The 72,089-nt window shown below is 42.4% G+C and overlaps 2 long non-coding RNA genes across 3 annotated transcripts; one reads left to right on the top strand and one right to left on the bottom strand.

The window, feature by feature from the left end:
- Positions 1-24,390: 24,390 nt before the first annotated feature.
- Positions 24,391-56,386, bottom strand: LOC134555404 (uncharacterized). Its single transcript, XR_010081423.1, has 4 exons — positions 55,687-56,386; positions 30,707-30,800; positions 26,011-27,220; positions 24,391-24,523 (listed from the first exon to the last, which is right to left on the bottom strand). It is a non-coding gene; the product is annotated as an uncharacterized LOC134555404 (long non-coding RNA).
- On the top strand, positions 30,597-38,744 carry LOC134555403 (uncharacterized). 2 transcript variants are annotated; one of them, XR_010081421.1, is made up of 5 exons: positions 30,597-30,761; positions 32,276-32,587; positions 32,707-32,793; positions 34,384-34,549; positions 35,282-38,744. It is a non-coding gene; the product is annotated as an uncharacterized LOC134555403 (long non-coding RNA). The 2 variants fall into 2 exon arrangements; XR_010081422.1 differs by lacking the exon at positions 32,276-32,587.
- Positions 56,387-72,089: the final 15,703 nt, after the last annotated feature.

Below are 72,089 nucleotides of genomic sequence, written 5' to 3' on the forward strand. Positions count from 1 at the left end.
AAAATGAAGGAGTTTCCTGTTTGAAGCTTGTATAGTTCAACCTTCCCAGAAATTAATTTGAATAGCTTTTAGCTTTGATATGGTTAGGTTGAGATTATTCAGATTTATGCTTTTTCCCTCTAGTAGTTCTTCTGTTTTCAATCATCAGTGTTTCCAGTTCATACACAGGAATCTTTGTCCTTGCCTCACTCCTCACTGCCGAGGTAAGATTCTGTCCTGTAATTAAACTAACAGGACAGTAAGAACTCAATAAAATAACCTTTTCCTGTGGAAGACAGGTCCAGGAGTTAATAATTCTCATTAAGATGACTTTTTTCCTTGATATGTACCTTACCTTCACTTTCTGGTATTTACTTTTGTGGAGTTAGCTAACAAGAGTGAAAAGCAGACTCTTCCTTGCTAGGTATTTACAGACAAACTGGAGTGTGAATGTTAGAGATAAGCAGACAAAAAACTTTTACTATTTTGATGTAAAGAATAATATACTGATATATTGTTTGAATACATCTTTTCTCTGTTTATTCCTGCACAGCAGTATTCACACTATTTCAGCAGTTCACTTGATAGTAAAGAATGGATGAATAGATCATTTATTCCAAAATATAATAGCCAAAGCTTGTCTCTTTGTGCTTAGATTGAATTTTGTTTAGCAACAAAGACTTTTCATGAGTTTCTTAGCCCGTCCACCCCAAATACCGTTTATCACCTTCTGTCACCCCCATCTATCACACGTGCTTATTAAAAATAAAAAAGCATTTCATATTCTTTAGTTTAAACTAGCTGCCAGATAACTTGTTTAGAGCCTTTAACTACAGTTTTGTGAGACATGAAAAATGTACTTGGCTTCCTTTTCCTTTCCTTTCCTTTCCTTTCCTTTCCTTTCCTTTCCTTTCCTTTCCTTTCCTTTCCTTTCCTTTCCTTTCCTTTCCTTTCCTTTCCTTTCCTTTCCTTTCCTTTCCTTTCCTTTCCTTTCCTTTCCTTTCCTTTCCTTTCCTTTCCTTTCCTTTCCTTTCCTTTCCTTTCCTTTCCTTTCCTTTCCTTTCCTTTCCTTTCCTTTCCTTTCCTTTCCTTTCCTTTCCTTTCCTTTCCTTTCCTTTCCTTTCCTTTCCTTTCCTTTCCTTTCCTTTCCTTTCCTTTCCTTTCCTTTCCTTTCCTTTCCTTTCCTTTCCTTTCCCCCCACTGGTTTAGTTTATATGCAGTGCAATATTTATTTCTTTCTCCTCTCCTTTCCAGACTGGAAAGTCCTTGTCTGTTTTGGCCAAGCTTGGACAAGTGACGTAACTCTGTGATTTGACAAACTGAGGCCACAGAACACTTCAAAACCTTCTGAAGTGTGTCAATGCTAAAACAATAATAAAACTATAAAAATAGATTGAACTGCATTTTTACTGACATTTTCTGAGTTACCCATTCTCAGTGTTACTTTCTGAACTCCTTGGACCTGTGCAATATGTGAGGGCACAAAGGTACTCTTGACAAATGTATTTGAGGACAAAGATACTTGTTTTGAGAGTGTCATTGCAAAAAAGTTAAAACACTTCCCAAACTGTCTGGTCCCTGCAGTTTGCTTAATGGAGAGAAATATGATATATTATTAAACATCTCAAGAAGCCTAGAGCACAAATTTATCAAAGCAAATAAGTCTCTTTGATTTCAAGGATGCTTAAAGTTAACAGTGTGCTTCATTGCCTTGTGGAGTTGGGGCCATATATTTAGTGGTAAAGCACAACCTATTAAAAAATGACCTGGCAAAACCATGGGATTACAAGGTTTTAATAGTGTTCAGTTTCATTTATAAATAATTCTGCTTTCTTATAAACATATAAAAGTATATAAACATTAACACATAAAAACTGAAGGAGTTTTGGCCATAGGATGAATTTGCATCTGATGAAATAATTCTGTTTCTCTCCTTACTGAGGCTTGGTTTTGATCCCACAGATATATATATAAATAAAATATACATCTGTGTATATTTATAAGTAATATATATAAATGTAAGTTATTCCTGCAGTTAGGTCAAGACTCCTTTTGAATTTATAATAGCACATGTAATAGAGGGGATAGCAAATCTTGTTTGAGTTAGAATTCTTGGCAGTTATTTCTTTCTTTTAAGTATTTTCCTCCCATTTCTTAATTTTATTCATTACAACCACATACACAGAAGAATTTTGAAAATGTTTGTGACTCATTTAAATTTTATATCTTAATCCATCTATTTCTTGTAGTATCCTATAGAAGAGAATGTTTTCAACTGTGTCAGGGCACACAAGGACCTTTTAAAATAGTGATTGTAATTGTGCTTTCAGAGTTTTATACATCAAATATGACACTGAAATTTGCAATGAATTCTTACCTGTGACTTTCTCTTATAAACTTTATTGACCTGCATTACTGCTCACATACTTGGATGTCTTGTTTACAGCAGAGTGCTGACAAGCTTTGTGAATGGGAGAAAAACATCATTTAAAAAAGAATATAACTCCAAACCCCTAAGGAAGAACAGTTTCCCAGCATTTTAAGGCAGCATACAATGTTCCATCACCCTGAAGCCAACCTTTGCTTTGAGTTATTTTCAAGACAAGAAACAATAAGATAACAACCTACAGAAACTTGGCAGGGTAATTAAATAATCATTTTTCTTCCAATGTCCAATCAGGCCATAAGGTGAAAAATCACAAAGATGAGACAAATTTTATTTTGCCTTCATATGCACTGAGAGGTTTCTGAGAAATATCATTTCCTCACTACAGGGAACCAGTGCTCACTAATAGCAGAGCCAAGCAAAATTTCTGAAAATTGTTATCGTAATGTTTACATAATGAGATCATATTTTTTTCCCTTATGAAGTACAGGTGCAAAATCTAAGCACTTTGCTCCCAGAAGTGCAACTTTCCAGCCATTTCTTTCTTAAGTGTTCCTTGCAAATGTAACCAGCCAACTATTAATAGGCTATTGACAACTTTGGGATTTTTTTTTTTTTTGCCCCTTGCACCCCTACCAATAAAAAAGCGCAAACATATCATTCAAAATCTTTCTGCTCTTTCACTCCCCTTCTCTTTCTATTTTTTTTTTAAATTCCTATTTATTTTTTGAGGGCCAGTCAACCTACAGAAGAGCATCTGCTGGACCCTGCATGGAGAAGCAGACATGTGGAAGCCTTGCAAATGTAAAAGCCAGGAGTGGGTCGGGCCCCAGATGGTGAGTGTTTGCTCTTAACAAGGAGAGTCTTTTTCCTCCAAAAGAAGGGAGGTAGCACCCTCTAGCACTGAGCCTCTGCTACCACTCCAATGACAGGCACTGCCAAACATAAATCAGAATGATAACAGCCTCTGCTGGGGATTCAGACCCACATTTTCCTGCATGGAAGATAAAATCTTTTCTGGTTCTTAATTCAATCACATACCCAACTGGCAATCTTGCATATCAAAATGGGAATCCTGGGAGGCTGCTGGAATATGCAGATCAACAGAAGCTAATTAGCATTTACTTGCAGCCATCCTTAACTGATTGGCAGCACAGCTGTGGGGACCAAGCAGAACATGCTGAGTTGCATATTTGTATGGCCACCTGCCATTTGGTGGGATCCAAAATAGTGTAAACTACCACTTCACAATAACTCAGTGACCTTAGTTCTGAAGTAATATTGAACAGACATATTTGGCTAAGTGTATAATTAGTGCTTATTTCACCTGACACACAGTTCAACAATAGGCTGTGCAGCAGTACCTTCCTAATTCGACATGTTGATGTCTTAATTGAGATTGACAACTTGTTAGAGAGGTACTGCATTTCCAACGCAGGCTGAGATCTACCCATCATCACCAACTTCCCTGAGCATATGAAACAATGTGCTTTTATGCCTTAAAACATATTCCAGCTCTTCAGATCTGAACAATCAAACATGAGGGGAGCTCACTGATGAAAGCAATGGGGCCAGTTCTTGCAGGGGCTTTATGTGAGTAATTTTATTGCTTTGCTCCTGATACGTAGTGGAGTAGGGTATGACAAAGAAAATAAAAATGTCAGGAAGTATAACAACAAAAACATAAAGGGAGAAACACGCTTAGGCAGAAGGAATGTCAGCATTGTAGGCCATCTCACATAATGGTGGTGAAGTGAAAATGAATGAAAGCTGTAGCAAGTATTTACTGTAAAATACTGAGAAGAGAATGGTGCCTCCCAAGGTTAAGCAAGCAAAGATCTGTAGCCTGATTGTTTCATCATCCTAATCTGGAAATCTGGGTTACCTGAACATTGGGATACCTCTTTGCTTCCAGGCAGAAATATCTGAAAGAGATCAAATTTGTGTATCCATTACAAATGAAATATAAATTACCTCTGTCAATTGGTATGTTTTCTCAGGGTGCCTGGACTGGCTTGTAACAACTAGAAATTTGATTCTATTTTAGACTGCATGCCAGAAAATTGAAAAGAAATAAATATGTCTATATTATGTGCATCTGATAAGTGATAAGGAAAGTACATCTAGGATTGCTGATACAGTGAAATGTAATGAAATATATAGGCAGTGGAAGGGCTAGAATAGTGAAGATGTAGGAGTGTAACAATAGGTCAGAATGGAGTTCTTTCTTATGTGTTTCCAAAAGGGGACCATAGCCTGTGGAAAAATAAGTCTCTTCAATCAAAACCATGTCCTCATTATTCCTGTGTCACATACAGACAGGAGCAAGGCCTGGAGTTCATCTGCTGTTCTTTACCTGAGGAAATGCTATAAAAATTCCTGCTGTGCCATTCTTGGTGTGCTAGGAATAAGTATATTCAGAGATATTCTGGAGGCATTACATGTTATTAAAGCCCACACATTTAAGCACATTCCTGATAATCCAAGAGAAGAAGTGGGCAAGTTCAGAACCCTCCTCTCTGTACCCTGTGAACCATGTGAGGTGTGGATGGACAGAACCCACCAGGCAGTAGGTCCAGGTGAGCTGCCTCTGCAGAAGTCATTCCAGTATTGCTTGGTGCTTGCTCTTGGCCACATTCTTCATCACTGAATGATGCAGCAGCTCTCTTCTTGAGCCCTGATGTGAAGGCTTTGCACACACAGCCCCAGAATTGCCTTGGCTCCCTTTCTGTAGCCACACTGAATCAAACCATCTGCCTCATTCAGCTACTGAAAGAGAAAAATCTCAACTTGACTACTAAAAAACCCTGCCAGATAAGCAAATACTTCTGAGCTAAGGCTCTGAAGGCAATTTATGTCTATTGCAATGAATTTTGCAATATTGCAAGGTGTTGTAGATGCAGCCTCTGGGCCCAAAGGCAACTGAAGGTAACAAATTCTCCCATTGTCTTGCATGTGCTTTAATCAGTGATAATTATAATGAAATTTCATCATTTTGTTTCTGGATATAAACAGGAACACCTTCAAATTAGGGAGGTCATATTTGTCAAGGATCTTGCTCCTGCCCAGACAGATGTGGATTTCCCAGAAAGTAACTTGGACACTGTCTGGTGAGGATCTGAGTAGGATTTGTAGCTGGTTGAATGCAGAGTGGAAGAGACGTTGAAATTTCAGCTGATGGGCAACTTGACAGCCCATTGAGCAGATTGCTGCAGCTCTGGGCTCTGTGCATGCATGGAAAGCCAGGAGCATTGGCTCCTGAGCACTGAGACTCCCATTCATCTGGGACTTCCAAGTTCCTGTCTCTGTATTATGCAACCAAGTGGAATTTTAATTGGAGACTTATCCAAATTGCCTGATAATTTTTCAAACCTTCTAGATTTCCTTCTTCTCTTTCCAAATCAGAATGAAAACAAACTCCAGAATATTAAAATAATTCCTGTGCCAGAATTCCATATCTTCATCCAAGTCTGCTTCTAAATTTGTGTCACAATAGGGGTTGGGACTGAGCTGTGTCATATTGAATCATGCTGTGGGAGTAACAGCCTGACATTGTTTATGCTCATCACAGGGCCTTTTATGTATAAAGATGATTGCAGCTCAACTCCAGGTGTTCCCAGGGAATGCACTGACCATGTGCTGTGTACCCCAGGCAGGTTTTTCCTCCCACATTTTCACCGGAGGATGGCACTTGTACCATGACAGCTCTATCCCCTTTCCAATGGCTCTCACTTAGGAAACTCAAGAGCTAAAGAAGCTTAAATATGACAAAGAGCTACCCTGCAGAAGACAGGCTAGGAAATACTTGGTGCCATCCCTGAAGTTGGAGAGGGGGACTCTGCTAGAATTAAAGAAAATTATATGTATCTTGGCTTCCTGTTAGTGAAGAAAAGCACTCTACCTGTCTAGGAGCACATTCTGGGATTTCACTTAGTGGAAATGTCCATCTCTCACATCCAGGTGAGCTCTCATAAGCAGCAGGACAGTTCATCCATCAGGCAAGCTCTGGGACACCCTTTCATTAGGATTTGTCCTCATCTGTGGTGATGATTTAATAGTTAATTGGAGCACTCAGTTTGAAGCCTGTGCTGCAAGCAGCACTGGGATGCAGTCCTCACTCAAGACTTTTGCTTCTTTTCCACTATGCAAAATAACAAAAAAGACTAATCTTAAAACTGCTCTTAATGAGTATAACCAAAATATTAACAGTAGTAAACAAGAATACATTTGCTCATAACTTGTCATATCAGTGTAATAAATTAAGCCAGAAACACATTAACATTTGACAGCTTAAACAATGCAGGAAAAAATACAAACCACACAGGGACTATGTGAAGCATGTTGGCAGTTTAACAGACATTTTGAGATGTAGATACATATATCAACCTTTCTGAATTTAGTCTTGATAACTCCTTTTCCTCTGTGTGCCAAAACACTGCCGTGTGAAGACTAATGAGTTCCAGATTTGTTTATCTTTGGTGGCTGAGGCAGATTCATGAGCCCCCTGAACCTATTTTACAGCGGCCCTGTGATACCAGCGTGGAACACCAGAGGCAGAAACGTCTCTTTTATGCTGATGGATACATAAGGTCTTCTAAGAAAGATGTGCTTGGCCATCTGACACTAGAGATCATGTCAGATGTGTTCTGGGTGATCCATGAGAGTGAATTGTCCTGCCTGTTATCTTTCATATGTGTTTTATGTTTATGTTCAGAGGTGTAAGAACAAATGCTGGGAATAAATCTCGCATATGAAATGGGGATTATTATGTTTTATGGCAAGGCTTTGTGTTATGTACTCACCAGATTTTTGTATGGGTGATTTTGTTTCCCAAATTTTTATGTTTATATTGTGAGAGCTCTCAAATAAACATCATAGATGAGGAAGACCTTGGGCCGCCTGAGTGAAACTTCTTCCTTTTGCTTTTCCCCTGTTTGAGTTCTACTGACTTCTTTGGTTCTTTAGTATTTTGGTTTTTATTACTCAGGGATTTTTGGTGTTTCAATGTTTGCCTTTTTTAAGACTTGTGGCCATAACTGGCAAAAGGAAGGGTTGGGGTAATGATTTGGCTTGATGATCTGAGAGGTCTTTTCCAACCTTAACGTTTCCATGATTATGTATTTTTATTGAAGCTAACGTAAAACGCTTTGAAAACCTTTTGTGAAAGCTGGGCAGAGCATTTTCCTGCTGAAAGTTCAAGCTGGTGATTTGGGGACTAATCTTTGCCCAGTTCTGAAGAAAGGGATGGTTTTCACCTATTGCCCCCTCAAACCCATGGCTGGTTTTCATCTCTTGACAGGACAAAGGTGGTGCAAAGGCACCTGGAACAACTTGAAGCAGAGAATGTCCCTGGAGGACAGCAGGCACTGTGGTGGATCTGCGTCTCCTGCCCTAAGACAAGGGACAGCCAAGGCACGTGCCCAGGGATAGCTGTGGGTATCACACAGCAAGTTAAAACAACTCTGATCAACACTTCACTTTCTGCCTCCAGATTTCTTATTCATTATTAGCAGTGTAGCAGAGGATCTAATGTACCCTTACCATAGTTACGGTCCAAAAATAACGTTTTTTCCTCGAATTTGAATGTGGTGTACATGTTTAAGTAACTTTGCTGTTGATTTTTTTTTCCTGTTTTAACAGATGTATTTTGACTAACTACTTCTGCAGAGCAATTCCTTCTTTAGCAGAGACTGCTCTGTGTCCTCTTTCTTGTAAGTAATATTTTTTCAGAATTTTTAATTGGTGGGGACAGATCATAGGTATTAAATAAGCAGCAAGAAAAGTCAATAATCCTCTATCCCCTCTATTCTGATTTGAGAATTATAAAATCCAAATGCAACCAGAACCACAGCAGACTTTCTGTGCCAGTATCATGGTACACAGCTGTGGCCCCTGGAGGTGCAGTGCATGCAGCTGCTTGCACTGTGTGATTTTGGAAGGAAGAGTGAAATAAGGTTTGTTAGGAGAACTACCTTCTCTCTAGGGAATATTTTTGGGGTTATTTGCAAGAGAAGCTTACTTGCTATTTGAATATTCAATAAGTGATACAATGCCTGGACTCTGCTTTTCTGGGAACTGGCCTTAAGCTCTTTTCAACAGCAATACTAAACCAAGGTCAGAATTTATTGCAGAGTAAAATGAGGTAACAAATGCTTTTGGGGTTTCACTGTACGTGGATTTCTGTGTTGTTTACCATGTGCAGCACAATCCTGTGACAGCCCAGCACAGCCTGGAGCCCCCCCGTGCTGTGCAGGGGATGAACACACGGTGAGAGACAGTTCCTGGCCTGGAACATTTACAATCTAAATAGATGTGGCAGGTGAGAAGGGGATAATGGGGAATTTTGTTATAAATGGACATCTGATTTGGTGAGAGGGGGAATCCATTCAGCCGTGGGCAAGAATTTTGCCCACTCCAGGTGGTTGCTGAGCCTCCTCTCCCAGGTCATGCTGCTCTCTCCAGCTCTATTTCATGCCTGTAAAAGCAACAATTTAAGTTTGATTTTTTGAACAGAAGAAAAATGTACAAAGAAAAAAAAGCCATCCCACATAAGAACAGTAGTCCATTTCTGTAGCATAAACCATGACTGTTCTTGTTCCAGTAAAAGCCAGACCTCCTCATAACATACCTTATAACCTGTTAATTATGATTTCCTTCTCTAACATTTGGATCACACTACTAAATATTTTTAAATATCTATATATGTGTTTTTTAAGCTGCTGGGTTTGGGTTACACCTTTTCCATATGCCCAACCCACACAATCCCATCAACGCTTTCACACACCAGTCAAACACTCTATATTTGTGTGAAACTCACTGAAGGAAAAAAATTCCTATTACTACTACTACTAATACAAATTCATTTCTCACAACTATTAGTGTTTTCCTGAATGCTGCTGAATGAATTCCCTGCAATTCGATGTCTAACTTTTTATTGTGTTGATTCAGTGAAGATTTTTGATTTGTATTCGTAATTACTCCAGTCCTATCACCACATGCCTTTTTTTTTTTTGTGCTTGACAAAGCTCCCTCTACAAAACTTAATCACTTTCTGTTTGAGCAATCCCTGAATACATTTTTACATTCTGTTGTTAGTAGGAATGATGTTCTGAAAGTTGATATACATTGCAACAGCAGGTGTTAAGGCAGGCAAGTAGGGAACAAAAGCTCTTAGAGCATGAAAGAGTCTAATAATAGACAATTTGTTCACCTGGCACTGGCTGCTTAAGCATTTGAGATGAGCTCATTGTTATTTGGCCATGAGCTTTCTTGGTAGTAGGGATGAAAATATGGAAAATCCAGGTTGTGGAAACAAAGGTCTGCTAATATTAGAATGGCACTAAATGGGGCATGATCGAGCTGGGGAGGCTGCAGGGTGAGCTGAGGGGTTTAAAGCAGTGAAACATTTCCATAACTAGGAAAGCAATCAATAAAGTCACAGTTGTGTCTGTTCTTGCAATAAAATTACATGTGTAAACGTTTTCAATAACTCTACAACTGGGCAAGCTGTTCAGAGCAGCCCTGCACTCAGAAGTGCAGTTCAAGCTTTTTGCAGGCTGCTTGGAAATGTTGCTGTTAGTCAGGGAAGCTCCCCACGGGCTGCAGAGATGGACAATCTGCTCGGAATGGAATCATCCACCCTCCAAGGCAATCCCCAGCAGCGATCCTGGGGGAGCCAGGGGGCAGTGCTGGAGTCCCACTGGAGTCCCCAGTGTGGGGAATGCAGGGTGTGTATCCAGACCAGAGCAGGGGCTGTGAGGAAGGTGCTGGTTCCACGAGCACACTGAATGCCTCCCTGTTGGTGTTGGGAGAATTGGGAAGCTTTCTCTTCAAAAATGGGGGTGCAATCACTCTGGGGGAGCCTGGAGGAGAGCAGAGATGACTCCGTGCTTGGCTGTGGTTCCTGCCAACCTCCCAGAAGATCAAGGGGAAGCTGTGCTTCAGTTAAAGGGCAGCACTGTAGCTGTGTCCCTAAATCACCTTTCTTTGGCATGTACCCTATCCCTAGAAGAGGGCCATGCATGCTCCCCCAGAATAGACAGCAAAATAAGCATCTTGTACCCAGAGATGCATTTTCATGTTCTTTTCACATGATTCTAAACTTTTGGAAACTGTGTTAATCATAGCATACCAATAATTGTTGGGTTTGCTTTCAGAGAGCAAACACCCCTCCGATTTTTAAATTTTCTTTGATTTCCATAGGAAATGCCACAGGACCCCGTTCCAATTTGCCCTTCTAAGCCATGAACACAGTTGTTTTCTTGGATCCCAAGGAGATTAAAGGATGAGGAGACTATAAATGCCACTGGATTTCTTTCCTTAGGCAGCCTGTGGAGATGAATCCTGTGTCAGCAGTCACAACTAGTGAGCTCCCTCTTGGCTTTAGTTCTACTGAAACTTCACTTTATCTTCATGAAGTCAGGTTGACCTTCTAGTTTGGTTGTTAATCAGAAGTCTCAATTCCTCAATATTATGGGTTCAATTTCCAGGAAACACTAATTTTACAATCTTTACAATCACTGTAGGTCAATGAGCCCCCACACCACGCAGTGCATTGAGCTCATTTTCCAAACCATCACAGTTAGGGCACATTTTGGGCCAAAAGCCACCTTCCTAATAAGTTTAAACTGTAGTGGATTGACAGTAGTGTTGCTGTCAAGCAGGGCTTATTTCACACCAGTGGTATTCATCAGATATTGAAAACATTTATGGCCAAGTAAAGCTCATGCAACAAGAGGGCAACATAATCCTACACCACCCCACAAAAAATCATAATTAGAATACTTGATAGTGAGGATGCTAATAAATGTTTCACAAGTAAGCAATGGTTAAAAAAAAATAGAAGTGTCTAATACCTCATTCTTTGAGTAATGACTATGCTGGAGAAGTTTGTCAACATTTAGCAATCAGTTCCTGCATTCCTTGACCAGAGCAGTTGTGCAGGCACAGCTTTAGTGCCAGTGTGCAGCTCTGCTTGCCCCATACATGTATCATTGAAAAGTCAAGGACCAAGGAGTTATTTACTTCACATCAGTTGTTTTTGTTCTCCACTCATTTCATTTTTCCTTTGGAAATGTCAGCTGGAATTTGGCGTGTAATGGTTTGGGTATCTGAAGGGAGGCCACAGCACTGAGCACAGATCAGATTGCTTTTCCTTGCTGAACTCCCCCCTTTGCATTCCAGCCTGACAAAGTTTTATTGCAGTTACTCAGTACCTAGATAACTAAGTGCTTTGAATACTAATTAAAATATATGATGTTTAACTGTTGGCTTGTGCCATTTGTTTATGATGGAAGACAGCAGGGAAGCAGGATCATCTATTATAGTTATCAGCAGAGTATTTCTTTTCATCTCTTCCTATCCAAGCAATAAGTACGTCCAGGCACTTGACTTGGTTCTTGTAAACATCCTTGTTTCCAACAGAATTTCTTCCTCCACCTTTCCATTGTCTTATATTTCAATTCACCCTCAATCTACCTTAAAACAATACATTCCAAGTTCCCTCTTTTTTTATACTTGAAACTTTCTGTTGGAATTGTTTCAGGCCAGCAAGCTTGCTGCCCTGGTCTCAGTATGCAGAAGTGTGTTCCCATTAATCAAAGGAAAAGTTGAGTAAAGTGGTACAATCCACATTCTCATTTTGGAAAATTAAAAGGCAGTATCATTATTAAAAGGCAGTTCTGCTAAATGTTTTCTGATGGAGGGAGAATTGGGACACACTATGCTGTCCAATCACTTTGCCAAAGATATGACACCAAGAGACACAATAAATGAATGTATAAATAGTAATTGTTCTGAAAGGGGTAGTCATAAATCACAAAGTGAGTTGCAGGAGGTTTCTTTCTTGGTGATACTTGAAATGTGATCTATGTTGAATTAAAAGAAAATCAGATTTTCTCTTTTGGTTGTGTTGAAATTATATAGAAACTTGAAACGCAATTTTCCTGAGGCAGAATCCTATGCAAAATACGAAGCTCTGCAGTAAATGTTAGACCAAGGTTTGCAAAAGGAGGGGTTTGTTGAAGAGTACAAACCAGCAATTTGTTGGAGTAAGAGGTTATTAATCATACTACACTTAGGGTTAGCAAAGCTCTGGCCTTGAATCAGCAACGCACTACAACAAATTGAATCACTCCAGTAAGAACAAATAAGGTGCTCTGTGAAGTTCTGCAATGGATCTCAAAAGACCTTTTCCCTTGCAAAACAGCCCCAGTTGTAATGAAAAATGATCCTTGTATTTGCTGTGATCATTTATCAGTAGAATTTGACCCATCTCATGCTGTCTGTCGATATTTTCCCAGGGTTCATGTAGAGATTACCTGCAGATCACCACTTCCCCTTCTTCCCTGAACAGCATCTGTGTTAATATGTACACAGTCCAGGCAGCAGAGCTGCTGAAAACCTGGAACCTGAAGAGTTTGCAGGATAGCTGAGCCATAGACCTTATCAAAAGGTGTTTCTTCCTAAGAGCTGGAGTCCTGCAGAACTGATCCAGCTCTGGTTTAAGTGTCAGACCAGATACAGCATTCACAGGGCACTTTGAAGCCTGGGTCCAGAAATCCTCTAGCCACCTCCCTGTCCTCTGCCAGGGGCCTTTCCATGACCAAGTTTCTGCTGTGCCTATAGCTGTGGTGTGTAGGTTGGCATCACTAGCTGCAATTCCCTGTAATAACATCAGGAAGTAGACCCTTGATAAGATTTGGAAACAGGGACTGGCTCAATTATGCAGCTGTGACCTCATTTTATTTGCTTTGGTTTCACAGTCTGCCTCTTGTCCTCCTGCTTGTTTGTCACACTCCCTTGAGCTCTGGTTTAGATCAAATGAGCTCTCTTTCTGTTTGTATAGCTTAGGATATATGGGCACCCCAGGAAAACAGCCTGGAGCTTTGAAAAACACAATTTTTTGGGGGGAATGACCATTTGGGAAGGGCAGGGGAGAAGAGGAAACCTTGTCAATAGGATAAGGGGAGATGGTTTTAACGTAACAGAGAGTTGATTTAGATTAGGTACAAGGAAGATGCTTTTTACAATGAGGATGGCGAGGCACTGGAACTGGTTTTCCAGCAAAGCTGTGGCTGCCCCATCCCTGAAAGTTGGTCATGTTGGATAGGTCTTGGAGCAACCTGGTCTAGTAGAAGATGTCCCTGCCCACGGCAGAGGATTAGACTACATGAACTCAAAACATCCCTTCCAACCCAAGATATTCTGTGATTCTGTGAAGAAAGTTGGCGGTCATGAGGGCACCAGGGTAAAAGTGGATTTAACCAGGACCTCATGCACCTCACCAGCCCTTCCATTAGGTTGCAAGGAGAATTCTAAATGTCTCTGAGCAGGACATTGGTCATCAACTGCCAGCCCAAAGAGAAGCTCTTCCAAGACTATTGTGTTTTTGGTGTTCCCATAAACCTGTAGTCATCAAGTGACTGTATCTTTGCTTGTTTTAAAGGATTATTCTAAAAGAGTAGTGTGTCTCTTTTTCTGGGTGCCTGAACCCCAATTATATGATGCAAGTGCTCAAGCTGCTCAGGCAGCCCATCATATTCTACTGATGCACTTTCTGGTTTCATAACTCATTGTCATCAGACACAGTGACCTCCTCAGCAGCAGCCCAGAAGCAAACCTGACTCCCAGGCTGGCTGGTGCCAGGCAGAGATTTCTGGAGCTCCATGGCAGGAGTAGAAACCACTGCAAATTCAGGAGTTAGCTGAGGATGTTTCTTTAGTATAGCCTGCAGGCCAGACATTGCCTGCTAGTAAATAGGTAATACATAACCACTAACAGTGTCAGCTTTCTCCTATTTATTCCCTTATTCTGTATTCTGAGTTTCTTTGTTCCGCAGGACAAATGACCTGGTTGGAAAGACACGGGCCACAGCCAGCTCTCCCTGCTGACTCCTGCTTCCTGTGCAAGTCTGTGGAATTGGTGCCTCAGGCCATCCTGATAGCTGCAGGACTGCAGGTAAATCACTGCTGCCATCAGGGAACTCCCAGCCAACCTGGCTGTGCCTCGTCTCGTGCATATCTGTGTGGCTGACCTGGTCCCCAGCCAGGGATCATTCTCCAGCTGGGAATTTGGCTTTCTAGCAGCAGTCTGCTCTTTTTTTTTTGTCAGAGCAAGTAGTCAGGTATGTTTGCCGCCTTCTTCATTTTTTCTCCTGTATTCAGTTTGGTTTATCCACTTTGCTAAATCTGGTTAAAAGGTAACTGTCAGAAGACTAAGGCAATAAATTTCATGCTGTACCTGCAGTAAGCGAAGTTTTTTCTGCCTATTATTCATCCAGCCCCTGGAGTTTGGACAGATAGTTTGTATTAATAAAATATACACTAATATCAAAACATTTTTCAAGCCAAATCAATTAATTACTTTTTCCATTACCTGCCTGGCTCTGCGCATGAATAAATGAAAAGAAGCAGAGAAGACAGAGACATGACAAGATCTGTTATGTAAATCACTCTACATCCCAAACTATCTTCTGCAGCAATACTAACTAATTTATGACAGGTCACCCAACAGTTATTAATAAGTTATTAAATTGACATAAAATAAATTCAGCAATACTTCTTGAATTAACAATACCTGACTCACAACGTGAACCAGCCTGTTTGGCAAAAAAGGCCAAAAATCATGGCAGGTTTCAAGCACCATGTTCAGAAAATTACATTTTTCCCTGTGTGTGGGTAGATGCTGAATCCCTCTGTAATATCTGGGAAAGTTTCATCATTGCATTGCTTCACTGCACAGTCCATTTCCTCACCTGACAGGACAGAGGAGCCACTTTGTGCCCTCCACTTGTGTATCCCACGAGATGATGCAGATCCCAGTTTGCTCTGGGACACCCCAGTCACATTTTCTAGCTTCAGGATTTGACTAAATGCTTGAGTCTGACTTTGGGTACACTGAATTTTCCAGAGGCATGAGCACAGATCTGAAAATTTCACTGTCATGGGTCCTTGCTAAAGATATACATAATTATTGAAATTAAATTAACAGAGAGTAGGGTTAGATAACATAGTAGGAAGAAATTCTTGCCTGTGAGAGTGGTGAGGCCCTGCCACAGGTTGCTCAGAGAAGTTGTGGATGACCCATCCCTGTAAAAATTCAAAGCCATATTAGATGAGGCTTGGAGAAATTTGGGATAGTGGAAGGTGTCTCTGTCCACAGCAGGGAATAGGAACAAGATGAGCTTGGTCCCTTCCCATCCAAATTATTCCATAATTTTATGAAAATGCATTTCCCTTTTGCCAGTGAAGAACAGCTCCATAGATGTGTGCCCTCCTAAAATACGCACCTAAAATGTGTATTTTAGGTCCAGATTATTTCTCTCCATGCCCTCTGCAGCCTTTGTGTTTCCCCTCATTATGTTAATGGGTGTCCATGTGCTGTGGACTCCGCTTGCCTTTGCTTGAATTTTGCACTGAGCTTTCAATTACAGGGATTCAAACTGATTATTCTGGCAGCACTTCCCCCTCCAGAAATCCAAGTCTTATTGCACATCAATTTTTAAAAAGGTGTTACTGATACTCGAGGAGCTGTCAGATATCTGCTCTGCTGTGCCTAAGGACAAGGGAAGAAACTCACCTGGAATTAGGATAAAACTGCTTCCCATAAACCTGGACTCACGTGTCCATGGGATGTCAGGGGATGGCACAGCCCTGCTGGCAGGCCTGTCTTTACATCCCCTAACCTGAAAACTGGAAATCTGATGAGAGAGAGGAAGGTAGCATAAGACTCAATTCAAGTAAAGGGAATATTTTGGTGAGAATTTTTTTAAAAATGCATTCATATTGGGTGGGTTCTCATATCCTCAACTATGAATTATTTGAAGTTTTCTAGCCCTCATATCTTTCATTAGTCAAGGATATTTGCTTCATTTTCCACCCATTTTTCTTCCTTTTGTCACCTCAGCTTTGCTGCCTTCAAGGAAACAATACATTCCAGAGGCAGCCTTGCCCATAGAAAGTGTCCAGGATTATTTAGCTCTGGTGCTGTTCATCTCCTGGCAATGCAGCCTGAAACTCAGCCTCTACCTGCCTGTAATCCAACCTACTTCTCCTAAGCAGGAGTTAACTCTATTTGTCAAGGGAATCATGCCTTATCTGCTGCAGTATCAGTCACACAGAAATTTCCTCCTCTGAGCCCCAGCCTGATGCCTCAGTGGTGCAGGAAAGACATGCTGTCACTTCAGCCCTACTTTCTCCTCAAAGGAATTATAGGACTCTGAAATGGTTTGGGTTGGAAGGGACCTTAGAGATCATTTTCTCCAACTCCCTGCCTTGGGCAGAGACACCTCCCACCAGACCAGATTACTCAAAACCCTGCCCAATCTGGCTAAATTCAGCTTAGCTGAGTTCAGCTAAGCTTTCTAACCACAGTCTAAAATAATTTGGAACCTTTTGGTTCACTGTGCCTCATTTTGATTAATGCCATGGTCATTCCAAGCTGTTACTGGGCAGGTTTGTATTGGGTATTGATGTGATCGAGCTATTAGTGTTACTGACACAGCAGTATTGCAGATGTTGCTCTTGTTGATAGAGATGCAGTTGCCTTGTGTTGATGTTTTTGCACATCAAATATCATCTGATAAGAATAATCTCAGGAAGAGAAGTGTTGCTGGTTTTGACAGTCAGGGAACAATGTGTATGCAAGATTTTAAATTCTCCATTTCAAACATACCTGAGAAATAATTAGGTAAAGTTAAACCAGCTTAGAGATGGCTAAAGAAGTGCTGAAGTTGATGGGCTCGTGTGTGTCCTTGTGATCCTCCAGCTTCTCTGAAACCACCCTCCACCACTTTGAGGAGTTGCAAGTGCTGCATCACAGAGTGGTGACACAGGGTTGGGCTCACTCCAGCTCAGAGACCCTGAGTGTGGATGGCGAGGGCTGCCAACAGCACATTTTGCAGATGCCTGTTTGCTCTGGAGCCTGCCCCAGCCCCAGTGCTGTGAAACAGCCCAAACATTACCCACCCTTCCAGCCTGATGTAGAAAACCATCTGCATGTAACAGCTTTGGAGGAGGCCTGATGGCATGAGATTGGGAGCTGGGGGAGGGGACTTGGTTCTGCCACTTGATTTATTGGCTGATGGTATTAATTTACTTTGTTGTGAGGGAGGATCATTATGTTGCCAGGTGTTTATTCCAATTGGACAGTGAATCTAGCTAATTGCCAGGGCAGGCACCCAGGGCTTGGGAATATCCTTTCGTAAAAATGAAACAAAAACTTAGTGTACAAACCAACACAAAACATCTTGAGAAGGAAACCTCTTCAGCTATTGAGTGGAGGGGAATGGGAAAGGAATTTAGGGCAGGCTGGGGTTGTGGAGCCAGCAGCATGGCCTGGAGCAGAGCTTTGGCCCTCAAAGCACAGGTAGGACTTTTCTCAGGATGATGAGAGGATCCTCTCCAGAGACGATGCTCATCTCTGCTTCCAAGAGTTCAGTAATTCCCTTGGCAGGGAGGGGAGTGAAGCAGAGACAGAAGCAGCTGGAGGGACGGGACGGGACGGGACGGGATGGGATGGGATGGGATGGGATGGGATGGGACAGGGTCACTACTCAGGTCCTGCTGCCTGGCCAGCACCAGCCTAAGTGCTCTACACCCCAGGACTGGGATGACAGGATCCCAGATTTTGTCATCAGCTCTTTCAACCCCCATTCTGCCTGGCCTTGTTTAGCATCTCCTCTTCATCCACCTGCTCTTCCCAGGTGAGCAGTGTGTGGTGGGGACAACTTCTGATGGCCAGCACAAGAAAAATTTGCATTACCGCACCACCCACCTGGGGACCTGCTCGTTCCCTCATTTGGAGTCCTAAGTGGCAGGACATAGAGTTGTGTTTATTTTTACTGTTACCACAGGTAACATTGCTAATGCAATTGTGTAAATTTTGGATGCTGCTGGGCTCACTGGAGGGATATGTCCTTGATCTCTTAGGAAGAGATAATTTTCCTCCAGGTTTTTAGCAACAATGCCATAATTTACTACCCGGACATAGAATTTAATTGCACAGTTAAAAACATCATTTACAAGGCTTTTAGCATGCCCTGCTAAATTCTCCACTTTTTCATCTAATCTCTGTAGGCCCTCGTTACATTTGCAGAGACCTGTATGGGTTTCATTCCTGTTAAACATGTCGGTAAATCACAGCAGGAAAAAACCCTGACACGTTTCCCTAGGAATTTTCTCTGCAGCCTCAGCTCCCAGCCCTGCGGCTTCCCGTTCAATAGGTCAGCCCAGACCCCATTTGTCATTGCTCTTTAATTACTGTGGAACCTCTAATCCAGGCCACAAATTCCTCCCTGCTCATACTTCTTTTTACTTCAGAATGCGTATCTAATAGCAACCAAGGACTTTTCCTATTTTCTCACTTGGAATCTGTTTTGGGAGCTTGGAATTGCTATCTAACTGAATCAGTAACATCTGTGACTTCAGGGCAGCTTGAGTGGGAATAGTTAGAGAGTTAGGCAGATTTCCTGCATTTTAGGGCTCCTTTCCTCTGAAGAGACTGCTTCGGGACAATTCAGTTCCATTTAATGCTGCTTCTTCGCTTTTTCCTCCTGTTCATTTTTTGTTGTTTAACCCCATCTCTGCTTCCCCTTTCTTCCTCTCTCCTATCCCTCCAAGTTGTTTAGGTTTCTCAGAAGTAAAAAATTATTTTAAAGAACCTCGCCAACATTTTGAAAAGTTTCAGTTTCAAACACATGAAAAGGAAAAGTCAGAAGGGATTCCTAGAACTGCACTGCAGCTTGCAGGTATGGCTTTGATTTTCCTTTTGGCAGGCTTTTGCCATTCCCTCTTTCATTGCCCTTCCAAGAATCGCTGCTGGGTGCCTAAAGACCTGTACGCTTCTTACACTTGGCAGGAGCAGATAACAGGAATGCTACAGTTTGGGCTTTGAAAGATTAAAAGCAACATTTATTCCTTACAGTACTTTCAAACTTCCTCAAGTTAATTTAAAATACATTTTTGAAAACGTTTAGCTACTAATACTGGATTTTTTAAACTTTTTTTATTTTAATTCTCCACATGCCATACCTGTTATTTAAACCAAATAAAAGGTGGATTAAAGTCAGTGCAATTCTTTAAAGTGCATTAACTACTTTGAGCAGTCCTTGGAAGGGGTACCCTGTGCCTCTGTGACTGGTCTCTTTATGATATCTTTGTAAAAGTTCTGGCAAGGAATGACCACAGTTTGTGAGAGAATTTCCATTTCTCAGAAACTTTTTGCTTCTGGTAACCAACCTCATTGCTAGTCGAGTACACAACACAAGTGTCCCTTCCCTGCCTGGTGGAGCAGCTGATAAATTATTCATACAACTAATGAAGATTTTGAATTTCCAGGCAAACTGTGGAGGCATTTTTAAAGGCTTGCATCACTTCAGCAACATTTTCCCCACACCTGAATGCTTGAGGCACTCAGGTGGTTTAATCACCAAGGCAGAGCTTTGCCTCTTTCTCCTCCTCCAAGGGCTTTGCTCCACACAGGCATCCTGTGGCTATTTTGTCTGTTTGTCTGCATGAGGATTTTCTGTGCTAATAAATGTGAGGGGAAAGGGGAATCTGAGAGGGCTGAATTAATAACCAAAAGGGATCACGTAACTCGCCTCATATTAATTTTGAAATGACAAGACACAGGTGCACTTTAGCTGATGTTTCAATGGATGTTAGCATTTAAGGCCCCTTCTATTTTTTTTTCCTTCCTATGGATCTAACTTTAGCTGGAGCATGTCGGGAAGAAAATATATCAGAGTAAAGAATCTCCTGCTGAAGCAAAGAGTTCCATGATGTGAAAGGGCTGATTATGTTTATATTACGTGTTCCCCTGTGAAAGAACCAAGCCCCCCAGCTCTAGCAGGGGAAGAAAGGTCACTGAAACTGAAGAAACAACTGACTCAGTGTCTTAATTCTGAAGGAAATGAGCCCTTTGGAGATGAGAGGGGCTTTCTGATCTACTTCAGGGCAAAGCATGCAACTATGAAAATAAGCTTTTCCTGTTGTGTTGAAGAATAAAGAAGCAAATCAGAAAGACTAGGGATTGGGAGTAAAAAAATATTTACACTGATTTTTTTTTACCTTTAAATGCTCAACATGTGATTGGCAAAGCTGTATTATTCTCTCAGATTATCATCCACAGCATCCTTAAGAAGACTTTGAGAAAGAAAAATCAACAATAAACTAATTTTTTCTTGCATGTGGCAGCCAGACTTCCATGGCTGGGCTGGAAAGAGCCTTCCCATTGCTGGCCAGCCTGGTGGCACTGGGTCCTGAGAGTCTCACATCTCCTTCTGCACCCACCACACGTGAACATTTGAATGTGGAGGAGGTTATGGAAGGACCACTGTCCAAAAAGCCTCTGCAGGGGTTTTGGTGTGTAAGTATTGCACTTCAAATGGAGACCTGAGTCTGTATTTGGGCCCCAGTTGTATTTGAGCTTGCAGGGGCTTTTGCTGAATGTGAGAGTTAGAAACTTGCATCACTGCTGATCCCCGTCCCAGGGAATGTCCTGGATGGGATGGCCTAGGACACATCTTCTGTCCTGCTTGCCCTTACTGGTGTGTCTCAAGAGCACAAAATCCTTCCCATATATGTCACCACAAGGGACAGTGTGACCTGTGAGCAGCAGGAAGGGAGGGGTGCTTGCAGAACAGTGCGGATTTCTACTGCTGAAGGACAGAGGGCAAATTGAATTTGGCTCTAAACAGTTAAAAATTGTCTTAAACTTTGCTTGTTCCCTTCCTTGGCACCATAGTGGACACAGTCTTTGTGGTCATGGATAAGGACAAGGAGTGTATAGTCAGTTTTTACCACTGGTTGTGTTGGTGAAGGCACCAGTCATTCTCAGGGGCTGTCAGGGGTTTAGAAATGTGCTGAGAAATCAGAATCCTCATTTAAACTGCAACAGCATCGTGAAGTATGAGCTCTATAAACCTTTACAGATTATTGGTCACCTAAATAGATAGACTTGAAAGCTTTGGTGCTTGTGCCAGTCATCCAGTCACCCTTGGGTAAGAATTTTGCTCTGAAAAAACCCAAATGGAGCAACTTCATCTACTCCCACCATAGCAGTAGGCACAGCACACATTGACTGCAACTCCTACAACAAAAGTGACCATTTTGGAAAAGCAGATCACCCTGGAAGTTGATCAGAAATGCAACAGAGGATGGTTTTAAATGGTTTTAGGGGGAATATTAAGATTTATTCCTGTAAAGACTTACTCAGCATGTTGCACAAACTCCTCTTAGCGCGCTAATAAGTCAATGTGTTACCGAATGCTTTGCCATTATAATTACAGCCACATGTTGTCCTTTTTACAAATAGGTCTGGCTTAATTGCATCATTTTTCAGCAGGATTTATGTGGTCCTGCTTAATCTAAAATTAGTACATGCACAAATGAAGTGCAAACTATTTTCCATCACTGAACTGTGAAATGTTTTCCAGAACAGAGATATACCAACATGTTCCTAAAAAGATGCAATAAACAGTCAGGCAACTTTTTGATTTGTGTGTGCGTCTGCACCTATACAATTTTGATAAAAGTAAGGGAAAATATACTAAAATATACATTAACTACAAAACGACAAAAAAGGCAGCTAAATGGTCTAAATCAAGTAGTCTTTTTTGATTATCACTGGTAAAACAAGGAATGGGGGAGATCATAAATCTATCTTGATACTGCTAGCTCTCAGCATTTATTAAATACAGTAAGAGCTAATGTGTTTTATATATGACATCAATCTATCACGTGTAAATATATCACATTTATAAGATACTCTATAGGCCAAGATTGTGTTGGCCTAAATTCTAAGTTACTTTCACTAAAATTCCATATTGCCCACATAGCTCTGAGGGCTGAAGGATATGTACAGGGCATAGTAGGGATAAGAGTTTGGAGTACCTGAACCTAGGCCAGATATCACAACTGCCATCCCTACACACTGATTGGAAGTTTGGAACATGCATGATTTCCAAGAGTGTTAGAATTTAGACATTAAAATATAAATGCACGCCAAATTCCAACTAGATGCAAAAGCCTAATGCTGGAAGAGGATTAAATCCTCTTTCAGTTTGTATCTCACAGGGAAAAGTTACTTTGACTTCAGCGGAGTGGAGTCTTGCCATCCAGAATGGAGATTTACTTCCTGCTGTGAGGAAGTCTGCTGAATTTTAGTGAGTAAATTAGAAAGCCAAGAGAGATTCTAGTAGTGCTTAAGCACTAATGTAGAAGTCCTAAGCTTTGTTCTTCCTCTAAACATGGCAGCTTCTTTCTCAGTTTCTTGAAAGATAAGTTTTTCAGAGCTACTCAGTTTTGTGTGAAACATGGCTTGGGTAGAAAGTAAGATAAAGGATCTATCACTTAAACTACTTGAATATTAAAAATAGCCCTTGGTTTAAATTTTATGTTCCTGAATTTTACTCCTTCAAAGTATTTCTCCTTGTGTCTCAATGGGCCCAAATTCCAAAGACTTAAAGCAGGGCACCTAGTGACCTGTACAATATGCTTTTAGCCATGAGAAATGCTCATGGCTATGGGAAGGAAGGGGTTAACACACTTCCAAACAGTAGCTTGCAGGTCACTGCCATTTCTCTCTGCCTCCTCATGTCACCACAGTAATTCACACTCTGAAACCTTAAGGCTATGGCTGCAAACGTGCTGCAAACAGAAGCTTCAGCTGAGCTGTCTCTGAAATAAGGCTGATCCTGAATGAGCAGAGTGATCCTTGGAGCTCCTTGCCATCCACACCTGTCTAGTTCTGTGTTTGGTTTAAAGTGAGGATTCTGGTGTGCATCATCCCAAAGCTAAGATATCTGATAAACCAGCAGTGGATGTCTGGATTCATAATTCCTGAGAGCCCTTTAATCTGGATCCTTGGAGATAACAACAAGAGATGTGTCTAAAATTGGGCCCCTGGTCTTTCCAGTGGTTCATGACTGTACTGGTGTTTGAACCAGGGCACCAACCCTGGCATTCTCCCTGCTGCCTCCTGCTCATTCACAGCTTCTGCTTTTCCTAAGAATGTCTATTTTGTAAATTAATGACAAATGCTCCTTTGTAAATCAGGAGTTGAGCATTTGCCTGGTATTCCTCACATAGACTTTTCCAAAAGCACTTTTACGAAAGCATTTCAGCACCAATAGTTTTGCTCGGTAAGAGCAAGGTGTGATGCAGGAGTAGGATGCAGGTGTAACAATCACATTTGGAAAAACCATACATGAAAAAAGAGGCACTGAGGAATTTTGAGAACACTTTCATAAGGAGATGTGACATCCTCCATGGATGTGGCACCACTCTCTGTGAGCCAAGCTTGCCATAAAGCCCTGTTTGGTGGAAAGGAGATTTGAACCTCTTTGGCTTCTTGTGCCACGAGGACACGAGTCTTGCATAGAGCAGCAAACTGTCCTTGGAGTTGGGTTTTCCAAAATAGTGATCCACTAAACAAAAGCAAGGAAAGAAGAGTGCTCTGCCATCTGCTATGTAAGTAAAGAATTTACAAGATTCTGTAATTTTTGATTACTGCCACAACTGAATAAGCATTTTTTGTGTCGAGTGTATGGTTTTGAACACCTTCAAGTGAAAAGCCTCTGCCCACTCTGATGTTATTGTAGGGTATTTCTCTGGAGCATGTTCCTCAGCCTGTCTGAGAGCCAGGGGAGGCACCTCCATCTGCTGAACACTCCTCAGGTGAACTCCTGACCTCCACCATTCCAACACCTGCAACACCCATGAGCTGCTCAGCCGTGGCCACTGGGCCACTGAGTGACACCGAGCAAGATGCGCCTGCAATAGCTTGGAGGGAACTGGGTGCCTTTTTTATAGACTTTAAAATTAAATAGGAATCAAAACTCCTTCTGATGGCAGTAAAGCTGGAAGCAATTCCAAGCCTTTCTTGAGCAGAAAGGCTGCTCTTGTCTGTTACTCCCAGAAACGAGCACTGTCATCCACTGAACACTTTAACCACACGAAAGGAGGCACCTGGACTCAGGAAGATCCAAGCTCTGCTCAGTTTTCTCACGTTGGATATTCTGGTATTTCTGGTGCATCCTGCATATGTACAAGCAGCAAAATTTGTCTTGGGGAACAGAGGCATCAGCACGGAGAGGGGACAGATGGTGAACGTTACGGAGACCAAACTACGGCTCGATCTTCCCAGAGAGAGCGGGTCCTGCAAGGTAGGAAAAGTGGTTTTAAATGAGACAGTGACACAGAAAGTTGGAAAGGCTTGGGTAGGGGATTGTTCTGATGCTGAGAGGGAAGAGGTGGTCTGAGGACAGCACCTTGAGCATGGAAAATTGGTGTGGGGGGAGCTGCTGTCAGAAGAGTTGGTGCAGAGATCATCACCTGCTTTGAAGGCTTAATAAGTCACTTTAAAGAAAAGCATGCTGTTGGTTTAGGTGAGTTCCATGTTTTTCACAGGGAACGTTTTCTCCCATCCCACCCTGTTACAGACGTCATTCCCTGAACTGAGAGCTCATAAACCTTTTAGAAAACTTCTGTTTGATTTTTAGGCTTTAATGTTGTACATCAAGATGGTTTTATTTGCCATGTAATTGCTCTTGCAACTAGAAATGACAATAGATTAAATAATAGGTACAGTTTGGAGTTTGTGTTTCAGAGGATTTACATTTATATTTTTCCTTAAAATTTTGCAATGAAATTGAAATAAAAAAAGCATATACCAGCAGCATGTTTCCATACCACCAATTCCTACAGGCTGTCTGTAGGATTTCTGGGCTGAGGATGAGCTTGAAAAGGATACTTATATGCTCTTGGAATATAAATTAATCCCTAACTTCTCCAAGTTAAATTCACTACATCCTTTTTTATCTTTTCAGAACAAGGGAAGATATCAGTTAAATTGTCACAAATAAGCCCCAAACTGTTGTGAAAGAGCATCTGATTTCCTAAATTAATCTGAAAGGTATGTTTTCAGATTTCAGACCCCTCTCCTTAACCTCGCTTCCACAAATAGGTTTCTGCTGAGATGAAGTGTAGACAAACACACAATAGAACTTTCTAACCAGAACTGCTGAGGGGTGTGTGCTATATCCTCTCATAGCAACCATAGGCCCCAGCTCAGCTTTGGAGCTGAATGGATCCAATGCCATGGTTTCCATGGTTGCATAGGGTCTCATCTACCCAATAGCATTAATATTCCAGTCCTTAATAGAGTAACTTGTGCAAAGGCAGTTTTTTTCCTCTTTATTTCCTGTCTTAAATTATTGCTGTCTTAATGACTGAATAAAGTTATAGCATGAAAGTTATTCTACTAAAGTGTAAAAGGTTGTTGAGATTGTCTTAGCTTGAGCTCAAACATGCAGTACTTCTGTAAGCAAAATTTCAGGTGCCTCCTGAGACAAGACTGCAGATTTGGCTGGTGAAATAATGATGGTTTTTCTCTTTACCAGTTTGTTGGTATTCATCTTAACAAGAAGTTGGATTGCCACTAAGAAGTTGGGAATACTGACAATGGCTGACCAGTTTTTGGAAGAAAATAGTGTGAGTCTGAGAACTTAGAGGTGGGAACTCAGTTGTGACAATGTGAGCTAAATTTTAAGGGAGTGTTTCAATACCTCTTTTGTGTTTCAATACTGAGTTGGAGGTGATTATTGTCCTTGCCTTTTTTGCCACCTAGGCTTTTCCAAAACTCACCTCTGTTGGAAGCTGTCCACCACCTCATATTTTATATACTTCTGAAAAATCTTGGCTGTAATTAGGAGCAGTGGTAACTCTTATGAGAAGATCACTTCAGAACTACACCTCAGCCAAGTGTCAAAGAAAACTTCTTGGCAAATATTGATGCCCTTGGGTATCTCCAGCTGACTGGGACTTCCCTGCACCTTAAAACCCCTAGAGCTTCAGCTGTGTGAATGATTCCTTTCAAGGTGACAATAACTTGCAGATGCAGTCCCAGTTCTGGCCATGGCTGAATGAGGGCTTGGGCCATGGGGAAAACTTGCTGTGGGCATCATGGAGCTGTCTGTTTGATTTACAGGAGAAAGAAATGTCCTGGCAGTCCTTTTTTGATGTTTCAAGGCTCGGTGGGATATCCAGCCCTACTCAAACTTGGGGTGTAAGTGTCTAAGTACCACAGAATAAAAAAAGCAGAGGTCTGAAGAGAGCTCTTCAGAAACTGAACAGAAAGTTTCAAGAAATTGTCCAAATGAGTGCAACTTTGATACTTATAATGGTTAGTTGTACTGAGGGGTAATCAGTGCTGACTTCTGGCCTCTGCTCTAAACTGAAAGTCTGAGAGACGACATAGAGCTCTCTAAACCTTCTAGTGATTTATCTAAAGTGTTTATTATCTGGCTCACAGATGTGTATCAAAGTGTGGTTTACAAAGAAGAGCTCCATGTGCAAAAAGATTACATTTTTAGCTTGTGTAAACTGTTGTTTCCCCACCAAAGCAAACCATGTTGCGTGTGATGTCCCCCAGCAGAGGATCTGCTCTCCAACCAATGCTTGGTTATTGTTCTTGGCTGTGTCCATGAATATTTCAGAGTGTGCTGGAGCTGGGCTCTGAATGCCTTCATTCACAGTCTGCTGTATAAGTGATCAAAGGAGAGGCTTCTTGATCTTGTGTGTAATAAATCCTCTGCTTCAGGTCTGCTGAACTGGAGACTATCACAGAAATACTTTTTCCTCATGTACAGATCAGGAAGCTGGAGTCAAATATTCCTCCTGTTGGACAAATGCCTCTGGAATTCCACGAATTGCTTGGCACATCTGACGGAGCAGGCAGAAGAATCCCAGCCTTCGTTTCCTGTACAGTCTGCCTGCATGGAGCATGGCTTTGGAGACACTGCTCCCTGCTTCAGCTCAAGTAGTGGCAGAGGAGAAGGGGCATCTACCTGAATATCTGAACAAATGCAAGCAGAAGGAAAGATTTGAAAACAGTGTTGGGATAAGCTTATTTTTGCTCTTTAAAGCATTTGTTGTAGAAACATTGCCTAGATTTTTAACAAGGGTTTGTCCTAGCTTGCAACTCATCTAGCTTTGTTTTGTATCTTGAAGGTGTCTTTACAAAATAGTGGTAAAACAAAAGAAAAACTGATGTGGAAGAGTTTAATGGATCTTGAAAGAAATTAAAATTGTGGCTTTCTGGTACCTGGACATCTCATATCTTTCTGTGATCTTGTAATGAATCTTGCCAGTGCCTTGCCATGAATAAATGATAGAGGAAGAAAATAGCAGTCAATCACAACACCTGTCCATTTTTAGCTAAAAAAGTACCTGTGATTATCTGTCTGAATTGAATTCATTTTATTTATAAAAAGTAGAGAAGAGGTAGCTTGCTAATGGGGACTTAATCAGAAGTAGCTATGGCCACAATTAACACAGAGTCACTTCTGTGAATTTGAAAATCCTGTGGGTTTTTTCCCCCTCTGGAGAGTGTATACATCATTCCCATTCAGAATTCCAGTTGTCCGGATTAAAGAGCACAAGCTGCACTTTTGAAGTTTTCCAGGGCTCATCATCCATGCTGTGCCTTCCTACACCTAACTGACATAACTAAGAGAAACCACGTGCCAAAATCTGGGAAATCCATGGCTGGATTGCTCCGTTCATCTAACCTGTGTATCACCTTTCTTTGTGCAGTTGTTCAAGAGTCTAATGCAGAATCCTGCCCTTTTGAATGGGAATTTTGCCAGCTGCATTAACTGGGACAAGATTACTGACTGTCTGAGGCAAAGCTTGGAAGATAATTGTTGTGTTTAACTGTTAATTCTCTAGCATTATCCCAGTAACTTGTTGATGCATCCAAGAGTTCCTTGATGTCTATATATACACACACCCACGCGTGTGCACTCGCCTGCCTTTGGGAATTCCCTCGCCCTTGCTAATATGAGTACAAAGATTCACTGGGCTTTCTTATTTATAAACAGAGAATGTTTGGACTTATGTCCTGATAAAGGGAGATATCACAAACACAATGTGAAGCTGCCTTTGTGTCTGTGTCCATCTCAGAAGCTCAGCAGCTCACTCTTGCACGCTGACGGCCGTGGCTCAGGATGCTGAAGATGCAGAAACAGCAGAGGGAAAAAGGAACATTGCACATTGCTAACCCCTGCTGCAGGGATGGCTCACCCATTTTTGGGAGCTGTGCACAGCCCATGACACCCCTCACCCGGCAGGATCTCTGTGATCTGAGGATTGGTACCTGCCACCCGATGTGTCTCCTGCTGCGAGACAGGTCTATGAAGTAATGGAGCCTGGCTGTCTGCAGTCAGCACGGCTGCACTACATCCAAAGCAAGCTTGCCAGTCAGCAAATGCTGCATTAATCTTTCAGGGAGTGTTTGTTTTGCTTGTTTTGCTAGGCTGAGTTTCAAGCAACTGATAATGTGCTCATGAGCAGTTCTCCTGTTGCAGCCCATTTTTCACGAAGAAGTGTGAAGGCCGAAGCTCCCAAGGTTGGGTAGAATATGGCTTGGAGGAGTTATATATGGTCTTGCTTCGCTGTGTGAGCTCACAGTGCATGTTAATAGATCTGCAGGTACATTTGGGACAGTGCAGTTGTGGCTCCTTGAAGTCTGATGAGTGTTTTAAAAATATACCTTGGACTTGGTTCTCTCTGTTAGTGCTAATTCTGCTTGTGGAGTTATCTCACTGCAAAGGAGATGCCCTTTTGTTTGCTGAGCAAGTCAAACCTTCTGACTGCTGAAGGAGAAACTCCGAAGGTGTCTGAGGGTTAGATAAGACAAACATCTTACAGGTCACAGGGTTTTAAGTGTTGAAATGCCTGGAATTTTGGGAGGTAAATGACAGTGTGCCTGGCTTGTTCCCACTTGTCCCTGCAGTGTTGCTGCTCCGTCCAGCTGCAGCACTAAGTTACAGCTCTCACCTAAAGGTCCCTCCTTCCAACTCTTTTTGCATTTAGCTCCTCTAAGGAAAATGGAATTTAGACACATAAATAACTTTTAGGATGTGGAAAATTCAAGTCTGGAGACTCTTGTATGTGCAGAACCTTTAAATACAAGACAAAGACACTTTTCTGGACTTCTTTTGGTGGTTTATTTTAAGACACTTCGTGCTCTTTGATGACTTGCAAAATAAAATCTCGCAACATTTCCACAAGTGAAGAGAATTTTAGCTCCTAGAGTGAGAACAGAAGGATGCACTGTGATCTTGAGGTCTTTTAGCCTGCTTACATAGTCTGAAAGAATGTGGCTGGGCAGTGAGTCTGCTACAAAAGGACAATTTTTATGGTTGGGGCTTAAGACAAATCCTGTGGATATTTCATGTGCACTTTTGCTGAGAATCAATGTTTTACATAAAATCTATTCTGCTAAGAGTACTCCAAAGGTAGTGCTACACACAACAGTATTTTTTAAAGTGTATTTTTGATCAAAATATATACCCTCTGCTTAAATTTTAAGTGGGAGTGTACTTTGAGAAGGCTTTGGGTGGAGAAAGAAGGGTAAAAATTAAGTGCTTTTCTCTTTTCTGCCTTTTAGTTTTTGGAAGTTTTCCTCTCATTTAGTAACATAATCTTGCACCTTTTCCTGTGCACTATAAGTGGGATTAAAAAGGCAGAAATGAATATATATATATGTGTGTGTGTTTTTAAATACACCAGTTGGAGAGCTGTTTGTACACATTTTCATTTTCATGTTTCTTTCTGGTTTTGGATTAAGTTTCTACTCCAAAGTTCCAATTTCCTGGTTAACATATTGTTCTGGGAGGACCCAGGGCTCGTGCAGACCTGGCAGGCAGGCTGGCTCAGGGGGGAAAGCTGTTGCTTTTCCATGCCTGCTGCAGACACAAGCGCTGTGAGAATTCCCTCGGTACAGGAAAGTGTTGTGGTATTACACTCAACATTTATTGGTGTGCTAACAGGGTAGTTCCTCCAGGCTCAAATAAACATTATAAAACCTCCCTTCCCCAAATGAGTCACTTAAACTGGATGCAAGGGAGGATTTGGCACCTTGGATTTTGTTGTGTGGCTCTTTGTGAAGAGCAATGCAAATCCTTCAGTTTTTATACGCATGTGTATCATAGGGCTGGGCTGTGGAGTCATGTCCTGTTATGTAGGATACACAAGACAGGAGGAAATGGCCTCCAGTTGTGTCAGGGGAGAGTTTAGATTGGATATTAGCAAACATTTCTTCACTGAAAGAGTGGTTAAACTTTGGAACAGCCTCTCCAGGGAAGTGGTTCCCCAGGTCACCATCCAAAAGTGGACGTGTTCAAAAAACAAGCTGACAATTCATGGAAATTCATGATATGGTTTAATTGACAAGGTGGTACTTGTCTGATGGTTGGACTTGATGACCTTGGAGTCATTTCCAGCCTTGGTGATTCTGTGATTCTCTGATCCTCTACAGACTGCTGCCCATGATTACCTGAACGCTCTCCAGCTCCTGGTCGTGGAAGGTCCCCAGCACGGATGGATCATGGGTGAGGTGTTGTGTTCAACTATGGGATGCAATGCAACACCTACAGAATATAAACACAGTTTATCTTGTTAAACCTACCCCCATAATCTGCCCAGGCAAGGTTAGACTTTTTTGCATGTGTCCCAGAAAAAATTAATAGAAATTCTTCTAAAAGAAACATAAGATTTTCACATCTTTTTGAATTTCTGCAGTGAGAGTCTGCAGAGTTCAAGCTCGTTACTAAGAACAGCCCAGTGTATATTTGGGGGTGAAAAAATAATCATGTCACTTCTTTGGAACGTGATCTAAAGTTCACTGAAGTGAATGAAAAGGCTCCTGTTGTTTTTAAGTGGATCCAGCCTTTACACGGGGAACAGAAGACGTGTGTCTCATCTGCTTAAATTTGAAAATCTCATTGGTAATTTGTGTTGATAGAAAGAGCACATGGTAACTTTCTTTCTGCATTTATATAACAGGAGGCAAAAGCCTCGAGTTTGAAAACATTGAGGATGAAGTTGCCTATTTCCAGCATGATGAGAGAGACAGCCAAGGATTGGGCTGTTTTAAGAATATTTGATGGAAGGCAGAGCATTAGGCACTGGTTTCCCCTCAGGCTGTGGTGTCCCATTGCCATCCCACCAACAGATGACAACCTGGTGAGCAATGCCACCTTTGAGCTTGCAAAAGAGAAGATTTTTCTTCCTGAAACATCCATATTGATGTTTTACTTGTGGGTTTAATTGAAGTGATTATTATACTCTCACTGAAATGATCGAGCCAACAAGTGCTGGAGGTTATCAAGGAATCCACTGTACATGGGCCAAGTGGGTGTTGCAGCCTGGGGAGGGCCCCTGGTACTGCTCTGGGAGGGAGTGAACAGTGCTGGGCTTGGCAGTGTTGGGCTCATGGCCAGATTTGATCTTAAAGACCTTTTCCAGCTGCAGTGATCCTGTGATGCAATGACAAATGTTTGGGAATGCAGGACTGAGTTACCACACGGCTGAAAATGCATAACTGCTACTGCTCCCCTGGTGTGACGGATGGGCTTACCTGGGGCTCCAATTAACAGAGGAATAGAGGAGAAAAGAAGAACAGCAGATGAGTGCCTAAAAGGATCTGTGATGGATCCTATATTTTTAAGATATCCCTGTGTCAATGTGCCTGCAAAGCAATCTCTCCTACAGCCTTGTCTACATCACCATTTTGAAGAAGAGGTCTTTTCATGACTCACTTAAATGAATTCTGATAGTCAAGAACTGTCTAATCTTTGATGCTCATGAAAGGCTTTTTTTTTTTTTATGACATAGCATTCAAAATATTTGAAAGCCATGCAGAGAAATATTGCATAATAGGAAATCGTGCAGGAATGAAAAGATTGAAGCTGCTCATCTGTAATTGTAACACAATGCTTCTGTTTTACCCAAATGACTTGACTAAAATCATGACTTGCTCTGAATTTTCACCAGTATTAAAACAGGTGAAAGCAAAAGGAAAGAGACCAATTGACTTTTATTTTTATTCTTTTCTTTTCTTTAGATATGCTGTTTCACTTCATTCCTTGCAACACTTAAACAAATATAGAAAATTAATAGAATTGTCAAGACACTGGAAAAAAGCAACACTTGAAAGAGAATTTTTACAAATTGATGAGCTGAGAGCTGAGCTGGTACCAGTAGAGTGGGATCAATCTGGATTTCCACGTTTTTCGACCATCTTTTAGACTGTTTCCTCATGTTACATGAGCCAGAGGGAGCCTGGAACTACACACAACTCGTTGTCAAAGAAACTTGCACCATCACAAGGCATCAGCTCTGTTCTCCAGAGACCAAATCTCCAGACAATCAGCCCGTGTGTGCCGTTAATGCTTTGTTTCTCTCACTTCTCCTGTGTATATGAAACTGCCAAGCTGAATTACACTTTATAAGGTGATAGGGAAAAGATCTAACATTTCTTTTTCCCCTTTACAGATTTTTACAGTGTGGAAGCTAATTTTTGCAGCCTAGAAGCCAACCAAACAAAACAAGTCCTGCTGCTTCAGACATGACATCTTTCAGGTAAATAAGAAAAGCTTTTGACATGATTTGCAATTATTATTACTATCATTTTTTAAAGCTCTGCTTTCATAAAAAGGTGCTGGGAGAGGCATGAGAACAAGTGATGCTTATTGGAATCTAAGTTTTTAAATTAAAATGCAGCAAATGAGCACAAAAGTAGAAAAAAGGCAGAAGCCTGGCATCACCTTCTCAATCCTATTTCTGACTTTTGAAGACAGTGCAGCCTCACTGCAAAGAACAACATTCCTCATCAGTGCAGAGATTTAAGAATTCCTCCATGATTCTTACAAAAAAGGACCAAAATCAGTGATTTTCTTAGTGTTTGACTGAAATCTGTCCAGTGAGCACTCCAGTGCTTTCCAGCAACACGAGTCACTTTCTCTTTGATAATGGACAAGCCTCATATTTCAAAGACCTGTCCAAGCTCCTGGGTTCCCTGTGGCAAACAGCAGGAGCTGTGCTCACTCCTGAAACTCTGCAGAGTAAGAGCTTGGCAGTTTCTGTGCCAAACCAGTCCAACCCCACCTCTGATTTCATTCAATAAAAAATAAAAATGGTGAGCTGTACCCACTGCTGGTGTCTCTGTTCCCTGGCAGCACTTTGACACATCTGGCAGAAAGCTCACTCAATAAAGTGTTTTCTACCTTTCTATCTTTTCATGGCATTGCTCAAAAAATCCAGGTTTGGCAATTCCTTTGCTGAAGGATAAGCCCTGCAGATTGTTCCATATATTTATTCCCTGACTTCTTCCTGTGGTTTTTGGAATGTATTTGTACTGTACCATTTAGTAAGCAAGCCCCTGCTAAATTCAGAGCATAAAGCTTATTCAAGGTGCCTGCATTACTTGAAAGGAGCCAGGCAAGCATTTTCTCCACAAATGCGAAATACTCATCAAATTTATTCCATCTGGGGTTTGCATGTGTGCATGTATTCTTTGTTAAGTGTTCTAGCAAATACTAAAATCCCAGGTAGGTTAAAGGGATCAGCAAAATTCCTGCCAGTATTAAATGAATATTTGTGGAGGGTGAATTTTGAGTGTGCTGTGTAAAGCTTATAATGCTCAAGGCTATATTCTTCAGCTAAATGGTTAAACTCTGCCCTAAGACCAATTTGCCCAGAAGAGTGGAAAAGCAGAAAAGAAGCAAGTGTTACTTGTAGTGAAGAAAATACAACCATAGAAAAGGATTATTTGAGAAATTAAAACAAGCAGTTGAAGACTTGGAAACATTCAAGAAGCTTCACTGTTTCAACAGCAAATTGTTTATGAAGAGAAATAAAACAACCTATTCTTTTGTTTTACAAGTACCTTTAGTAACTTGTAAGATTTGTGTCAGACTGCAAGTAGAAAATTATCACCAATTATATTCCAAAGAACAGCAATAAAAGCTTGGTAAGAGGAAAGCAATACTGAAGCTTCTTCAGTAAGCTCAGTAGTTTTAATTGCTATGTTTTTTTCTGAAGGATATTTTTAAAACTCTGAGCCCATTTTCTCTTCTGTAGAAATACCATGTCGTCTTGTTCTTGGCTTTCTCAAAATCACATTTTAGCTGTGTGCAATGTCTAGCTATTAACCCTGTGGATTTCTTTTAGATAGGAGAAAGATTGATTCCAGAAATCTATGAGCCTCCAAAACCACCACAGTGGGATGATACCCCACTTATCCTCTGTTTCTGATGGCACGGAGGAAAGCAGCTCTGTCCTCTTGCTGAGAAGGCACAGCAGCCTCACTTCTGACTCAACAATCTTGGATAGACAGGTACCCTTGTTTCTCTTGTATTTTTTGTCCATCTCTCATGCCAAGAAACAAGATTCCTGCTATTCCAAAAGCACAGACACACCAGAAAACCCCTTCCAGGCCCAAACCGCAGGCAGGCTCCCTGGTGGAATGGTTGGTCCTGGATGCAGCAAAGGAAAACCCTGCTTTGTGCTCTCATGAGGATCTGAAAGTTTTTACAGATAATAAACCTCCTCTCTCCAGTTTCATTGATCTGCATGGGCTAGCCAAGGTGGAAAGAGTTTTGTTTGCAGGCATTTACAATGTTAGTTTGAGTTCTTCCTGTAAAATTCTCCATAGCTTGTTAGTACCCAGAGTTTCAAAAATAGACCCTCTGCTGTGGGATTTGGGGGGAAGTGAAGCCTGTATCTTATCCATTATTGTGTAATTGTGTCTGAAAATTCATTTCTTTTTAAATGGTTTCAAATGAACCTTGTGATTTTGCGAGGACAAATAGTAACAGGGCAGAGGGAAGGAAGTGGAGGAGAGCAGAGTTCAGGAAAGATTGTGGCATAAGCTTTGCCTTCTGTTACCTGCAGGCACATTTAAACCAGCTGCTGATGTTTTAAAGAGGAGGTTTCTTTAACATCTAAGATGTATACACAAAAATATGAAATATTTATTCTATTTAACTGAGTATTTAGAAATATCATTTTCTCCTTTAGATCCTTCTTAAAGGTAGAAATGACCAGAATATTTCTCTTGCCACTTCAGCAGGTGACAACCCAGTGCCGAGGACACCTGGTCCAGCACAGCCATTCCTCCTCAAACAGGTGGGAATTCCCAAGCTTGGACATCCTGCCCCACCAGAAGCTTTGGCCATGGGACACACCCTCAGGTCTGTGCTGTCTTCACAGAGCCACTGATGTGGATGCCAGTCATGAAACCACTTCTCTTGCCCACCCCCACCTGGCAGAATAAAGCTGAGGGTCCAGGGCTGCAACAGAGGTGTTAACAAAACATCAGTGAAACCAGTGGGACCAGTGCTAAACCCAGAGCCCAGAGCAATACTTCAAGTGAGAGAAGCCAACATGATGAATTGGGATAGTGGGCAATGCTGGACCTCAGCTCTTCCCTTGCTCCCCTCCCCTCATATTTATAGGTTTCTAATTTCCGCTGGATAATGAATATCGCTCTTCATTATAATTATGTTAAAAGGTACCAGCGTGATGATTCAGAAACCCTTGAAGATATAGTCATATTTTCAGCAACAGATGGATTTAACACTGCAGATGGAGTGTTAAGAGTGCAGGTAATAACAAACTCAGCAATGTACTGTACTGAAATATAATTGGAAAGTATTAATCATATATTGGTTACTTCAGCTTCACTAAGTAGATGTTTAATTTTCATCAATCTTTTTACCAGATTCCCGGAAAGATTTCTGTGCAGACAGAGTGTGGCTTTAGGTGAAGCCATTGCCCAAGTTATTAATGACTGAGACCTTGATCTTGCAGGCATGTGCCCATGGCTTACCCAGGCATGCAGAATAAAAATCATTTGTGTTAATAAGGCTGTCAGAGGGCCCTCATTCATATGGCTGAAGTTTCAGCTGGTGACCAGTCAGTGGGAAAGCCCAGACCCTTCCCTTCATGGGGGCTGCTGGAAATCTGCCAGCAGGAACGGCTGCCTGCAGGATTTGGGGTAGAACACAGCAATTTGAAAAGCTTCACTTACAGGAGTGAACCATCAGTCTAAGCCTTTGCAGGACTGGGAGTTAGAATGTACACAAAATGGGAGGGCAGTGCCATTCCTCATTATTTTCTTTAAGTACAGACTTTTGAATTATCTGCATATTGAATTATCTGCATACAGAGAAATGTCTGCTGTTATTCCCATAAACCCTGTCATCTTGCTGGGATTTTTTAATGCACTTCTTCAGAGAGGTTGTGTTTGAAGTCTGGATTATTCAGGGGAGTTTTTGCTCTGAGCAGACCATGCAGGACCAGAGTAATCAGTGATGCCTGGTTGCATGCCACGACTCTGATTCTTTAATTAATGCTATTTATAACTAGGATATTATTTGTAGGATCGCAAAGTGGTCCCTGCTCCAGTGTGCCACCTGGGGACTCAGGGAATGGGGAGTGTGGTAGGGCACAATTCCAGCTCATGCAAAAATCCATTTTAGACCAGGAATATAAAACAGGGCTTTGGTGACAAGAGAAACATTATTCTTTTGAATATGTTTTTTGTGCATGGTTTATGTTCACATCCTTTTCAGTGGGTTCAGGCATTTGGTGAGGCTGCATCTCCACTGATTTCCTTAGGAGGTTTTCTTTCCCTGGTGGGAGTGCACAGCCATGGTGTTCCATGATGACCATGGACTGACCAGATGGACTGTTGTAAACAACAACATAAGCATTCAACACCTAAATTTTAAGTTCCATGAAATACTTTGCCCAAATGTTGCAGTCTTTTGCTGAACTATTTAGATTTTAGCTGTCCATGAACCTTGAAAATGTAATGAAAACCTGGAATTTTCTCTAGAAAATCGACTCTCACAAGACAATACAGTATCTTTATCTTGGCTGATAAGAAAAAAGAAGATCAGGTAATAAAATTCAACATGACTGGAAATAAAATTGAGCATGACTAGAAACCACAGGTGAGCGTGTTTAATAATGTGAAATGAGTGTGCTGCCTCCTTCCTGACAGGCTTTTGTACTCCACAGAGATACAAACAGGTACTGATCGATTGACTGTGGTAATCAAATAAAGCTGTGAGTATAAATGACTCTAAATATGAAGTCTCCTTAGGGGTACCAGTTGAGATGACTTGTCTGTACCTCAGACCCCACACTGCTCATGTGGGGAGAGGGACCTTGTTGCTAGACTGTGAAGATAAGTAGTATTTCTGTTTAATTTTCATTTACATCTTGAAATAAACTATCCCTTGCCTTCCTTCCTGTGCTGTCTGTATTCCATGGACAAGCAGTGAGCCCTGGAGCTGCAGCAGGGATTGCAGGCAGGGCTGGATGTGTGCAGGAAGGAGCAGCCAGGATCACCCTGAGTGTGCAGTGGAAGCCGAAGGTGTCGCACGGAGCTGACGAATGTGGCTCCCCAGGCTCTGACTCGAGGGGTGACACAAAGGACATGAGTCATGGTGCATCAGTTTTCCAATCTGGAGATATTTCTCCCATGTGCCAACTGGTAGGGTGGACTTTTCATCTTACTGGCAATGTTTGAACCCTCCTTCTCTGTTTTTTTTCCCTTCCTCACTTACGAGAATTAATTGAATCAAAAATAACGTAAATTGTCAGGTGTCTCAGTTTTGATTTAAATAGTGTCTTTTAAAACTTGTTCTGCATTTGTGGCACAGAGTTGTGTTGCTTGGGAGAGGTTCAGTCTCAGTTTTCACCAGCAGGACAGCACATTTGGTACCCGTTTGTGAGGAACAGGTGGGTAAAGCACTGCATTTACACATAATAATATAACTTAATACATATTAAGAAGCTGTCTAGGTCTGTAGAGGAGATACTGGGAGGCAAAAGATTCCTTTTAATAAATCATCTCATACTTTGCTCTAAAAGGCTCAAACTTCAGCTCAACCAAAGAGCATTGAGCAAAGGGGTGTAACTCAAATCACTGGTACCTGTGTAAGCTGGAGAGCCTCTGTTCCTTCCCCATTGTCAGCAGGACTTCCACATGTTCCTGTGTGCCCTACATCATCTCAGGATATGCTGCTTGGTCTTTCCAGTTAAAGTGATGATGTTTTTAATTTGTGATTCATGACAGAGTGCTTCAGATGAAAATCATTATTCAAGCAAAATCATGAACACATGCTTTATGAAGGCATTTTATTTTCTAGCTCAGACTGTGTGAAGTTTGCTGGATGTATCAGAAAATAAAGGTAAATATCTTGTTTTTCAAAACTTGATAAATTATTGACAAAGTAAAAATGCCCTGAGTTAATCAATCTGATGTTTTTTCCACCATTTGTCCCTGGAGGATTTAGATGTAGTGGATCGTGCTTTAGTGCTGGTCTGCTCTCATCATTTGCAAGAGCGAAAATAAACATTCCTGCCTCTCAGCTCCTCATCAGTGTCTGAACTGGAATGAATCAGCTATTGAGCTGAAGGAAATGAAATATAAATTGACATGAAGAAAATGTTCTCCCTGCAGCTGCAGAAGCAGCTATGGTTGTCAAAAGCTGATTTTTATCCTTTCAAAGACCAGTATTTTGGGTCACATCATCCTATTAAATAACTGGTCTTTTTATACAAGTTTAGTCTAAAGTTACTGCTTTAATACTATTTTTAAAAATTTATTAAAGTAAGTTCAATGAGAGATTGTCTTAATTTCAGTTGTGACTTTTGGCACCCATTTAGAACGGAAAATCAGAATACAAGCTGCTCTTTTTAAATGCTAATCCTGTTTCTTCTTTGATCATTACTACAAACACAGCATTTAGTAGTCTCACAGTAATTTAAAAACATAGTAGGTATTCTTTTAGTCTGAGACTTTTAACTCAGGAGTTTGTGTTGCAGAAGTGCTCCTGTCTGGGAGTCAGGTGGTTGCATTTGCTCACCTTGGTTTTGCTGGGCTTGCACACACAACTGTGCAATTACATAATGCCACCACTTATGGCCCAAATGTCATAAATAAATACTAAATAGTCTGTTTTGTGATTTCAAACCATTTCGATCCCTGGTGCTGCACTCTAGAGCCCTCTGCTGCACTGAATTACCTGGAATAAGTTCTTTCAATTCAACTTTCACATCCTTCTTAAGTGGTGCCACTATTTAAATATTGTATTTTTCTGGGCAATTTCTTTGCTCTGCAACTTTCCTGGCTTTACTTCATGCTAGAATATACATGGGAACCTGACACAGTTTCTCCCTGCTTCTCTTCTCGTGCATGCTTGGAGAAATGAAAGATCATTAAAAGACAACTGTCTTGTAAAATGTATTCATTATATGGGGGAAGAAAAAAGGAACAACTTCTTTGTTGGTATTCTGGAAATGTCTTTGGAGATGTATTAGGAGATGTCTCCATACACAGATTTTTGATCATTCAGTTCTCTATCACAGCAACTACTCAACACTACTCTGCTGTAGCACAGATATCAAATTTATTATCAAACTTAGAGCATTGCTCAAGTCACTGACATAAAGAGCTCTATTTCAACATATCAGCCTTTTTTTCTAGTTCAACTCCTGCTTCTCTCCTTTCTCCACTTATTTTTTCCCCTACTCCAGTGCCCTCATCTTCTGAGACAGGAAAACATTTTCCTTGCTGGTTTGCTCTTTCTCCCAGCCTATCTTGTAGGCAGAGTGGACTTTTTAATCACTGCCAGTGTTTTATTTCCCTCTGAATACTCCTCCTATTTCCAGGTCTTCTATAATTGGATGCCTCCTAATTGCTGTTAAAAAACATAAATCTACCCTGAGATCAGGTGCAGTGAGCATTTCTGGAAGTTGGGTCTTTCCCCTTTGGATCCTCTAAAATCTATCCCATGAGATCTCTTTGCTTTTCTTAGAGCTATTTTTATTATTATTTTCTTGGAGATGGAGTTGATTTGGGACATGACAAAAAGTCACTTTTGGTACAGCACTGAGACCTGCTGAGTTTACAGAACTGAATCCTACATGCAAATATCTTTCCTTACATAGCTGGTATTTCTTATTTTACTAGAATACATTTTTAAAGCTGAACTTTGAAGCTGTTCCCTCTCTAATATTTGGTGGCCCTCCCTAACTAAACAAAAGATTTTGATGATTTTTAAAGGATTTGTACTCTGTCAGATGAACAGATGTAACATGCACCTGTAATCTATCTCCACTGGGAACCATTTTTACTGCTACTGTTTAGAGCAGTTCAGAAAATTTTGAACCAACTTTGTGATGAGAGAATAGACTTTTATGTAAAAAAGCTTTAGCGAAAAGCATCTGCTTTGTATGTCTAGTTTGGTGTGGGGTTTTTTTCTGATTTTTTTTTTTTTTTTTGCTAGAACTAAAAATTGATGTATCTTTTGACTTGAGAATTTCTGTTCAAAATACCAACATACCGTGGAAAAGAGAGATGGAGAAGATTTATCTGAGGACTTGTCAAAATTGTGTCCAGACATGGTGATGACAACTTCTGTGTTTTAGCTACTTATCATAATTTGTTGATGTTTTAGATACTCTTGTTTGATATTTGTGTTCATATGGCTGAAGTAAATGGCTTATTTGGGATTTATTCCTGATTTTGCCATAGACTCATCTTCCAAGATATTGGCCAGGTTTTTTCTGTTTTATTTTAGGAGCTGGTGGATGAGGAATGGAGTAAGCAAGACAACCTGGAGGCTCTTAAGCCTTAAGTCTGAGGTTGTTAGTGCTCTTATCTCAAATCAATCAAGAATTTTGAGTAGGAATTAAGTCCTACCTGTTGCAGAGTACTGGGTAGACATGTGGACATAACGTCACAGAATAGTTTGGGTTGGAAGGGTCCTTTAAAGGTCATCTAGTCCAACACCCCTGCAAAGAGCAGGGACACCTTCCACTAGCCCAGGTTGCCCAGAGCCCCATCTAACCTGGCCTTGAACACTTCCAGAGATGGGGCAGCTTCTCTGGGCAACCTGTGCAAGGGTCTCACCACCCTCATTGTAGAAAACGTGCAAGAATATCCAGAAAGACAAAGTCAAACCAAACCAAGCTCAGAGATAAAATAACTGCATCATCAGAAGAATGGAGGGTCTATCCTCAGAGATGATCAGGGGTTTGGATTATTGAGCTCTGCAAAACAAAGCCTGAAATGGAGATAAATTACCCCCAAGTATTTTGAGGGAATAAACACAGGGTGTAAATAAAAACTAAATTATTTATGCTAATAGGGAATACTAGCAAAAAACTCAAACAGATTGAAACCACATGAGAAAATTCAGGCCAGCATTTAAAGGATGGTTTCCATCCAGTAGAGGAAAAGTATTCTGAGCAGCTCTGGGTGCTCCCTTCCCTTTGCTGGGATTATCCCTCCCACAGCAATGAACCTCCCACAAGGCTTTAGTTTCTAACTCTGTTTGCAGCTCTGAAATCAGTTTGTGTGTTCACCTGAGTGTGATTCCTGGGCTCTCTGCTCCTCCCTTGAGCACGTCCTCTGCAGACACCTCTGCACTGTCTCGGACAAATGGACGGGTGCAGTGGCAGACTGCTGTTTTTATGAAGGTCTTTATCCACCTCTACCACCTCCTCCTGCTCTCCCAGTTTGTATCTGAATGCTGCATCCCTGCTGGCTGCTAACCCGTGGCTCAAGACTCACAAGGGCACCTTGTGTAACAAGATTTCACCTTCAAATTTAACCTGAATTACTACCTGCATGTAATTTTTAAAGTGTGTATTTACACCTGAATTGTTTCAGGCCAGACTGCAGTGGCAGGATTTATACCCTGGGTAGAACCAAAATATTACTGCTGGTCCTGTTGTAAGACCCATCATTCAGCAGGCAGAGACTGTCACACTGTCACAAGCTGGGCTGCACGGGAGCCAGCAGCAATGCTTGGCTTCTCTGGAGATGAGTCATGCTATTTTCAAACTATCTGGTTAATCAGTAAACTGAGATCTGCTGCTTTACAGACAATAATATAATATTTGCTTTGCCTTTGTGCACTACTTTACATTTTGGATCCCTTGCCATTAGGATTCGAAGCATATAGACTGCATCTAATCCAATGTATCCTGTTCATCTTGGCAGTGCTTGCAATGCTGACAGCTTAAAGAAAACACTTAATTTGACTAAGTGTTTTCAGTTTGCTTCTCAAAATATTTGAAATCATTAAAGCCAGAGTACCCCTGCACTGCAATACACACAGTCCTGACCTACTTCAGCAAGTTAATTACAATTTGTGTGATCCCACGGCCTCTGATTATGCTGCAGACTGAAGTATTTACCTGGTTAAGGGCTTGGTGTTAGAGAATAATTCTCCTGTCTTGATGCTTTTTAATCTGACTTTTAAAGAGGCTCTTGGAGCAAAAATGAGGCATACTGGGGACTTGGTGTGACATGTTGTGTCTCCTGCCTCGCTGGGCAGGGCGCAGGGGGCTGAGTGCTGAGCTCCCCATGCAGATGCTCTCCTGCTGTAAGGCTGCTCAGTCCTGTATTCAGAGCTGTTTGTATTCATTGCTACCTGCCGGAGGTGAGGCACAGTGCAGGGATGTAGAGCAGCCCTGCAGTGCCCTGGTGAGCACAGGTGATTATGAATGGTGGCTCAGTAGCACTGCAGCGTGCCAGAGCTGATGGGGTCACAGGCTGCAGCCCCTTCCTCTGCTGGTGTGCTCATCACTGAGGACTTGTCACAAACCCCTCTGTGATGGCATCTCACCCTCCCCCTGCTGCAACCCAACGGGAAGAAATATCATCCCAGCTTGCTGGCAGTGCCAAACAGATCCCAGGCACCAAGCACGATGGAAGAGAAGGGAGAGGATGTACAGGAGAATAGAAATGGACCAAAAGGATTTATCGGTGCAAACACCAAATGCTGTACAGGTGTGAGTCAGGTGAGGTTGCAAATGTCAACACAGATAATGCTGAGGCAGCACAAGCATCATTACAGGCTAATGAGCAGGAAATACATCCTGAGCTTCTCAGTGCTCTCACACCTTGGTCAGCTCATTCACTGTGTCTCTTCTGCCAGTGCAGGTCACAACAGCTTCTTTAGATGCTGTGTCTGAGGTTTTGGGAGATGTCAATAAACTCCCAATAGTCTATGTGTCTTATAATCTGTTCTTGGATTTGTGTTTACTGTAGTTAATGATTCAAAAATTATGAAATAGTTAATGAATCCCAATTTCTTACAAAGATGACATTTAAAAAATCCTGTCATGAATGGCTGATTTTATTGCCGGAGAGGACCAGGTGATTCAATATTGTAGTTTGGTGGCACTCGAGCATCTGTCTGCAGTGACAAGACAGGTGAAATTGCCAGTCATTGCAGGGCAGGTGATACAATCATGCTGCCACAACACAGAGATAACTTGATTTGGCACATCAACATGCTATAATTTTCCTCTGTGATATGTTTTGTTTCCTTCTAAATGATTTGCTCAAGGCTTCCCTTTCAGAGATGAGTGCTGGCAAGTTGCAATACCGCAGAGAAGGGAAGGTCCGGAGCTGCAGTAGGAAAAAGGAACTTGGAAAAATGCAACTGGTGCGGAAGAGCGAGCAAGGTCACTGGTGACAAGGCTCTGCTCCATCTGTGCCGGCACACTCCTGAGCAGGAGCATTCCAGCAACATGGCATTTCATCACGTTATTCCTTTCCTTTCCAGTTTCAATAGCTGGTTATTTCCCTGCCTTCGGTGAGGAGACAAAGCCTCTCTTTGTGCAGCCACACAACGCAGTATCGTGTAACGGAGAAATGAAATGCACATTTCTCTGATAAGGCAGGAACGGGGCTTGTCTGGGGGAGAAGGAAGCACTGCCTGCCTGCAGGACCAGAAGAAGGTGGTATTGACCACTGCCTCTGCCAGTCAGTCCCAAAAAAGTGGAAGACTCTACAGTTTGGGGAGTCTTCTGATAACATCAACGTTAAACCTTCCACAACCCCATTTCATCTTTCATATCAAAGGGACAAAAATTACTCTCGTGTTTTGTGCAATTCAGCAAAGAATTTTAACCCGGACCTTTTTTTTAAGGTACAAAAGAAGTTGCCCAACTGTCTGCACAAAACAATGTACATGCTAAGGCATTATTTACACGAGGTCTGAGTAATTTGTAAAGGACTTTGAGAAATTTAACAATGAATATGAAAATAGTGATTAAGAAACTTAAACATCCTTACTTTTAAAATTCATTTCTTAAGGAAGTAGAAATTTTTGCATTAAATGTTCATTTTTTTGGGAGGTTTCTTGTATCAAGGTGTGGTAAGGAGTAAATGACTAGTTAAAAAATAGTAAAGTAAAAGAAAACTAATGCTGGAGCAAAGGCAAACCTTTGAAACATCACTCAGAAATCCATTTGTTCAGTATAAGCACCCTGATTGGAGCAATACTAATGTGCATTGTGCATATGAAGAGCTATTCTGAGTCTAAATTGGTGACACAGGCAGGGGACAGTTTAACCTCTGGCATTAGCTAGAACTGGGCAGCAACAGGAGCCAGTGCAGCAGTGCTAATTAATGCACCCTGAGGGGACACAACGAGGCATTGGCCCTGTCCACCTGAGACATACTTCTGTCAGCACTGAGGTGCCAATTACTGTTCTCTCATAAAAATAACCCGTTAAAAAAATAACAAAAAGGCAAAAGTCCAAGTAATATAGATAAAACAAGGTTTAGTCGTAAAATTATCAAGTGGATTCAGTAATGCATCTCCCCAGTTTGTTAATACGAGGCAGGATGGGCGCTGTTGTAGCTGCTGTTACAGAAATGCAGACGCTTTGTTGCTGGGCTGGGCAGCCCCATCTTTGCTGAGCTCACTTTCCCCAGCTGCTCTGACACCTGACAGCTCTCACATCCATCATCCTGGAGCAAACTCCACCGGAGAGCAAGGATGAACCTTCCCAGGGAGACCACTGCAGCAAGCATGGAGGTGTCTCGGAAAGGATCCCTACCTGCACTGAAGGTGGACACAAATCAAACCTCTTTTGGACTGGACAAGAAGCCAGAAACTCCTATTTTACTTCTAGCTGAACATTAGCAGTGCATTGTTCTTTGTAGGTGCTCAGTTTCAAATAATTTAGTAATAAAAATCCCCCAACACTCAGCAGTCCTCCAGCTGAAAACCACTGCATAGAAAACCAAGATTCTATGGGAGTAGGGGCAAGCTCTTGGCTTTCTCAGATGGCACATTCTTGATAAGCAAGGCAAGGAAGAGGTTTGTCCATACTAAAGGCATATTAATGTTTGTCTCAGCAGGTGTTTTTGGGGTGAATGAGGAACATTAAGCATGTATCATATTGAAATATCTCAGTGTTTTTGAAGAAGACCTCAAGGATCTTCACATCAAATGCAAACCCTGAGTACAGCTTGCTAGAAAATGCTCTCTCTTCCCCCAGCTGGCTCAAGAAGATCAGTGCTGGAATTGACAGGGATATACCCCACAAAATGCTATTATTCCTCTAAAAAATATTTTATTAGAGTTTAATGTAGTAATAGTGCCTGGTTGTATGGGGCACTACTTTACAGCTGGCTGGATGGTAGAAGAGAGGAACCATTTGGCAAATCAGGCCAGACCAAATAGCATTCATTTGGTTAATCACCAGCTATTAAAATAGCATCAAATCATAGCAACCTATTTGCTTATAATTCAGTGCACAATTTTCTGCACAGTATATTCATAACTGCTGTACCCAAGCTAATTTTAAATGAGCCAACAAAGCCATTTTCCACCACTCTCCTGGGAAATGAATCTGTGGTCTGATGGATCTTTCTGCTTCTGGGGCTAAGCCCCCACAAAATCTGAGCTGATGACATTGGTGGTTTAACTTTGAAACAAACTGATTTCAAATTTAGCCTATTTTTTTAAAGCTTGGTGTGGTTTAAAACTCTTGCATTACTCCAAGATTCCTCTAACTCAGTGCCTAGAAGGTTATACCCACTATGCTCTCTCCAAACATAGGAATGTTCAGGAATCATTGCAGATTGCTCTGTGAATTCTATGAGAAACAACTTTCAGTAGTTCCCAGGTGGCTCCTCTCTTTGTCACCATGAATTCAGCAAACAATGAAATCTCTTTCCTTCTCACTCAGGAATATATCAGTAACTTTGAATCTTGTCTCAGAAGTGTTGACCCTTTATTCTGAGAACTGATACCTCACTGCTGGTGTAGAAGCCTGTACAGTTGTGGGGAGCAGAACAGTAGAGCTGTGACCTGTGCAATGATTAAATGTTTTTAGCAGTGAGGAAAAAAAATGATGAAGGTGTGGTAGTAACATGTACACAATGAAGTTCTGTTGTTTGTAAATATTGTGCACACTGTTGTTTTTCTGTATTGCAGTAAAGCTTGTAAGTCTTAACGATGAGCCTCTGGGCTCAGCAAAAGCTGAGGAATGAGTGTTACCTGCCCTAAACTCTTCTTTCAGATAAATAAACAAAGGGAGAGTTCAGAATTTCTCCTCTGGCACTGCTGATGTCCTCCCAATGCAGCTTCCCCATCTTTAATTCAGCTGCAGAGAATCAAGGACAAACTCTGGCTCTGAAGGCAGAACCCAGCCTTGCACATATTCCTGTGGTGTCCTCGCTCATGCCAGTGAAACAGGTACACGCTTTCTTTTAGGGATGCGGTGGGATACAGTGGGATACGCTGAAACCTCAGAGCCATCTTAAGGGTATCTGAATCCTTGGCTTGGCATTTCATTCTGCACGTCAGTTGATTGGTCATTTTATCACCAGTTATGAAGTGAAATTAGATAATCTCGCTGCCATATGGTATAGAGTATTTATAGTTTAGTATGTTTTCCATATATGTGCACTAAAGCCTGCTTCAGGGATTTGTTACGGTCCTTGTGTTTACAGGATTTGGGTCTTGGGTGAAAGAAGAAATTGACAGTTGCTAATGTTTGATTTAAACTGATACTTCAGAGGCCACATGAGTGATCCCTAATTAAAATCAATTTACACTTTCTGTCCTTTGCCAGGGAGGCTGGCAGGGCTTTCCAGACCAGAGCTCGTGTCCACCCAGCTCTGCTCCCTCTAGTAGCAATCAGGAAAGGGCGACGTCGGAGAACGGGGGAGAGGCCCGTGGAACACCAGGGATGCTTAACCTCCACCTCAGCTCCCCTCCCAAACAACCAGGAGACTCCTCCCAGGGACTCCTCCAGGTCTTTCAGGTAGCCTGAACCCTAAAGCCTCTCTCAAAGGATTTTCTCTGTGTTAGGTTTAACTGCTGATTTCTTGCTTTCCATCAAAATGCTCCGTCCCCCTTGAAATTTTGATAAATAAGGAGCTACAGGATTAATTATGTGGGACATTAGTCATTCAATATGTGTCATTATTGTCTCAAAACAAGCCTAAATGAGCACCACAGAAGGGTCTTAGAGATCTGCATTTGGAGTTTACCAAAATGTGATCGAACAGGAGTGTATTCTCAAAACAAAACATTGCCTGGTACAGATACCAGGCTGGTGTCTGTTGCTGGGGAGTTGTATGGTGTAAATACCCCTCATACCATCCTCTGACTGCAAAACTGTGCTAAGCTTTATGGCACTTGTGTGGGTCTGCTTGAGACCTACATCCACCACTCCTCTCCTGTCTCTGCTGCCTTGTCTTGGTCATGCTAAGTTGCAATGTCAGACACAACAGAAACTGGCTGAAGCTCCACCAACCATTTTTAAAAAGTGGTAAATAATAATAACAAACAACAACTTCTGAGAGAGGAGAAGCAGCGTTCAATCACCCTGTAAGAACCCTGTGAACACTTGAACAAAGAGGAATTAATAAATGTTACGGTCAGGTTTTTTGGATAGGATTCTTGCAGAATATGGTTTCATAATCCCCTGTCTCTAGTGAACAACAAGACCTCTGTAAACACTCAATATTCAAATAGAAAATTGTTTCTTGTAGGCTTCCATGGCACAAAATAAAAGCTCTGTAAATCTGGGCCTCCATATGTGGTTCTCAGCTGGTGTAAGTCCCTGAATGAATTACATGTGAACAGAAAAATTAATGCTATGCACATGGTGGCCAAACTTGAAAGCAAAAATTGCAACTGAGAATATACTGCAGCGGATTGTGAAATTTTTGAAGATAAATGGAAGCTTGAGTCCTTGTTGATGTAATGCAACATCGACGCATTTCAAGGGATAGACAGCTATCACAGTGAGATACTACAATACTGAGATCACGTTTGGGAGAGTAAAGGGATTTGCTCTTTAAAATCAAAGACTGAAATTGAAAAGGCAAATATTCAAGAATCCAATGTAACTTTGAACAAAAAAATGGGTAAAATACTTCCCCCTTTTTAAAATCTGTCAAATAACGGTGGCAGTAAATGTATATGCTATCCATGTTTTGAAATAATTGTGCTCTAAAGCCATTTTTGTTAATCAGTCAGCGTTGATGATGAATTACCCAAGAGTTTTGGTACTTTACAAACAGTTGCGATCTTTTTGTTGTTGTTTTCTTTCTCCCTTCTCCTCTCGACAGAGGAGGGAAGAATGTGCATGTTACAGTGAATTCTAAATGAGGCCTGTGCCTCCCCTGTTTGCAAAAAGCCAAGCAAAGCAGTAAAATAATAAATAAAACAAATGAAACCCTCTTTAATCCATTCATGAGCTCGAGTGTTTCAAGTAGGCCATAATATTAAGACACAGAGCTCTGAAAGAGATGGATCAGAGGAAAGGGCTATTGCTTAAACAATGCCAGCCCATTTAATTGAATTACGTATTTGTCAGCACTGTATTTTCCCATGTCCAGGATTCTTACCGTTGATTCAGGGCTTAAGGCCTAAATGGAAAGGGCAACAACTGCCGTGTATTTTGGTCCCGAACAAGCCGTGTCCTTTGAAACGCCAGCGCTCGACATTAGGAAGAATGCTGGAGTGCTTTGCAGCAACAGAGGCCACCAGCAAAAGAGGTAATGAAAATATGTTACCCCCGTGGGTTCGACCTTGCTGCAGCATACCGAGGAACTTGACTGAGAACTTTTAAGCCTGATGTTATTTCTGTAGCAGTTTATTTGTATTTGTCACAAAGACAACTGGGGTTGTCCTTGAACAAGAGGACAGGAGCCAGAAATTCCTGACTTTTTTCTTTAAATTGATTTGGCAGAGTTTAAGTATAAAAATCTATAGTTTAGTCAAGGACGTTACCAAATGTTCATTGTCTTATGATCAAAATTTCAACTGTTTTCCTTGATTTGTTGCACAAAATAAGCGCTTGTGTATCCATCCCTCCCTCTAGGGGCATTTTATGCCTCATACGCCACAACAGGGCTGGGGGAAACCACAGGGACCTGGACAGCAACAGCTCAGGCTGGAGGAGAATACAAGGAAAACTTGCAAGTGTTAGGCCAGAGTATCTGCTCTGTTCCTTTGCAGAGCTTCCCACTCTGGCATTCCCCTCTGTTCCCAGCCACCTTGCTACTATTGCCATCTACATAACAAAAAACCAAACCAAACCAAACCAAAAAACAACAACAACAACAACAAAATTGGCAGTTTTTTCTCTGCTGTACCCATGCAAGTGCTGTTTCCAGATTACTTTGAGGACAACTGCTCTGTGATCACAAAGAGCATGACCATTTCTTTGTCCCACTCTTTCAGTCATCTGTGTGACAAAATTTTGAGAGCATATTCCCAAACATCAATCTGTATTTGGAGAAGAAGTGTTGCCAGGGCATCCTGACTTCAGCAGAGATGACTCTAGACAAAGGATGCTTGAAATTGGCCCCTCCATACAGCTGTCCATGTAAGAAAACTCTGCTGAGTCACTTCCTAAAATCCAGCCAAATGCTCTGTAACTCTGAGCCGTATTTGCCCAGTTTACTGACCCTGAGTCACATTTCATTACAGTGAGATTACATAGCCTAGGTACCTCTTCCATTGTGTTGTACTCCAAATGAACATGAAATTCCATTTTGTTTTGAAGCTGCAACAACTCTTCCCAGATTAGTACACACAAAATTATGTAGGTTTTACTTAAAGAAATGCCATTGTGAAATATAAGTTAGCAGGCTCAACAGAGCAATGATTGGAAGAAAATCTTTATTTATGACACTGCATGAGTCTGGCTGTCTTAGCTGATGGAACTTAAAAATCTACAGTGCTTCAAAGCACACTTGTCTCTGCTAACAAGCCCACCTATCTCTGCCACTCACATCAGCTTTTTCCAATGAATTTTTTCATCACTAGAAGTGTCTTTGTTTTACATAAAGTTCAAGGTGAGATTATATTTCTTTCAGCTGGCTCTCGTTCTCCCAAGCTGTGTCGAGGCACATCTTCCTCTCCTGCTGAACACGCAATTTTAGCTGCATTAATTGTAGGCAATTTTTTAAGAAGTGCTAAAATAGGTTCCATAAATAGGAATGTTATGACCCAAGGAAACGACTCACACGGGTGGAAGGGTCTGCTGCTTGTGCACCTCTAACCTGCTTCTACAGAAAATGTGCAGCAAAACTCTGGAGTTCTAACCTGCCCATAGAGTGGTTTCATTTTCTTCTTCCAGTTCTATGAGGAACTTTATTTTATCACAAAAAAAGGGCACAGGGCTGTGTGGAACTGTCACCTCTGCACCAGTCTTCATTTGTCCCCCTAAAAGGTTGTAGGAAGAGAAGTGTCACCACCTCCAGCCACAGAGAAAGAGGTAGGATGCAAAGAGGTTAAAGATTTGTGTGAGTTGGCTCAGGAATGGTGCATTGAAATTGAAATTTCAAAGCACTGAGCTAATCACTAACTTGTCTTTCCACAATAGAGCAAATGGGCTGTGCCACAGCAGCAAAAATTTGAAGGACTTTTTGTAAAATCAGACTGAAAATCTTTTGCCAATTTCTTGCCAACCAAATGGCAAAGATGTTTCTGTGGAATCTAAAGATTTCATTTGCCATCTTGCCTAATTATTTTATGAAGCTTTTAGTTGAAATATGATTTTAAATAACACCTGAAGTACACCATTTTAAACACTTCTAAAAAAAAATTACTATTTTACCCACTACTTTTTTGTTCAAGTTTTGTGAGATTTGAATTTATTTTGATTGAAGTATTCCTTTCTCTTTTTTTACCTGTTTTTTCAGTGCATCATGCAGTTCAGATGCATTTCAAACAGTTTCTGCTCATGTCTGAGCTCTGGTTCTGATGTGTGCAAAGAGCATGGCTGCTCTGAACCCGCCACATGTTAAAAGGATGAATATTAACTTTTGTTTTTTCAAAGTGACTCTTTAATTGAAAAATTAAATATTTAATGAGCTATTTCCATCCAGAAGGGAGAGAGGAAGAAAAAAATCCTGTGGTTCATTCCCAAGAAAAACTCACGCTGGTGTCTGGTACATCATCAGTGGTGAGCTGGCAGCAATTAGTGCTAACACAGCCCGAACACAGGACACCCTTGGGGGTGCTGGTCTGCACCCCCAGCCCTCAGTCCCTCACCTGCATCCCTAACATACAGCCTGTGTCCAGTATTTCAGCTGGAAAACAGCTCTGGCTGTGGTTCTTTATACAAGTCCTCATTCATTGTATTAGGGTAAAATTTGGTTCTACTCACATAAAACCTCATAATCAAAACAAATGGCATTTCTAATTGAGCAAGGCCCTCTTGGTAATGAAGGGCAGCAGTGCTGCTGAGATCACTGGTTTGTGTTTCTCTCCCTGTTCAAAAGACTAAACTAATTTATTTATGAAATCAAAGCAACCCACCAGATTAGCCATCTAACTAGCTCGCTGCGCTGTTTAGATTCACTCGTTTGCTCTCTCATGACATCCAAGTGAACAAGCTATATGTCAATGAAAGCGTTGGCGCTCCATCGTACATTATAGACTACTCTGAAGTGCAAAAAAAAGATCCTGCAGTGGGGCTACCAGCAGTAATTTTTTTTTCGTTTTTTTTTCCAGTGAGCATATGCTGCGAGTGGGAAAGGACCGAGTAATGTAAACGGAGGTTTCATTAGCGATGATATGTGGCAGTCCCTGGGTGAAGGGAGAGAAAGCAAATCTGGGAGCACCTGTACACTTTGCTGCCTTGTAGCCAATGTGGCAGAGCATGTTCTGAGGGCAACCATGGGATCTGTTCTTCCCTCTTAGGATCCCCTTATGCCTCCCGGTAAAGGCAGGGCAGGGTCAGCAGGTTTGGATGCAGAATGAGTCCCTCTGTGCATCTGGCCTCCAGAAACTTATTTTTGGAAACAAAAGGCAAAGACTTGCTTCCACTGGAAGTTAGAATATTTCTATCAAAAAGGCAGAGGGGTTTGCTGGGATATACTTTTGGCCAAATGTCTCCATGTACACATCATTATGTTTTAAAAGTTCTTGTTTAATTTTTTTCCCATAAATCTTGATGACTGGCCTGGTTGTATTTCCTCTCCTCTGACATTTTCCTTGCAGCAGGTTGGAGAAGGTATCCAGAGTGTTACAGAACTAACCGTGCTGAATGCTGAAGACTTTGCCATCCCCATGGGCACACTGAGTATCCCACAATCAGCCTCCACCAGTGCATGGGCTCACTGGGGGAGATGCTGGGGATGTGCCTTACTGGGGTGTGGCACTGGGACAGGCTGCACACAAAAGCTGTGGATGACCCATCCCTGGAAATCTTCAAGGCAAGGCTGGACAGGACTTGGAGCAACCTGGTCTACTGGAAGGTGCCCCTGCCCATGGCACAGTGTGGAATGAGATGAGCTTTAAAGTCCTTCTGACCCAAACCATTCTAGGATTGTGATTCACTGCTTTTTCCCCAGCTGAGCTGCAGCAAGGTGTGAGTGATGGCACTTTGGCTTTCCTTGTACCCTTTCTCGTTTAGGTGCTTTTGGAGCGCCTTTGGGCCGCAGCACAGGTGTGAGTGACGAGGAGCAGTGAGGGAGCTGGAAAGGGGCTCAGCCGGGAGAAAAGGAGGCTCTGAGGGCACCAAGCAGCTCTGCACAGCTCCTGACAGGAGAGAGCAGCCAGGTGGGTTATATGGGGCTCTGCTCCCAAATAACAAGAAATAGGACAAGAGGAAACAGCCTCAAGCTGTGCCAAGGAAAGTTTAGATTGAATAGTCGGGCAGATTTCGTCATGGAAAGGGTTGCCTTGCTGCCCAGGGCAGTGGTTGGGCCCCCATCGCTGGAGGCATTTAGAAGCTGTGTGGATGTGGCATTTGGGGACATGGCTTAATGGTGGCCTTGGCAGTGCTGGGGAACAGTGGGATCCGGTGATCCAGGAGGGTTTTTCCCAAGGGAATGACTCTGTTTCCAGCGCTGTGGGGCGAGAGGCGGCGGGCCCGGGCCTGTCCCCTCACGGCCCGGCCGCGCGGGGAGCGCGGGCTGCGCGGGCCGCGGGGGGCCCCTGCCGGGGGCGGCCGCTCACTGCACCGGCCCCACAGCGCAGCCAGCTCCGTGTTCCGGGGAATTGTTTCACGGAATGGTTGTCTGGCTTTAACGTAGTCTTTTACACGCAAAAAACATCCGATTTTTTCCCCTCCCCAGCGTATTCCAGCACACGCTGTATGTATTTACCTGCATACACTGCTAGTTAAGCCCATTCCATGAACACTTGATCCCATGTTTTCCGATTTCCTTGCCCCAAAATGGGTTGAAAAGCCACCCATGGATAGGAAGCGGCACCAGATCTACAGGAGCATTGTTTCCAATCTTTCCGCAGCCACTGACTTTCCAGGTTGCTTGTTAAATTTGGCTTGTGCCCGCCTGTGTTTTCCTGCCGCAGTGAGGGCTTGGCAAGCCGGGGCCACTGACTGAGTGTGAAGCATTTGGATACCGTGTGACAGGGGCTGTGTTTGTGCCCAGGGAATTTAGGGAGAGCTCTAGCCCTGCAAAGCAGATGTGTTGAAGAACACATCATGTATGAATCTCTTTTAAGTGCCCCCAAAATTTACTGAAGATATTGCCAGTATCTCACTAGCAATCGAGGCCTCCCATGGGGACTGCTCCAAGGCGTGCCGAGCTTGGCTCTCGCTCTGCTCCGTAAGTTAGCTGGGAATGACTTCCAGAGCCCTGCTGTGCTGCTTCTGCTCTTGCATTTGCAGGAATCACAGCAAGAGTAAAGCCTCCATCCAGGGCTGCTAAACACAGTCTTAACCCCTTGGGAGGGGTCCGAGATGCGAGTCAAGGTGAGAGACCACAGATGAGAAATGTGAAAGCCTCAGAAAGCTTGGCTGTGGGGAAGAGCAGCTGTAGGGGGACACTGACAGAGGAGCAACACTCGTTTGTGTGCTACCTTGGGCTGTGGGTTGTACGGGCTTACACAGGAATTGGCATCACAGCAGCAACAAGGATTTCTTTCAGTGGAAGCAGGATGGGCTTTCTGGATCTGTAGTGTTTAAAGATCACAATTGATGTCTAAAATTCCAGAGAGTTATGGAGCTTTTTTTTTTTTTTTTTTTTTTTTTAAGGATATGATATCTATGTTCTAAGTTTTTAGAGAATCCAGGATTTCCATTTTAATTTTCCCCTTTTTCCTGTAGGACTGATGCTGCTGTACATGCATAATGACACAGAAAGCCTAGAGGATAGTTTTACCATGCAGCTGACAGATGGCAAGCGCACAGTCCAAGGGACACTTTACATCTACATCATGCCAGTCAACGATGAAATCCCTCATCTTTCCAGGTTAGCTATCTAAGTGACATTTGGTGCATAAAGACTTACAAAGAAAAAAGAAAGAAAGAAAGGAGAGGAACTCATCTCAACACCAGCATCTCCAAGCCCACCCACATTACAGAGGAGATCTGGCTTCCATTGCATGGGTTGTCCCTGAAAGCTGGTTCATAACAAGGCTGTGCACTCTGCTGCCTGGTACAGGACTGTGACAAGCCACACAATGCCATCCAGCAAAAACCATTCATGCAGAAAAAGCTGGTTTCTGGTCTCTGAGCAAAGGCTTGTTTATATTTAAGTTAGTGGCAAAACTCTGGTTGTCTTCAGTTAGGCTAGAGTTGCTCTTTTTTCACACTCTATGTCTCTCTCCCACTTTCTTTATTCCCTTCTGTATGTTTTCTCCATTCTCTTTAATCTATTTTTAACAGTGAATCTTGTTGAGAAGAACATGGCATGGTTTGGGGTTTTTATTTTTAATATTTAAGGTCCAAAGCCAGTTGAAGGCAGTGTTAATGCTCATGTTCCTTTCAAGAGCCAGAGTGCCATCTCTGGGAATAAAGCTTCAAAGAGGTGGAAGCTACATGGAGAGCAATATTAATTAATTGTCTCTCTTTGCCAGCGTGAAGTCTTTCTGACATCCTTTCACCATAAAATAGTTTATCATAAGGTTTTTGAGTGGCATGGCAAGTCTTAACCCTGTCCTCCATGGGCTATTGGCCAAAACTTCACTGAATGGTGATGGTACAATATTTTCTTGACTCACAAAAATAGTTTGTAGAGCTAAAAATAATCTCTGTTCTTATGCCAAGAGAGTATTTAGGACTTGCCAAACAAACCTTTTGTTTCAAATTTGTATCCAGGTCTAACCCTTCCCACCAGCAACATTTGAATCCCCATTTTCAGGGCACAAGAAACCTGTTGGATCATAAAATACCTGGTGAACTCTAGTTGTGAAAAAAAGTACAAACCTTCTTTTTGAGGCAGAAATCAGTGCACATTTGAAATCCCATGTTGCTCTGCCTGGGTGCCTGGGGCCCCTTTTCTGGGTCCTTTTTTGCAGGGAGAAGCAGAAAAATCCACTGTGGTTGCCCCTCTCTGGAGGGGAGCAGCAGCCCATGGCATGCACAGAGGGCCATCGAAGCTTGAAACTGCTTTGGCTTCCTTCCCAGAGTGTCACGTGTGTATTTTGAAAAATTTCACAGAAGTAGTAAACAATGTGAAGTTATAAAATGGACACGTGTCCCTCCTTCCTACCTGCATTTCCTTAGGAGCTCGTAGGTGAGGAGCCATGAAGCCCCTTTGCTTGGGGGGAATGCTGCCAGGCTCCCCCTTCCCTCTCCAGCCAGGTCCTCTGCTTGCAGGGTGTGATCTGCAGCTGTGTCATCTCCTTCATCCTGCTCTTTGCCTGCTCCCTCGGTCTGATTTGCTTATGCTTCATGTCTTTACCTCCTTTCGCCCTTTTCTTCAAATTCCCTCCTCTGAGGATGGTTCCTTGCTGCCATTTCTATTTCCACGCATGTGAAATGGCTTTCCTGAATCCGTATGTTCTCTCCTTCCTACTGTGAGCAACCCCATGGAGACACCCCTTATTTACTCTTTTATTTTCCACGTTGTCTTCTAGTCCATCAGAGGCAATAGAGTCCATCTTCGTATCTCAGATCATGTTTATATATTCCCAGCCCATGGATCAAATTGAGCCCTCTTGTAAGGGAAGGAAATGTGCCCTCATTACCATTTTCCACCAAGCCACGGAGCTGGAAGTGCACACTTCTGCACAAAGCCATAAATCCAATTCTTAGTTTCATCAGAACCCATGAGGCTGAAGGGCAACATAAGAAAAAATCACATGTGCATACGTGGCAAAGCTTTCTGTCCCAGTCCCACAGGAGCAGATTTGTTGAAATGTTTTTAAAAAATTCTATCTGCTCCATGCTAAGAGGAGCCTGTTCATGCTTAATAAATTGGAGAAATTGCTCACAAATACTTCATCCATATGAAAGTGCGAGTCCTGTACTGCTGCCAAGAGACGTGAGACCTGTGGTGTCGTGCCGAGTAAGTGATGGCCACACGAATTAGAAAAGCTTAGGTACAGATCCCTCGCTGCCACAGTTTTCCCTAAGATGTGAAAATATAACAGGGAAAATACTAAGCAGCATTCAGTTCTTTCCAGCCAAATCTGCCTCTTTTGGACACAGTCACGGGCCGTGTACCAAGCGGTGTAGGAGAGACCAAAATAACATCTTTAAACAATCTGAGCTGCCTCTTCCACCACTTTGAAATTAGAAGTAACTAAGAAATAAGGAGCCTCAGAAGAGGCTGCTGCCTGTCACCCTGTGCTGGGTGTTGTACCAACACATCAGGACTGTTGCTGCTGTAGGTCATGCAGAGAATCCAGTGGCCTTTCTTGCAGCACATGCATGTATTTTAATTATTTTTATCCAGATTTGTCATCTTAACTAATTTTTTCCCAGCTTCTCTCCTTAGTAAGCTGCTTTTCCCACAGTAACCTAGAGAAATCTCTTAGTTCCCATCCTGAGGAGAATGATGGCATTGGAAATGTTGCTTTGAGTTTGGAAAAGACAGTGTGTGAAGCAAGTAACTGCTGTGCAATATGTAGACACGCTGAGCTCAAGGAAGTCTGGCTCAAATCATTAAATCCTCCTCGCTAAATGGGCAGTGACTGCTGCTGGTTTGTTTTTTCACCAGTGTCTCACTTCCTGTTTCTTTTTTACTTTTTCTCCCCAGGAATATGAGTTTGGAAGCTGAGGCAGCTGACAAAAAGCCATTTCCAGTACTGGGTCACAAGCAGACACCAAAGATGCTTCAGGGGTTGAGCTCAACCAAACTGCCCCCATGTGCCCAGATCTGGAGGCAGCAGTGGCATTGGGGATTTTATTCCTCCTTTTTCCTGGAGATGAGTGAAATCCCCAGCCAGCTCCTGCAGCAGTAGGCTTGTTCTGGAAATGCTTTAGTTCATGACTTGGCTTGGTTGATGGGGTAAGCAGCGAGACCAAGCACAGATTTTTATCTGACTCTTTCTCCTGTGTTGAGGTGGCTCTGGAAGGTCTCCTGCAGGATTTCTTTCTTGTTTCCTCCTTGTTTTTACTTCAAGGTGCCCAAAGTGTCTGTCCCTATCCCACTTGGAGCGAACACAACACACCTATGGAACGCCAGGGCAAGCTGGAAGCCATCCTCAGCCTCACCCTGCAGCATTCCAGCTGGGGAATAACTCAGAGAGGAAGCTTTGCCTCTTGGGCTCAGACCCTAGAAACTGCTTCTCGCTGCACATCTCCCTCCACCATCCCTCTCTGTAATGACACATTTTAGCTGACTTTTATATTGGTTCACTAAGCCACTGTGCTGTCTTCTTCCTTTTATAATTAAGCAACTTGAGAAATCCTTTGAGGTCAATAAATTCTGAGGAGGCTTACATAAAACAGAATATAAAGTGGAGAGCCCTGCCATCAGAAGCCAGTAAAAGTCAGTGACACCTCTGCAAATGGCATTATGTCATTGCCTAATATTAGTAAGAAACAGTAAGATTATGTTTTTTGTTCAGAGCTATAAAAAGTAATGAGTCTCACATAATCTACTGAAAGGAAGGAGTGGGGGGAGTGCATGAGAGGGGAGAAAGGTGACTGGAAAAGTGAACTTCCATTTTTTTTTGGCATCCTGAGTGCATTAGTAAATATAGCTCGTTACAGCCAAATAGACTTTAATGTGTTTTGTCCTGTGAATTTAATTTGTTTTGTTTTGCTTTGCTTGCCAGGAACACACACACACACACACACAACCTTTTAGGAGTCAGGTGGTCTCTTTTCGGCAAATACAACATAATAATCAGAAGCTGGAAAATATTACAAGGAAGGTAGAAAAGCGCTCTTCATCAGGAACTTTGGGGATAGAGCAAGAAGTCATGGGTGAAAAATTAGGTTAGATACATGAAAGAAATTCTTTCCTGTGAGGAGGTGAGGCACTGGGACACGTTGCCCAGAGAGGCTGTGGATGTGTCCAAGGCCAGGTTGAATGGGGCTTGAAGCAACCTGATCTAGTGGAAGGTGTCCCTCCCCATGGCAGGGGAGTTGAAATTAGATTAATTTAATGTCCCATCTAAACCAAACCATTCTGTGATTCTGTGACTTTGGGGTGGATGTGGATGGTGTTATTCATCCTGGGTCATGATGTAGTGCTGCATCTTGGATGCTGCTGATCCCAGCTCAGTGAAGCCCAGGGCATTATTCTCAGTCTTCACAAACAGGGTGAAATATTTACTTTCTCTCCATAGGAATGTCTGTGCCCAACCAAGAGATCTGTGGAATCATTCATTTCAGAGGAGGAAGGAGGTGACCCTCTGAGGGAGGCTTTGTGCTCCCGAACTGAATGCGCAGGTTGTGTGGGAGTTAAATACGAGCTGTGAGGGCTGGGGATGCAGCAGAGCATTGCCCTGCTGCAAGCCAGCGATTTGTGAGCCGTAATCTCTAATAAGGACCAGGCTTTACAGGGAGGGCCAAGCAAGGGCTGGCTTTCATCATGCTTGGTCCTGCCGAAGGTGGAAATCTTCAGAAGGGGCTGGGAAAGAGAGGCCAGTGGACTGCGCTCAGTAAATACCAGTACTAAATCTCAGACTGGGCTGAGGGTGGGGAAATATTTTAGCAGTGATATTCTGCAACCAAAGGATAGGAAGGTTTTTTTTCACACACCATAGCTGTTCACTAATGCATGCATGAACTAACTGTCCTTTCTGTCAAGCGCCTTCATTAGTATTCTTTTTCTTTCTTTACTGGCGTTAGATTGAAAGAGAGATTATACCAAAAGTTGGCTGGCTATCAGTTGGTCCAATTTTGTGTGTTTTAAAATGTGTGCTTTTTATAGGGCTAAAAATTGGTCTGGAGCCTCTGTGGAAGCAGCAGCTACTAGGGCTGGTGGGTGTTAGCTCTCTCTTCGGATCCCAAATTCATTCTCATGTGCTGTGGGATTAATTTCCAATATGTGCAAGCTCCTCAAACACCACCGAGTGTTTTCTAGAGCTTGTGAGTGCTCATGAGCGGGGAGTAGTGCAAGAGCCATCAGTGACTGCTAGTGTCAGCATGCAAAATAATCCATATGAATGCATGGAAAACCAATAGATGGTGGCAGCCCTAGGAGATGCTTCAGCCCGGGGATTTATAAATCACAGAATTATTTAGGTTGGAAAAGGAACTCTGAGATCACTGAGTCCAAACCTTGACTTATCACCACCTTGTCAACTAGACCACGGCACTAACTGCCACATCCAATCTTTTGTTGAATAGTTCTGTGCTGAAAAAGGTGCAGTTTTTAATGCACAAAGCAATGTCTTGTTCACTTCTGCTCCTCCATGCTCTAGTGGCACCCTGCCTCTGTCCTGCTCTTCCTGTGCGTGTCTCAAGTGATCCAGCTCTGTGTATTTCCAAGAGACTGCTACTATTTCCTAACTTGCCTTCCTGACACCTTGTAATTTTTCTTGCTTTGCCATGGGTAGCAAATGCAAATGGTCAATAAAGAGTGACCTCCTTAGGGCCATCAGAGCTGCTCTTGCCCTTTTCTCTTTTTCCATTCTGAAAATTTTATCCAAGAAGTGAGAACCTCTGGATTTACCCTGAGCAGAAATTTATGGGGTCACATAGCAGGTGCGTGTCAGCCCAGCACCTCTGATTGTGTCAGCAAGTGCTGCCAACCCTCCAGAAAGCCTGCCTGGGCCACAGCACACGCATGGTGCGTGGCTTTATAGCCCACACACCACTGATCCAAGGCTTTCTGGAGTGAGCCAGCACTGCACAGTTGCTCTCCACATGTGTCGCAGGTTTGGCACGTCTCCGAAGAGTTGGACCCTGCTTGTACGTGCTGCTCCGAACGCACCCGCTGCAGACAGCTGGGGAGCCCCCGCCAGCCAGATGGTCGAGAAGCTCTCTGCACCTGAATCCTTAAAAGCATTTGTTCTCCAAAAAATTGTTTGTTCTGCAAAAAGGGCTTAGCTGAGACGTGGGCAGCTCTGGCTGCGTGCGGGGGGCTGGTGCATGAAGCCACACCGCGTCCCTTTGCCCATCCGCTGCGAGCGTTACCGTGTCACCTGGGGTGTGAAGCTGCTGCTTGTGGTGTCTAGACTTGTGATTACTGAAAATTAATTAAACTGAAGGAAATTAGGCTGGAAGGGGAGTAGACTCCTGGGAGGGGAAAATGGAAGAGAAAATAGGATACTGATGTTAACCCTTTCCAGCTACTGATATTAAATAGGAAGGGCTCATAAATACTCTCCAGGCCACTCAAATACATGCAGACAGAGGGTTGGTGTGATTTCAGGAGCTCTGCTCCTTACACATTCAGCTCCTGTGCAGGCAGTGTCCATAACCCAGGTGGGATGAGCACATCAGAAATGGACAGCCCATTCTCCCTCTGCCCGTGTCTTTTAAATAAGTCACTTCATTGTCAGCCAGACCTGAAATAACTTGCAGATCAGCAGTAGGTTGAAACGAGCGGGTGTGACAGTGGATAAGGTCAGGGGAACAGGGATGCTTGGATAGAATCCAATAATAAATCAGAGCTTTATGGGGATGGGAGGCTGTTTGCGCAGCAGAGGGAGGTGTTTGCTGGTGGACAGGTCTCCTCCTGCTTTTGCTTAGCCCCTTACCTGCTCTTCTGTCTCTTAAAGTCTCTCTTATATAGCTTTTCATCACGGTATCCGAGTGCTTTGTGCCTTCCCCTTGGCACACAGCCACCGTCTGGCTAGCGAGCAAGTACAAACTGTAACACCTGGGTGTCAGCTATGAACATTAGGGTGTGCTACAATGGACCCATCTGTAGTACTTGGCACATGCCGGAGATTTTTGTGTGGTTGGCTGAAAAGCAGGATCAGAGAGAGAGAGGAGGGAGAGCAGGGGAAGAGGGCTCCGCTGGGCACGCGGAGAACATCATTTTGGCAAAGGTGCCAGTAGGTTTCCATGGGCTTGTCTGCTTCTTTGCTCAGCTCATGCATTCAATAAAAATATCCAGGTTGTTTCAAAGAAAAGCAGGAGTAGATTTCCCCAAAGAGAAGCTTGGAAGCCTCATTCTTTGTCTCTGGAGAACAAGTCTTATGCTATAACTAGATTTAATAAGAATACATTTAATAGTAATAGATATAATAAATCCCTGATTTAATAATACATAGTTTTATTGTTCTTGCATGTGTATCAGGTGCTGTTGACTGACCCTTGAGCACCACAGCATTTCTAGCTGGGTTTGGAGGGAGAAGTGCTCTGGTTTTCAGGCTGTGGCAGCCTTGACAATGTTGTGCCCTGGAATAAATTTCATTTTGGGGGAGTATGGACAAGGGCTGCGTTTGGTATTTACACACTGGTATCTTAAGCCCAAAGAGTCGTGATGATTTCCAGTTTTATTCAATGAATGGAAAAAAATGTCCCCATCTGAAAGTGTCTCTGTATCCCTGAGAAATCCCAGGAAAGGTAGGAAATGAGTTCACAGCAGTAGAAGGAGCCATAGCTTATTTTATCAGGCTCAACTAAGTGAAAACTGCAGTGCACTGAAAGGAGAGGAAACATTTCTTTTTTCTCCTTTATGTGGTACTGATGTGTTTTAAAATGCATAGGCAAAGTTTGTAGTTTATTTCCTCCAGAGGGGCCAAGTCCTCCTGGCATTCTTATGAACAAGCTCATTAGAATAAAATCCATTATGCGCATAACTAATGACACAAATTTACAAATCTGTTGACAATTATGACCACATCCCTCATTGCATTTGCTTGTAGCTCACTGAAGTGACCAGGTGAAGGAGTTCAATCCAGAAGTTTTACAGCTCATGAGCTCCGAGTGCAGCCATGTGAGATTATTTCCCAACTGGATTACAAAGCTGTCATTAGGCAGGGCAACTTGGGAGGACCAGGGCACGAGACCGTAAACTGTCCTCGGGAGACTCAAAGTCATTTTGAAGGCAGGGTGAGATATTCCTGGCTGCAGAGACCATTATATTTTATATTTTCTTTTTAGCTGGGGAGGGGGGAAACACATGCGCATGCACACAAACCAGGGCTGTTCCAAGTAGTGCCTGGCATCCTCTGGAAATGAATAGAAATTAAATTGAGACGCTGGTATCCTCCGAGTGTTAAATATTTCCAAGTTCTTGCCAGGCGAGTATAATTTATTGAATGTAGGTTTTGTGAAATAGTGCTCCTGTCAGGGGGAGATTGGCACCAGAGAAATGAAGGCGGCTAATTCTCAGGGGGTCCTCCCTGGCAAAAACCCTCTATTGAGTCCTCATGCTACTTGTGCTCATAACTGCCGAAAAACCAGGAGTGCCATCTGCAAACTGTGATTCATAAACACTCTGTCAGTCTGCCATCTACCCTGACATCATAAAATAACAAGAAGCAGCATTGTAATAAAGAGAGGAGGTTTGCAGTCGACCAATTAAATGCATCTAATTTATTTCTGTTACAGCTGAGGCTTTATTTATTAGTAAACAGCTGCATTTGTTACACTTCTCCCCCCCTTCCCCCCCTTTTTTTTCTCTTTAGCAGGAGTGTGCCAACTGGCACTTTTGATAATCCATTAATCCTAAATAATCATCTGGGTACTTCATGGTTGGTAGGGGAAAAAAAATAGAAAAAAAAAAAAGGTTATTAAAAGTTAAAATGTAACCTTGCAAGGAGGCTGGAGAGCGCTACTCTGCTGTGGGTTTGCATGAGTTATGGTGAGCTTAAGTTTGCAGGCCAAGTCCTACACTCAATTTACACCTGCAAGTAACTGGCGTGACAGCCAGCTGAAAGGGCCATAAATCCAGGAGCAGGATCTGGCCCTGGGCATTTTTTTTCTTTAGGACAGCCTGTTTGTGGTACAAGAGGAGCATTTTGCATGTTTGGTTTACTTGCCTTCTCATTTCTCGGTGCTAACTTGATTCTCAGCAAAGCTAAAAATCTGCTAATTGGTTGTCAAAGTCTAATTAGCTGATATTACCAAAAAAAAAAAAAAAAAAAAAAGTTTGCCTTTTATAATTGGAGCTGACCCCCACTCCCCATTCCCCTCCCCTTGAACCCCCTGGTGTGTGTTAATTGAGCTGCAGGACTTTTCAGTGTATTTTAATGCTCTCTCCTTTTCAGTGCTCTGGAAAGGTTTACAGTTAATGAGACAATAATATGTATAATCAAGTAAAAAGGCAGTAAAAAAATAGGTGAAACTGTATGGAATTGGGATAGTGTGTACATGTGTGGAGAGCCTCCCTAAAGCATCATATGGTCAATAATGTCCCATAATTTTTAATTTTCCTTCCTAAGAATTTCCTTTCCCATACAAGAGGGAATTCTATTTTTTGCTTGAGGATGTGTTCAGTTAAGGGAAGAAGGCTGTACTGTGTGTAGTGGTCAAATGAACGTGATGAGGATACTCAAGAGGCCAAAGTAGGTGAAACACAGAGAGGAGACCTTACAGCTGTCTACAACTTCCTCATGAGGGGAAGCACAGAGGCAGGCACTGGTCTCTTCTCTCTGGTGACCAGTGACAAGACCCGAGGGCGTGAAGCTGGGTCAGAGGAGGTCTAGGCTGGATATTAGGAAAAGGTTTCTCACTCTGAGGGTGGTTGAGGCTCCCCGGGACAGTGGTCACCACATCAAGCCTGCCAGAGATCAAAAAACACTTAGACAATGCTCTCAGGCACATGGTGTGATCTTAGAGCTGTCCTGTGCGAGGCCAGAAGTTGGATGATGATCCTGGTGAGTCCCTTGCAGCTCAGAACATTCTATCATTCTATGATTGATCTCCACTGTGTTTAATTCTCTCTGCATGCGTGTCTACAGACATAAATACAAGATGCCTCCTGTAGCCAGAAACCAAGCCCACCTTCAAGTGTATATGGGCTCTTCTTCCCATTAGATCGCAGAACATTCCAGTGGGGAGTTAAACCCCGTGGAGAACACCTGTCCTGTACTCCTGCCACAGCCACCTCTGTGGGAGCAGTGTGTGCCTCGCTGTGCCTTGTTTTGGTTGCTTGATTTTAAAGCCTATTTCTTGTTTTATGTTAAAAAAACAATGTTCAAAAGAAGTGAGCACAGGTGGGTGCTCTATATATGGGTGCTCTTTTTCAATATGTATAACATTGAATTTACTTACTCAGTCATGTTTTCCTCTTTCTCCTCCTCCCATCTTCCTCCTCCACACCTGCTTTCAATCAGTCCCCTCTGCCCCGCCTGTCATCCTATCCTCTCTGCTGCTTTTACCACAAACCCACTAATGTTATATTTCAAGTCAAACTTTCAAGCCTACGACATTTAAGCAAGTGAATCAAAAAAAATCCGAGTGGCTTCACCAGCCTCTCGAGGCAGGGAGCTGGCGTGGCCCCGAGGAGTGTGCGGGGGATGCTGCTGACCGCTCGAGCTGCTGAGGTCATGGGCTTTCACCCTTCCTAGCAGTTGGAGTCAGGTTTTTTTTCCTTCATATCTGAAAGTGCTTCTTGGCTTTTTTTCTAGAGTCTATAAAAAAATGAACATATTAAGGCCAAATGTTGCTGCTACATGAGCAACTTCAGATGTACGTGTCTTTTTGTCATGCGTCACACAGGCTTTGAGGGGTTTGACCTGACCATGACGGGTATTGGGCTGAAAAAAGAAAGAAAGAAGAAAATCAGACTACCCAGAAGATCAGATGAACATTAACTTATTCTTTGAATTATTGATATAAACAGGCAAACTTTTTTGTTAAGTCATTTATAACAGCCTTCCAGAACCTGAAGGGACTACAGGAGAGCTGGAGAGGAAATATTGACAAAGGTGTGGAGTCACAACTTAAGGGGGAATGGCTTCACACTGACAGAGGGCAGGGTTAGATATCAGGAAGAAATTCTTCTGTGAAAGTGGGGAGGCCCTGGTTCAGGTTTCCCAGAGAAACTGTAGGTGATGCAACCCTGGAAGTGCCCAAGGCCAGGTTGGACAGGGCTTGGAGCAACCTGGGAGAGTGAAAGGTGTCCCTGCCCACAGCAGGGGGTTGGAACAAGATGGTCTTTAAAGTCTTTTCCAACCCAAAGCATTCGAGGACTCTGTGATTATTCCAAATAATATCGACTTCATGGTAACCAAACTGTACTGGTTGATGGCTGACAGTTCAGGTTTGTACTTGGATCACCGCAACTTAAGAAAGGGCTGGAAAGCTTCATCCTTGGGCTCATAATTAAGGGCATAAGGAGTCTGATTCTTCCCACAATGTTAAGCCAGGGGAACATGTAATTGGCTGGTCAAAGGACTGATCGGGAGGGTCTTCTCTGTATCATGGGGATTGGGGCAAAAAGACTTTCAAGCTGCAATGGGAAACCTGGTCCTTTTTTCCATGTGGGCAAAGATAATTTGAATCACCTGCCCTTGCCTATTTCACGGTTGCCTCTTTATTTTATCTTATTTGTTTGGATTTCTTGTAAAGAAAATGAGTCAGCGTGAGCACTGCATCTACTTAATCAGCCTGAGCTTGACTGTGGACTTCTGTAACCCTTAAGCAGACTGTACAGCACATCAGTGTCCTGCATTTCTGGCTGCTTCCTACAGTGTTGTCCTGTCCTTTGCCTTCTCAGGACCTTTCTGTGCACTCCTTCTTGACCTCAGATTACTTCTGGAAACAGTCTGAAAAGGAGTCCCCATTCAGTGAGATTTCATACAAATTTAGGGTAGTTCAAAGGTGCGACCAAAATGTAAAAACCACCCAGTTTCTTCTCCGACACAGCACAGACAATTTGTCCAAATGCTCCAAGACTGGTGAGTTCAGATAATGTTGCTTATGCTGGGGAAGGGGTTGGTTATTTTCCTTTTTGTTGCTTTTTTCTCAAACAGAATTACAATTTTTGCTATATGAAGGTAAGCTAGCTAATTGTATTTATATTTTGAATGACGAAGATGCCTTGGACTAATTTCCTCAGATAACAGTCACTTCTTGAATGTGTCAAGTGTCAGCCACACTTTTCATTTGCCCTGCTAGCTGCATGGGAGAAGTGGAGTTAAATGAGTTAATAGCAAAGATGAGCCATCAAATGGGGCCAAAAGCATGGAAACTGGGGCACATTTTGTTGTGGAAATAAAATTTTAAATCCCCCCAAGCCCTGACAACCACTATACTGAAATTTTTCTGGCAGCCTTCTCCACTTAATAAGGAACCTGTTGTTTTTAAAACTCAGTTGGCAACATAACAGACAAGAAACAGAAAAAAAGCTCCCATGGAGCCCAGGCTAGAAATGCCACTATTGTATATTGTCATCAGCAGGTTGACTGACAGCAATGGAAGCTGATTGACGTTATTCTCTTGCTCTTGCAACATCCTCTGATAAAAACTTGTCTCTTCTTCTGCCTTTGGCAAATCAACCCTTTTGCTGCCACGCTGATTTAGATATGTTTTTAAAAACAAGTGGGGCTATGATAGAAAAGGATGGAGTGGATATGACGAGGTAAATCATTGCTACTCCTCTTCTGAGAAGACCAGTTCGTCTTTCCAGCAACCTCAATTTTCTGGGGCTACTCCTTTGTACAAGTGAAAATTGCCCTGGCCCTTGGCCGATGCAGTGGGGCTCCTCATAAATAAATCTAATGGAGCCAGAACCGCTGTTGCTGAGGTTACAGCACCACTATCAGCTTAAAACACGGAGTTTGTGCTTAACGCTTCGTTCATTAACGCGTCCTGTCCATTGGCTCGTTTGGGTCTATTAACATAATTGTTCTTCCTAAACAACTGGGTCATTCTCTCTGCCCAAACAGAAAATCAAAGCTGGCTTCAATATTTTGGACAAATCACACAGCCAGATAAAAACACAGGCTCCTCTATAAACTCACCCGGGCTGAGGTTAGATTAAAATCTTGTGATTCCATTTAGCATCAGCCTTAAAGTGAGACTCTCTGTGGGGCATATTTGAAAACAAACAAGATGGCTCTACTGCTTTTTCTGTTGTAAATGTCCTGTTTGCCTCTAAAACTGAAAGCAAAAATATTTTCCTAGCCCATTTTGATAATGTCCTTCTCCTTGCCTTGAACAGAAGGGCTCACTTTTACCCTGTTCTTTCCTGGTCTGCGATGTAAAAAGGAATATTCCCCTTTTCAATTTCTCTCGCGTTGGTTTCCCCTTTTACTCGTTTCATTTTTTTAGGTGACATTGTTCTACTCGCCAAACCTGTAACTTTAACAGAGGGTGACAGGGTGACCTTGACGACAGATGTTCCTGTGGCAACAGATGGCACTAGCAAACCCGAGAAGCTGCTGTATGCCGTCTCCCTGCCACCTGTGCATGGTCAGATTGAGCACATCAATTATCCCGGCGTGCCCATTTCCAGTTACAGCCAGTTGGATGTGGTGGCCCAGAAGGTCTCCGACGGCCACGACAATAGCCATGGGGCCAGTAAGGAGGCACTCAGGTGAGAACACCTCCTCTTTGCACACCAGTGTGCTGAAATGCCTCACACAGGGAAGGGTTAAGTCTGCCTCTCCTCCCCATACCAGTTGGTGCAATTTTTAATGGCTGATGTGGTTGTGGGGAAGAGGCTGCTGCAAACAGTAACACGATGTAATTTTATCATTACAGCAATTACATACTTTATTAACTGTAATGGTGAAGTTGTATGGCCAAAGGCAATAGGAGTCTCATAGGCTTAGGATTGGGGTGTAACCAGGTAGGCTTTCGTACCAATTAGCAAGTGAAATCAAACTATTTAGGTACATATAAAGAATTTACCACGTTTCTGAAAGATGCCAGCGGTGGAAAAGGAAAAGCAAAAATTCCCCATCTGCGAGTGTTGCTGCTTTCTGGGCAGTTTGTTCTCCTGAAGGGGAAAAAAAAATAATAATCGTAACATTGTCTGAAATGATCAGGAGAACTTAATCCAGATGGTGGTGTCATTTCTAAGAAAAAGCATATGTTGGCCATTATGATACTTAAATATAATGGTTTTACATTCCTCTAGTGGGCACAAAAGGCACACAACAGAGTTGGCGGGGTTTTTTAATCTTCTGAATGGTGGCAGTGGTGGTGGAGTGGTGGGAGATTTTATCTTCCAAATGGTGTGTTTCCCAGAAGACATGGCAAATTCAATTGAGGAGAGCCTGCTGTAAAAGCCATGCTCCTGTGGAATGTAAATTTGTGCCTTCCTCCAACCAGTAACAGTGGAGAGGTTTAATTTACTGTCCCCTTCGGATGATCATCATTTTTTTTATATTCTTATGGCTTCTTCTTTTTTCTTCTTCCTTTTTTTCTTCAACGTGTTTTTCTTTCCGATTTGCTTTAAAAGTTATTTACGCTCCCTTTGCAGCAAAGTGGGCACTATAACTAATTTTATTCTTACCATGATTAACTATGAATAATTTCCTAAGAAATGAGTCAAATTAACAAGGGGAAGAAGGAATCAATAAATCATGAAAGCAGCCTATTTCTAAGTGGGGTTAAAACCACCATTAAATAAATCACAGACTCTAAATGATGACCCACTTGGATATGAGGGGGAGAAAAAAAATGTCCATTTAAATTGCTGTGAAAGGAAAAAGGAAAGTGAGGGCCAACATCTGTGGCCCCCACACACTGCATGAGGAGGGGGGCACAGGAGAGGGAAGGAGCTCCAGGGAAGGATCCTGGGACAAGGCAGAGATGTGGTTTCCCTGTGATGGTTGCCACAGACCAGCTGTGGGGAGGCAGCCAAGCAGGGATCAGGAAGGCTCCATTTTTTGGAGCTTTAGGCAGAAGTGTTGTTTAATAGCACCTTCTGCCTCCATGCCTGCTCTGCGCGGGAGCTCAGGAATGCAGGGGCTGACCCAGCCTTGCTCGAAATAGCTCAAATATTTTCACTCCACTTTGATATTTTATTTTTTTCATTTGTCTTCATTGGGTTAGTGACAATTTAAACTACTTGGAGACCATTCCAGCACCAGGCCCATCGTGCTTCTTAGCTGGTTTATGTTACATCCTTTTAATCTTGCATTAAGGATCATACTTTGCCTGGTGTCATGTTGAGTGCAGTAATGTTACCTAGGGCTAGATTTCCATCTTTCTTGTTCATTGAGACTTAAAAATTTGAATTTTATAGAAGGAATGCCATCACTTTTGCAGGAGAGTGGCTCATCCATCTTCACACCAATATGTTAGGACATCTTTAAACTGTAGAAATTGGGCAGACTTTCCTCCTTGAGTTTTCTATGGGAAAGAAGGGGTCAAAATGCTTATTCCTTAGTTAAAAGGAAAAAATAAAAAAGGAAGGGGAAAGCAATTCTGCTTGTAACCTCCCGTTTGCAATTCTTTTTATGATCTTCTCTCCTCCCTAAACACATTATGAAATGGCCCCAGCTCCCTGCTCCCTGGGAAGGGGTACCTATTGCCTTGTGTTATGGGCTGGTTTGTCAGCTGGTTTAAATCAGGATATCTCCATTTGCTGAAATGATGCCGTAGCCATTTAGACTGTGCCTTATAAAGTTAGTTCATAAAGTTGCTGAGAGAGTCTCTTTCCTAGTGTACTTTGTGGTCATGGGAGTTCATCTTTTTTTTTTTTTTTTTTTTTTTTTTTTTTTTTTTTTGTGGCACTGGGAATATTCCATTGATTCAAGCTGATGTTGTGTCTCAGAACTTGTTTGTCCTCTCTCTCTTTTGCCCACCTGGCTGCTGTGGGCAGGGTTTGGTTTGGGTCTTTTGGCAAAGCTGTGCATGGGACCACAGGGCCCCAAGGCACAGCACTCCCTGTTCACAACATCCCCAATCACAGGGGATTGGGGATCCAAATCAAAAATCAACACGAACTATGGAAGCCTCGTGCCCTCATCCCCACCTCTGAGCTGGCACTGAACCAGGGGAAGAACACAAGCATCCTCATCCCAGTGTCCTCCGTGCTGGTCTCAGTGGGTGAATCGTGCTTATCCAGTGCTTCTGCACTGGTTTTAATCTTGGTCTTGCTCTTTAATAATAAATGCTGCTGAACAGAGTAGTGCTTACAGAGCAACCAAGAATGAAGTCTGTTTTTTCTGTATAAACAAAGCCCAGGGCAGAGGGACACTGTGGGGAGGACTGGACCCATGCGATGGCCACAGAGTGTGTCTCCATTTCCTGCTGCTTGTGGGGGCATAGAGCTGGGGCATGGGGAATGGGCAGAGGGCAGAGGAGCAGCAGCAGGAGCAAGGAATGGATTGTGAAGGGTAGAACTTGAGTGGATAGGCCAGTTGTCCCTGCAAGGTGCCATGTCTGCCTCTCTCCTCTTCACAATTCCTTCCAAAAAAATGGAATTTATGGGCAGGTGTGGGACTGTGGCCAAGTTGTGTCAGAGGATCATGCAACCTTGGCCTGTCTCAGATATGAGGGAGATGCCTGTGAAATGGAGGATGCAGGATGAAGCCAAAGGAGAGGGCACTCACTGGCTGCTTCCACCACAGGAGTGTGCAGTGGGTCCAACAGCTCTGCAGGAAGACTGGGATTCAGGAAAAGAGGGGGTGGACTTGCCTGTCAGACATGAAGGAGTTAAAACACAGGGATTAAAAAAAATCCTCAAAAAAAAAGAAAAACCACACTCACACACACTCACACACTCACACACTCACACTCTCACAAAACCCTGCACCCTAAATTAATTTCTGCTGGTAATCTATATCGGGTTAAATAACGCCTCATTATTCTGCAACACAGCTGAGGCTTCTCAAAATGTTTATCTTGTTTTGTAACTGGTACCTTCTGGCATATTCCAGTGCCAACTCTCCTAGCTCTTGCTATATTTCATTCTCACTATTTTTGGAATGGAGCTGCTGGTTCCAGGTGATTTAATAAATTGCTTTTTTTTGTGTTCCTTTTAACTTACCCATCTGCTCAACACATGCGTAACTTGCAATCTGTCGGCAGTTTGCAGAAAGACAAACTGTCAGAGCTGCATGCATTTGACAACTTTGTTCCCAATTAGATTAGTGGTAATTTTAACAGATTTCAGGGCAATCGAAAAAAGGGATGACATGTTATTAAAGCATCAATTTTGACAGACCCAAGCACATACAATTTCAGTGTAAATTATTTTAAATGCTTTAATTAAAGCTATGAAAGATTTACCCTTTTAAGCGGTAAGTGATTGCAAGACAAATATAAAGGGAAAGTGGATAACAGAGTTTCCTAAATGGTTTATGCTGCGCATGGCAGTCCACAAGTCACCACCACCATAATCTATGACTGTAATGTTGGAGGCATAGTTAATTATTCATAGCCTCATCTCTGGAGCAGACGTGATTAAGAACATGAGGAGCATTCAGACATCCAAGCAGTACCTATGAAACCAGAGTTCAAGCCCCTCTTAGATCAGATGCTATTAGGAAAGGGTTTAGGGATATCTAAATGGTGGATATTGGTGAAGGTGGTTGATATTTTTGTAGACAAACTTTCATTTTTGTCCC

The sequence above is a fragment of the Prinia subflava genome, chromosome 10 (assembly GCF_021018805.1).
Source record: "Prinia subflava isolate CZ2003 ecotype Zambia chromosome 10, Cam_Psub_1.2, whole genome shotgun sequence".
In the NCBI taxonomy this organism is placed as follows: domain Eukaryota; kingdom Metazoa; phylum Chordata; class Aves; order Passeriformes; family Cisticolidae; genus Prinia; species Prinia subflava.